The following is a 72089-nucleotide window of genomic DNA, read 5'->3' as shown; positions in this document are numbered from 1 at the left end:
CACTTAATGATCATTGCCACCGCATGTCTGTCTATATGGGTTCTAGTCTCCATCTCAGACTATGTGGGTATGTGAGAAAGCTTACCAGTAGTTTCCAGTGGTTTGGTGGTTCTTTCTATGGGTTTTCCCCAGGTTGTTCCTCCACCAGTTATACTGGCTGCCATGTATAGCCTATCAATGTGCTGAAAAATGGCATTAAACCATCAACATTTCATTATTCAGGACAAGGTGGATGATACAAAAACATGACTTTATGGTAGGCGAATGAATTTTCTTTAAAAGCCACTTGCCCCTGGCCCATGTCTCAAACACATTTTTTGAGCACTATTGCAACTGGGCACAGGTTGAAATCAGGGTATTAAATAAATATAAATTTCTTTACGTGAAATAAATTGAGTGGCGAATAAACAGAAGTCAATTTAATTTGATTTTGTTTATTTCCTTCATATTTAAATTACAGCAATTTCAACGTTGTATCAAACTAATATTTGAAAAATATGGCCATTTCAAGCACACTGAACTGGAGTTGGGGCTAGTGAAATTTGAGTCAGTGGTTAGATATTTCTTTAACTTATCCTGGGCCTGTGTCTGAAAACAAAATTCCATAAGAACTGTTAAAAAGTAAAAGAAAAAATATGTCAATTTTGGCTTGTGGAATTTGAGTCATGGCTTGTAAAGCTATCACAACATACATTTTGTAGTTTAAATGTAAATACTGACAGGTTTTTAATTTCATAATGCTTTCACTTCAAAATGGAATATCACAAGTGGAAGCTAGTCATTTAATCAGCTCTTCAAGGAAACTGACATTAATGTTGGTAAAATGCCTTTATTTTAATTACAGACTCTCTGGACTGATATCAAAGAGTGATCCACTTTTGAGTATCTGGGCTTATGAAAGACCAATTGCTGCAATATCAAAGGATAAAAATGAATAAGTGGAGAAAAGTAGATTCAAGCATTTAGCATGCCATATTTTAAGGGTAATTCCATAATCTTAAGTACTGGTAGGTCTGCATTAGGTTTCTTACAAGTGTTGCTGCAAGAAATAAAAAAGATACACAAAACAAGATACCTTCAAAGTGACTGACCTCCAATAAAGGAAAAAAATCTCCAGAAATTCAATATATGGCCTTTTCTTCCTTTGAGCAATCATTGCAACTGAAGTAAGGATGTGTGACTGAGTCAATCATGGATTAAGGCTAACACATGAACTGTTAATTGACTACCTTATTCTTATAATCTGGAGAGTTTTGGCCAGGAGTCTCAAACCCCAGTCAGCACGAGTGCCACATGTGGACTAGTACACTGGCCTGAGGGCCACATCAAATAATTAACAAAATAACTACAAAGACCACATGCTGGCCATAAACTGAGCGTTTGAGACCCCTGATGTAGTCCAAATGTGGGACTTTTTTTTAGGTGTTATAAATCATAAAGGATTCATAGGTGCTCCATGATGGCGTTTGAATCTATGATTAAAAGTCAGCTGTCCTTTGGTTGGGACAAAATAGAAAGGAAAAAAATTATTTCAGCAAAATGCTTAAGTAACTCAACACTGCTTAAAACATATTAAGTGGCACCTATGAACAACATCAAAAGTATAAAGAGAAACTGTGTAAAGTAAAACACGCTTCAGATACCAATGAACATCAACACTTCTGATCAAAAGATTAAGGACATTGACAGAGCAACTGGACAATGGCTGACATTAGAACTTGGAGGAAAACATTGCCTTATGTGAATGCTGAGATCTGAATAAACACACAAGTCAATTTAATGATTTCCTTTCATAATTAACCTCTCTCTCATCCAGGGAATTCCCATCATTTTTCAAAACTGGCATTGTTAAGCCTCTGCTGAAGAAACCAACACTCGACCATAACGATTTAAAGAACTACCGCCCGGTTTCCAATTTCCCATTCATTTCAAAATCTTAGAAAAAGTTGTTCTATCTCAACTTGTATCTTATCTGAATTCAAACAGTCTTTTTAGCAATGTACAATCTGCGTATTGCCCTTGCCACAGTACTGAAACTACTCTTCTAAAAGTAGTTAATGACATTCTCTCTGCTTTGGATAGCGGAAAGATTACAGTCCTCACCCTCCTTGATTTGTCTGCAGCATCTGACACAAAAGACCATGATATATTACTTCACGGTCTCCAACATCTATTTGGCATTCATGATAGAGCCTTACTGTGGCTCAAGTCCGACTTGGTCAACAGGAAACGCATTGTGTCCGCAAATGGAATACTCTCCAGCTCAGTTGATCTATGTTGTGGTGTTCCACAGGGGTCTGTTCTTGGACCTGTTCTCTCTTCTATACTCTTTTCTGTTCTATACACTCAGCCACTCTCAAGTGTCATAGATCATCATCCAGTGTATGCTGATGACACCCAAATATACAAACCTAACCACCCAACTTAAGTTCATGCTACCATCCAAGGTGTAAAGAGGTGCATTTATGATGTGAAATCATGGATGACACATAACAAGCTGCAGATGAATGATGACAAAACTGAAGCCATTCTCATAACAACACAAAGACTTTCCCATTCACATCCTTTACCTCAAACAATAAATATCAATAACACCAACATTAAATTCACAGTCAGTATAAATCTTAGGTATTACTCTCAACCAACATGTCATGAATATGCAAGGCTGCATATCATGAACTGAGACACATCAGCTCCATTTGCAAAAATCTTGCAGCTGATGCCATTAAAATACTTATGTTTTCATTAGACTTTCAAGACTGGTCTATTGTATCCGACCTCACCCCCGTGTACATACCAGCGAGATACTTACGCTCCTCTTCTGACAATTGTATACTCATTATTCCCACTATGAAAATGAAGTCATATGGACAACATTTTCTTGCATAGCAAGGCCCAGCAATGTGGAATGAATTGCCCACTGAACTTAGTGAACACAGTGATCTCATTCAAGAGTGATTTAAAAACTTACCTATTTCAACTGCAAGAACAAACTTAAAGACCTAATAATACTTCCAACCTTAAATATTTTCATTTCAGCATGTTTTATGTTTTCTAATTTCATGGTGTTTGTTTTTTTGTAATCATATCATTATATATGTTGTTTTTTGTTTTAGGTGTTGTCTAATGTTGCAAAGCGCTTAGAGCTTCTAAAGGCACTATACAAAGTTCTCATTATTATTATTATCATTAACCCTTTACCTCATAGAGCAAAGTTACCCGGTGCAGTGCAGTATATACATAACACATGTTACCTATTCGACTCCATACACACAGGCCTGCATGTTAACTGTTAAGCAATGTAGTGTATGTTACATTTAACAGTAATTTTAACCATTTTACATTTTTGGTACACATCTATTTTGTATGGAAAAATTTAAGAGTAAAGTCTGATCATTATAGCTGTGTAATTATTTTTCACGGAAGAATTTTTTATGTGCTTTAAAATCTTGAGAGACCTCGTTCACTGTCAAGTCAGTAAAGCCGTGTGACCAACCGTAGCTGCCATTTCTCATACTCTAAAGTTACAAGTTTTTTTCCATGTCTACATTACTAAGTCATCCTACATCAATATCAGAGCCTTTACCTAAGTTACTGAAGCTTTCATAGTTGTGATTCTAATCGTGAAAACTTCGTAAGTACTGAATGAAATCCGCGATCTCCATTTTGGAGAGTGGAGAATATGACCCAGTTACTTTAAATAGCAGATTTCGACCAGAGCACAAACAGTGACCACGTGATCTGATGTAATGGTCATTCACAGAAATGAATGTAGTATCTATTAGGGGGTTTTCCCCGAAGGTGGCGCTATGAAATATATATTCAGAACAATATGCCTAAAGTGCGAGGATGTGCATGTCTGTGACCACATGCACATCCAGTTTTTTAAAATTGCTTTTCATCCATTCTTTCCCCAATGGGACATGAAACTTATCATGCAAGAGTTTCTGCATACCAGTATTTATGGTTTCTTACCAGGACCCTCAATGCTAGCCTGAATATCAGTTACATCTTCTTCATTGAGAAACACCTTGATTCCTTCTGGAGGATCCCTTGCTAAATCACTTAATTCTTTGGCCACTTGTCTTATGATTTGAGGGGAAAGATTTTCAACATTAGAGCACTGAAAAAAAAGGAGAAATAATTCATATTATGCACAAATGTTAAATACGCCACAGGCTTATCAGATAAGTATGTCAGACAAAACTGGACAAGGGGTGAAGAGCAGGTTTTGTTTATCAAAACACTCAACGTTGAAATATTGCAGAGCAGCTTTTATACATATTTGTCACAAGTTTAAACTTTGCAGAGATCGGTGTCTTAAGGAAGTGGGAGAAAATGTAGAATTTGCCAAACCTTTCTGAGGCATGATTTAATATTGGCAGATGGACAAACCCGAGTTCTGACAGGTTAAGTTACTAGCTTTTGCACAAAACAAAAGGTCTTGACTCCTGGGGAAAATGAAACCCTCATAAAATCTGAGTCTATGAGAGAAATATTACCAGGGGTATAAGGAGACAGTTCTGCTAAACGGAAAATCAATGAACCTCAAAGCAAAAAAGGTACTGTCTCAATTTCAGACACAATTTTTCTTGATATGGGTCTAAAGATACATGTTCAAAATGTCTTAAATGATATGGGAATCATGTTTGCTAAAGATTTACAATTTACAATATGAAGCAGGTTTTGACAAATAAGAAACAAATATTTATATTTTAACTTATCAGTTACATTGCAATCATAATATCTTTATGTATGAGGGATTCCCATAATTTCAATAAATAGAATGTGACCGCCTTAAAACAGACCATATTTTATCTTATTATTTTGGTCATGTTTGGATATTTTATTTGTGACAAGCTGTAATTTTCTAGTCAGCCTATTCCAGGCAAGCTGAGTTCTAAAAAAAATTTAAATCCCTGATATATATTTTTTTAATACAAAATGTAACTATAATATATCCTGTTTATAATATATAAAATACCCCTTTTAATCACAATGAACCCATGACCTCCTGCATCCGAGGCAGACGCTCTAACCACTAGGCCACCGGAGCAGTGAAATATGTTTTTTTGTAACTTAAGTTTTAAGTTTAAAAAAAATTATTTAACCTTTTTATCATAACTTGTAAAACATGTAAATTCACAATGCAAAATGGAATTATGCCAGTGAAGTGAATATCAGCTTGTATGAAACCTGACAGTTTTCCTAATGTTTGATGTGTTGTTTATTAATAAACACTAGAATTTTCATTTGAGATTCACCACTGTTTTTGATGGTTCCATGTGCCCCTCTCAAATATTATGAAAATTAAAACAGCAAACTAGAAACAAGTACCTTTGAGTTTCATTAAATCACAACTTTGTTTAAATATGCAATGTTTCTTATGCAAAAATATAAGATTAATTCTCGATCATTTTGATGCGTACTGCATACAATATATTTCATGAAATGGTGCATTTGTTAGTTAACACCACTGTTGTATTTCACTGATATATGTTTGCAAATTTTGCATTCATCCTCATGGTCTAGAAGCCTATTGGAATTTAAATAAATCTGTCAAACTTACAATAATGCATTCAAAATCCATAATTTCTCCATTTTGCCGATAGAGTAATGAACATCTCTGCTCACTTTGATTTCATAGTTTTGGTTTTCTTTTTGCAGGAGATCGCATTATATTTACTTACCATATATTCTCTAACGAACTCCCCAAGGGCATGACATTTTCCAAATGGGGGATTTACTGGAGCACAATAATTAAAGCCAAAGTTAGTCTCTTGATATACTCTTATAATGACCATATGTACATCAAGGGGTCTTTCTGCCACTGAATTTCGTCTTTGTAAAGATCAGAACAGTTAAAATGATCAGTCAGTCAATACCTTTTCCCACTCTACAGTGACCTGATGTATGACTGTTAAGTCTTTGAACTTGCCACCCAGCTATTGAGTCATGTTTAACCCCATAAGTGTGCCTCTGACTTTAGTAATTTATACATTGATATATACATTGTAACAACAGAGTCTGCTGTAGCATTTTGTTGTAATCATGGATCTGAAGCAGATGGTCTTACACTGTTATCTCTTAAATTTTCTGTTCTTAAAAATGGGGAGGGGGCATTAGAACAGGGTATTCATTACAGATTTTTATGGTATCTTCATTTGAGACATGATCAAAACATGTAAACTATTACAATATATTGATTATAAATAAAGCAAATAAAATATTTACATTTTTGTTATTAATTTCAAAGGTTTACATAAAAGAGAACATTTTTATGATTCCATTTACTTTACCAATATTCCACAACACTCAATTAAATAAAAAATAAGTCTCAATATGTTTGATACTTAACAAAGTAAATTGTTTATTTTACCATTACAGAATGTCATAAATAATGTGTGTGTGTGTGTGTGTGTGTGTGATTTAGATGTTTATAGCTTTAACAATTTTGCAGTTACATCGCTATGATGTCTGCAGTGTGACAGTTTATAGTGATGTTTAGCACTGGGGCATCATGCCACAGACATGCAGAATGATGTCCCACCCAGTCACATTATCCTGACACCAGGCTGACCATTCCTAACCTCTCAATGCTGAGCGCCAATCAAGGCAGCTATGAGTACCATTTTTAAAATTCTTTGGTATGAATCGGCCAGGATTTGAACCTGTGACCTCCTGCATCCAAGGCAGATGCTCTACCACTAGGCCACCAGAGTAGTGTCATGATTAATAATATATTATTTACTTCAATTAAAAACTAAAATAATAACCATGATACAATTAGCATGAATATAGCCTTTGTGATGTGAAATGGAATTCTGGCATACAAAATGGATTTTTTTCTGTAATTAGTTTCTTTTATTTTGCCTACAGTAAACAAATTTATTAGCAACATAACAGACTAAGTTTCAAATATGAAATGAAAGCACTATTTTTTTATAATTTTTTTTCACAAATTGATAACCACTTTCAGATATTATTCCATTTTGCATTAAAACTTCAACTAAATAACAAAAATATTTCATAAGGTTCATGATTCTAGTGACAGAGTAACTTAAGAATCAGCAGTTACTATACTACCTGTCCCCCATTGCTGCAGCTTGGAACCCTCTACCAGTTTTCAAATGAAAACCATTGTAGATTTAAAAACTCATATTTTTCATTCAGCTTTCTAAAATGACTGCTGCAAGGGGGCCACTAACAGTCATCTTCTTCACGTTTCAATCCAAATAGAAGATTCTTCACGAAGATGACCACCATATCTACATGGGTGAGTACTTTTCTGACATGAGAAATATAGTCCATCATCTCTGATATGCTAATAATTTCATACATTTGGGAGTTACCTTCCTTTAAAAATGGGCCCCTTTTTATTTTATTCAATTGTTTCAGAAATATTAAAACATTGCAAATATTGGAAGTACGCAACAGCTTTTTTTGGCATTTCTCTATAGGTTACTAGAAATACCGAAATACACTAAAAAACCAAAATACACACTGAAATACACATACTTTGTATCCTAATACTCATGAAGATAAATGTATTATTATTTGTAAATGTTTAAACAATGATAAAAAACAAAATTTGATTTTAGTTTCTTTTATAGGAACTTATATTTTTTAATTTATCCCTAAATTCATGCAATGAAGTCACTCAGTTGTACTTGACTGGGCAGCTGTTACCTTGTTTGCTGTCTGTTAAGCATTTATTTACTTTAAAACACAGTATATGATAATTCCATGAAAACATGTAAATATATATTCTGGATTCTCACAATCATAATCTCACTCTTTTAAGTTCTGACCAATTCACGATTTATCATGCTTGCCCCATTGAAAATAAAATCAAGTACGACCTAGTGATGTCTTTACATGGATTGCACCTGAAATCTTGTAAAAAGGACATAATTTGGATCACAATCACTTAAATAAAAGTCTGATTTGCTTATTATTATTAGAAAAGTATGGGGGTGAACACAAATATATACACCTAAAAGATGTAAATACTTGTGTATTTCAGTTTTTTTAGCATATTTCAGTATTTAAAGTAACTGCTTGACTACCATCACAGTTCAACCAACTGAAATGTATGTCAACAAAACTTGAAAAAGGAATCAACTTGCTTGTGGAAGGACTTGATTCCATCAGGAAAAAGATATCCGAGTATAGTACAACTAAAGGAATATGACTTTAATCTGATGAACAGTGTCACATTCCTTTGTCAGTTGATTGGAAAGCAAGCTACACAACACCATTTGTGCTGGCAGTAAGATGTCACATCATAAATATTAGGGTAGGCAATAGTCCTACAATGTAAGACACATCACACAATATTTTTGTTCTGGGGGTGGTGGGTCTTACTGCCTAAATAATGTCAATGTGTAGTGTGTTTTTACGTCGACTAACAGTATAACAAAAGTCAAATTTTCAGAAATATCACACAACTGGCAACCAATAACGACGCTTTCCTACATAGTCAAGTTATATTTTTTTCAGACTCTACTTACCCTGATGTCTTTTCTCTAATAAATTCAAGTTCTCACAAAAGAAACGGACCTGTTTTCAAGTTTCGTTGCCCTACATTTCAGTTGGCTGAAAAGTGATAAAACCCAGGAATGCCAAAATCGGGTTAAGTTGAAATATTATTCTTTAACGAAACAAATAAAAATATATTATGCGTATTGGAACTGTAAACAACATTTTGTTTCATTCAAGAAACATATCCACCACATGAACCTACTTAAACATACTTCGGCATACCTCGACTACCGTTGCATTGCAACAAATTCAAATGTATGTCAACGGAACACGAAAATGCGTCAATTTGCTAGTGTCATATTTTCATTCCGCCAGAATAAAGACTGCACAGTAAGTATATTAATTACACATAAATTAGTGGAAGAATGTCGATATATGCAGCCAAATGTGTGACTGTGAGATATTCCTGAAATTTTGACTACTTGTTCTGATGCCAACGACATCGGACTCTAATTTTCTTTTTCCTGATGGAATAAAATCCTTCTACAACGACATCGGAACACGCTATACAAGGCCGTTATTTGGACAGTAAGACATAGCACTAAAACAAAACCGATGTGCTGTCTTACACTGTAGGACTAGGTAGGCTAATCTTACATTGTAGGACGAAGATTGTTTCCAATTCATTGGGAAGGCTGTTCCGGACTCTAGTGGCCTCAACTTAAAAGGAAGGCTTACTGCACCTTGTGGTCTGTACTCCTGGTATTGTCACAACAAATTTTCCCACTGCCTTCACTCAGAAAAAAATTATCCAAGCCCACCAATTGTTTAGAATCCGGGGACCATTATCTCGATAATAGAGGTGAACGTATCTTTATTACGTATACTTTTAAAGGATCATTTATGGGTCACTTTTAAACATTTGCATAATAATTAAACCATCACGTCCATTCGCGAGATATCGGCACTATGGCGACAATTGGTACGCGACCAAAAGTATCAAGTTTTCGCAGTTGAAATGATTTCACGTCTATGAAATTATTCCTTTGTTCAATGTTATGATCATATTCAACACATTTATTTATAATTTGATCACTTATCAATACAATAATACTTACGCTGGACATATCTAGTTTACTTATAGGTGAACAAAATCAAAGAAACAGCAGGTTTGTAGGGAAAAAAATTGTCGTGTCAATAATTGTGTTTTGAAAAACGACATTCGAAACTGACCAATGACGTAGGAGCGTCAATAGGGTCGTTGAAGGCAAAATTATTTTGTGTAGATACTTTTGCCTATATGCATATGTCAAGTTTATTATTTGAAAATATGATTCAAAAATTGCTTTTATTTTACCTCTAACAATTATTTGTTAGAAGAATAGCTAATTAGATAGACTGAATTAATAACTATTTATAATTTAATACAGTGAACAACTATGAATAATCCATAAACCAGTCTGTCCATTTTTTATTATTGATTAATAGTCGTAAAGTACGTGTGTATCCATAATTTTAGCAAGTAATAGTTGAAATTATACCAATCCCTTTACATAAGGACAAAACAACACTAAAAGACAAAAGCCAGTACACAGTTATAGTGATATGAGCCAATACACATTTATAGGGATTTGTTTTACACACCAACGATAGGAACACGCAGTAAGATCGTAATATAGTATAATAATTTAAGCCTGCGGGCAATTGCATTCTCTGTGCTGTTTTCAAGTATTTAAACTCATTGCTCTTAACACTACCCTTATATATTTCTATTTTCTCTTAACTAACAATAACAATCTTATTCTATTGGCGACATTATCCTAAAACAAGTCCACTTTTCTCATCTCCACTAAGCAAAAATAAACTATTTAATCAAGAGTTAAAATCTTATCAAATAAACAAAATTCAATCAATACCTACAACATACTACCTTACTACAATATTAATAAGCAATCCAACTTACATAGGAAATTAAATAAGACAATACCATAAAACCAAAATTTACAATAAAAACCATCAATTGAAATCAATATATACACAAAGTTAACTAAACCTAAAACTATAACTATCCAAACATAAGGAATTTACAAAAGAAAGGTCTCAACTTAATAGTAACAAATCATTAGCCACACTTAGTCAAACAACTAAACAATATGGCTCAAAACAAGTATACAAACAAAATGGCGCTCAACGCCAGAAAAAAAAAAAAAAAAAACAAGAAAAACAAGATAGGCAACTTAACAATATCAAAAAAATGTCACTAAACAACCAAATAGAAAAGTATTCCCCAATACAAAGAGGACATCTAGACACTAGCTTGAGCCGTTCAATAAAACAAATCCAACAAAAAAAAAACATATATAACATTCACTACCAGCTTCCCACACGATCTGTTTAATCGCAGCAATAAACGATCTTGACCCAACCTCACCTATAGACTTCAAGCGCCCTGATTAGACATACCAATATGAGGAATTAGATGACACAATACCCACACTATACATGGAACACATAATCGCAACCCCCCACCCGAATTGGACCAACACTTAGATGTCAAAATAACACTACCAACATACAAACTACTTGAAATTCCCAAATCCAAAACACCAATTGGCATTCTGATAAGCAAAGAACCAAAAACCACTATTACCCAACCCAAACCACAGCTAAACCAACCTAACGTAAACGATTCAGCAACCAATCTAAACGTAACAGCTCCAACTACAACTACACAGCAAACTACTACCCGCCCCTCCACACTCAACACATCAAAACCCAACAATAATGGAAAACAGGATATCTCAAAGAATGAACCAAAAAAAGAAATCATCCACAACAGCCAAACCCTAGGCCCCTCAGGGATCAATCAAGGTAATAAAACCAACAGCCAACCATCTAAAAAAAAAAAAAAACCCTAAACCCAACTACCCTTCTGCTATAGACAGTACCAGGGAACAAGTAACATATTTAGGTAAAGGAGAGCTTCTTATGGAGAAGAAAAGAAAAAAAAACACCACCACTCCAACCCAAACTGGGAAACAGGATACAAGTACTAAAAAACACTCTCCACCAGGCAACAACCAGGAAGTAAAACCAAGATTTCATTCACTGGAATATACGTTATACATAAGCAGTAGGGACAAGCAACTACTCCACTTAAGCAACAACAGCATTATAGGCGCGCTTTCCAGAGCACACCGTGGGAAATTTAGGTTAATTAAACCAAAAATTGACGACCTAATTGTTCAATGCAGCACGCTCAACCAAGTGAAAAAATTCCTGCAACTGGAAATCCTATGCCACATTAGAGTTAAAATCGAAAGGCACCACAAAATACAAAATAAACCTACTAAACCTGACAGCAAAAACCCCTCTGAATCAAAAACAGACAACAAAACTACCAAACCACTTCTAAATACGAACTTCAAATCAGTACTAACCCTCAAAGGATATAATAAGGATCTAAATGACCAAACACTGCTTAAAAAATCTCAATGAGAATGGTGCAAAAATAGAAAAGGCATACCGACTTAAAAATAGTAAAGGACTACCCACCACAAAAGCAGTTATAGCATCAAAAGAACGAATTACAACCTTGATAAAATAAGGTTCCTCCGGAGTAAGACACGTATGGGCAGCCGTCGCCGCCAAAATTACATTAATCAAATGATCTAGTATGAAATCAAATGATTTAACCTAGCAAATGAAATGATCAATCCAGATTCCAAATGATGTGGTGTCACATGAAATGATGTAGAGTGAAATGAAATGATTTAACACATCAAACGGAATGATGAATTCAGATTCCAAATGATGTTGTGTGATATGAAATGATGTAGCATGAAATGAAATGATTGAACCCCAAAAATGAAATAATGAATTCAGATTTCAAATGATGTGGCGTTAAATGAAATGATCTGGTATTAAATAAAATGATTTAAAGAACAAAACGGAATGATGATATATGCTTCCAAATGACGTGCTATTAAATAAAATGATGTAGTCTAAAATGAAATGATTTAACTCAACAAATGAAATCATGATTTTAAATTCCAAATGATCTGGCATTAAATAAAATGATTTAAAGAACAAAACGGATTGATGAAATCTGCTTCCAAATGATATATTATTAAATGAAATTACGTAGTATGAAATGAAATGATTTAACTCAACAAATGAAATGATGAATTCAGATTCCAAATGATGTGGTATTAAATTAAATGATTTAAAGAACAAAACGGATTGATGAAATCTGCTTCCAAATGACGTAGTATTAAATGAAATTATGTAGTCTAGAATTAAATAATTTAACCCAACAAATGAAATGATGTATTCAGATTCCAAATGATCTGGCATTAGTTGAAATGGTCTGAAGAACAGAATGGAATGATCAGCTCATATTCCAAATGATGTGGTATTAAATGAAATGTATGGAATGTAAACGGTCTGATCAAAGTGTAAATCAGCTAGCGTAAATCCAAACAAACACAGGGGGGCGCTGTTATCTATGACGTATGATGTCAGCACGCCGAAACATAATCGACGGGCGTATTTACAGCATTCGGCTGAGATTTTTTGCAGACGACAGTTGGACAGCAAAGCAAAGGTAAGTGTTTCTTTTCATATTTTATAAACAAGAACAGTATTTTCCAATCAGCATAAAGTTATTTTATCCACATTAATGAATGTGCGTGTATTTTTTTTTTCAAGTTCTGCCCTGTACTGCGCAAATTTCTTAGACTTCAACAAAGCGAGATCTATCAACTAAAGAGATTAAATCTTGATTTTATTTGATCAATATTAATTACCATGTTTAATGACCTTTCACACTAAGCCAAAAATGTGTTTCCCGTCAATTTTGGTATATTTTACATTACCGGCCCTACGTGCATACGCATTATTCGTCCAAGGTCTATATGTTATCAATTCTTTTTCCGCCATTGAATCCAGTTTGCAGCGACATATTAGTGCTTTCTTTCTTCTTTTATATTTCCTCTTTGATATCGAATATAATTTTTCTTAGAATCCCTTATTCACGACTCTTAGTGTACTTCAAACACGCCACTCTCCTTTCCAAACGTATTGAAAATTGGGGTGGGGGAACTTAGTCATATATTTTGAAAGAATAATACGTGAACAAAAAACAGTTACCTCCTTTGGAGTGTTTTATGGCGAAGAAGAAGCATAGATCATGTTTGAATAAGCCCACGATTTAGCAAATGATGTATGAAAATAACAAGGAAAGGCCATGGATTGTATCAGAATTTAAAAAAAAAAAAACAGCATCAGCGATTTGTAAGTGATACCACGTAGCCCTTAGGGTAAAGACGTTCTCTCTCTCTCTCTCTCTCTCTCTCTCTCTCCAATAGAAAGGTCGAAGCTTGTACTTTCTGCTTTCTGCTGACTGCTGAACCAATGCTAGATTTTACCTGATATCCATGGATTTAAGTAGTATCTATTTGGTATGTATTTGTACTTAGCTCAATTGCCTGTTTCAACATAAAAAACTTCTCAAAAAGTAAACAAAAAAATAATAATAATGGGATGAGCAAATTTTAAAAAAAATTGAATTAAAAAATACAAAAAAGTGTTTAAAAAATTGCGACCTCTTGTTTGGCAGCCTGACACATACAAAGATAAATGTGGGTATCAATATAAAAAAGCCATTCATTTTCAAGATAAAAAATTTGAAAAAGTAAAATTGGGATGAGCGAATTTGAAAGAAATGCCAAAAAAGGTATTTGCAAAAAAATTGGGATGCCACAGCGAGTTTCGAACTTTCGACATCTTGTTTTACCGAAGCGAGGCATATTTTATAACTTTTCTACTTTGATGTCATTGGCAGTGCCAACAAGAACAAAATATCAAAATTAATAATAATAATAATAATAATAATAATATGTCATGTCAAAAGTAACAAATTGTCACTGCCACAAGAGCAATGTTTGTTTTAAAGCATAAATACATTCTAACTTTGCATGCAAGCATTGGCGTCCTAAAGGTAAATGGCGTCGGGACGACGATGATAGCCCAAGGGTTTTTTGGCGCCACAACACCTCTGGCACCCATCCGTGGTTTTGGTGCCCCAATGCCATTAGCGTACGGAGCAAACACTCCGTCCGTACCCCAAACCCTCCTTTATAACACTACTGCATGCAAGCTTATATTATCTACTTCTTCTCCTGACATCATATTAGACCTAAAATCAACGTTTCTTAATCGTATGCTTCCAAATATAAGTCAAGCCCTTCAGCTCAGTTGAGCCTACCCCCACCCCCACCCCACCCCAGATCTCTTTGTTATGCCACTTAATATCAGATAAAACGAATGAGCGATATTAGTTTATTACTAAAATAGTCCATTTTAGTCAGAAGAGATTCAAACTTAGAATTAAAGTAGGACATTATCATCGTTGTGTATTCCGAGACGATGAAACATAAGGTAGCTAGGGTAAATCATCCTTAGCTGATGATGTGATAATCTGTGGAAGTGAGAAAAAAATTGACACGTTTGTGTAATTGTGTCACTGACACACGAATATAAAAACCAATTCCACAAAAGCACTGTACCTCTTCATCAAATATTTAAGTCCAATTTTCATCGGTTCCCAAAAGTGTTTCAGCAGAACAGTTTTTTTAGATGATCACAAATATATACAATCAGATTAAAAATAATGTTGAAGCAAAAAATAAGCAACGTCCAGCTCATCATCATTACCATTAGCAGCACTATCATCATTGTTGTCATCACCATACCATTATATCAGTTTAGATAATTCATTTTCTTCTTGTTCTTGCTTTTCTTCTTCTTCTTCTTCTTCTTCTAATAATAATAATAATAATAATAGAAAGAAGAAGAAATAGATTTATTTGTTTATTTATTGTCATGGTAGCTTATAACTTTTCAGTACTGACTAATTTTAAGATCAACCAATAACAGCTTTCTCTCCAAAATTGTATAATCCTGTCAGTTTTACAGGCTTCCACATATCAAGAAAGTCGGTGTATATGTTGCTTTATTTCTTATATATTGGTCACTATAAAGGAGGATGTACTTTAGGCATGACATTGTTTTGGGGCTATATTTTAAATGTATTACCAGTAAACGGTAATACTATATGGCTATATGTATATTAGAAGTAACACTGAAGAAACTATGGCTATTAAAATATTAAAATATTAAATCAAAATAAATAATTTAAAATAATAATAAAAATTAAATTAAAATAAAGTTTTTGAAAAGATATTAACATGGAAGTTTATAAAAGTTTATGATTAAAATTTACACGAACCTTGTGCATGCAACATTCGTGCAACAAGTTTTATCAAGTTGCATAATAATTAAATAGTTATTCTTTTGTAGCTTCTATTTCTGTCCACATTTCATCTATTTTCATAAGCCCAAGTTTTAGTCTTTTATCTTCCAATATATATAAAACCTAGTATCAAAATAATAACTTTGTATTTTATAAGAATATCTAGTTTGAATTAATTATTAATGTGAGTTAGTTTCATAATTCCATTCCAGTTTCCATCTGCACATTATTTCTGGTGCGTCTACATTTTTTTATAAAAACGAAGATGGAACCTTCATGGTAATATATGGTTTTGTAAAGTTCCTTGAAAAATTGTGAAAACAGAAAATATTTTACAAGAATCATAGAGACATGATCCTGGGATAATTCAGAAAGAAGAAAAAAATTGATTCCATCGCTGTCTTTCTTTCGATATATGTTTCAACACTACAAGGACTTCCATATTTGTAAAGTGGTATGTGATGAGCCCTTAGAAAGACAAACTGTTCACATCTCCAAATATATCAAACAAATCAACATGGAACGTGTATCAACAATTAGCATCCCTTGATACTTTAAGTTTGGGTCTGTATGAAGTGTTACAACTTTATGGTGTTAAACTAAGTAACAGAAACAAGCGAAACCGTAAAGTTTAAGAAAATCTAACTTTGTGCACCATCAACAGATTTATTATGTCAAGTAAAGTTTTCTTCTTCTTCTTCTTCTTCTTCTTATTATTATTATTATTATTATTATCATTATTGAACATGATATTTGTGATGCTGGTGTCTTTAATTTATTCTCTTTATATTGTTTTATTGTGGTGCTGTACACACCTACAAGCACTTCTCCGCATTTTTCTGACATGACTGGAGGCGCCACCAGTTATTGGTCTAAGTGGTGCTAAATAGTGATGGTGATTGTAATGTTTTGTTATTGAAGAATAACTCCAGTAGCGGTCTATAATTTTTATCATACATTTTGTTCAATAAAATATGTATATATGTCAGCAGTATCACATGCGCAGGCGCGCACTAAGAAAATACATTATGAAAAGGAGAGCGATAGATGCATTCCAATCAATATGTGTACAGCAAGTATGACTTAGAACGAGATGAGAATAATGATAGCGTATGACATGAAATTAATATTACGTATAAATATGAGTGACAAAATCATACGTGGTAATTTTTCTAAAAGAAATTTGTTCACAGTATAAAGACTTAGTTCCTAATTATTCGACGCCAAACTATATAAACAATATGTTCAGTAAAAGGACAAATAATGTCAATACAGTTTCTGGTCTATCGATACTACGCTCTATGCCAAATTGTAACTTTCTTCTTTCTAAGCCCGAAATTGAATTGTATAAAAATAGCAGGAGTCCAATCATTTGGAACTGTCTACCTATAGATGTTAAAGAAGAACCATCAGAGCATTCCTTTCGTCACAGGCGTTTGAAATGGATACAATCTAAATAATGTCTATAACCGGTTATGGTCAGCTTCCCCCCCCCCCTCTCTCTCTCTCTCTCTGTGTGAATGAAAAGTTTTCAATCATGCATGTTGGTGTACACAATGCTTTCTGTGCTATATCAACACTTAATTGTTCCTGTGTATATCAATCATTAAACCTTTTCTGTACGATGTTTGTTTCTCAACTGTATTTTATATATTTGCCTCTACATATGTAGATAATAAAGTGCCACAAGTGAGGTTAGTTTCGGTACTAATTGTGTTACCATCATCACATAAGACTATTATTATTATTATTATTATGCAAAGAGAAATTAACATTGAACCAAAGGTGGAAAACAAAGAGAAACGCGTGAAATTAATATGTAAAACTCAGGCGTGGATATGAGTTACGCGATCAGTGAAGTATGCATCAATAATAATAATAATAATAATAATAATAATAATTACCTATCTTTAACGAGGATAACACGTTTGGTGATGGCTGACCCATCTGCCGTCTGGTCCTCAGTTTTTTTAATCGGCTATGTTACAATTTTTTTAAAAATATTTAAAACAAAAATAAGAAGGAAAAAAAATGTACAAAATAAAAATATAAGATCATGCACATAACCAGGTATCGTCGCACTCATTCTGACTATGTGTGACTATACTGGGAAACATACAACTATGAACAATATTCAGTACACACAATACACAGGTACATACATTTCAGCATAAGTCTTACTTTATATATATATATATATATATATATATATATATATATATATATATATATATATATATATATATATATATATATCAAATTAGATCTGGATATATCAATCATGGATATGATTATAAATTTTTCTATTCAGAGCTTTTAGTATGTCATTCCAGCTGGTCAAGAAAAAACTTCGTTAATGATATTTTAAAAGAAGCAAGGGAAGTTGAATTACGTATCCTCATTGATAAGGAATTCCATATAGTAGGTGCTGATACAAAAAATGAGCTTTTGTAATGCTTGGTTTTCGACAGAGGAATCTGGAGATCGTTGTTAGTCGTCGATCGGAGATTACGCTCAGTATTCGATGATCTTAGTTCAATTATGTTAGAGATATAATCTGGAGAAAGACCGTTGAAAGACTTGTATGTCATGATTCCTTTAAAATAAAGAATACGTTTTTGTATAGGTAGCCATTTCATACGTGAAAACAAAACATTTGTGGGAGTCATAACAGAAAGTTTCAGTATGATTTAGGCTGCCCTTTTCTGGAGTCTATCAATTCTGGACAGATTATAATTGGATGTGTTTCCCCATATGGTACATCCGTAATCTATCAGTGGTAGTATATAACCCGAAAAATAAATTTCAAGTGATTGGGAAGGTAGAAATTTCGAAAGCAATTTTAACAGTTATTCTTTTGACTATCATTGCACATAGGTGATCGATATGCGCATTCCAGCTGAGGTGTTGATCAATGTAGATACCAAGAAGTTTCTGATTTTTGACAATAGATACGTCTAAGCCATTTTGAGTTAGACGTAAATCCATGTTAGTAGATAGACGCTGCCTTTTTCCAATTGTCATACATTTCGTTTTAGAGATGTTAATATGCATTTTATTTTGATGACACCAAACTGATATATTGTTGAGGTCGATTTGAAGTTTATTTTTAATGGAGTCTAGTGATTTACCAGATAAATGCAATGTAGAATCATTGTATGAACGATGGGATATAGAATATGGCGGCGATTATTAACTGAGAAGGTAAGGTACAGTGTGAAAGAAGTAAAGTATGTGGTGAGGAATAATGATTTGTTATAGGCTGCTATCAATTACTAGTTCGAAGTTATAAATGAAACAGAATATTCCAGGTGTGCACCATTTATCAATGAAGGGTGAACTAGACTCAATTGGTAAACGTCGGCTTTTATTCTGCATACTAACCTGGATGGTGAAAAGGATAGCAGCGCATTAATGGATATTTGCTTCCTTATGATAATATGAACTAATAGGTTTAATCTATATGGCGTATTTGTATTAAACGCATACTAATTATTTATTAATTACAAGACACCAGTAAAGCTGCGGAGACACGATTGCCCTCAAACTATTTTTCTCATTGATCTTAAAACCTGTGAGGGCATAACATCAACCAGCTGTTGATGTAAATCAGTTCTAGTCCAGTGTAGAATGTCTGATTAATTTCTTTGTCAAGCACTGTTGAGTGATATTTAAAGCTAATTAGAATTAGGCTAACGCTACATCTCAAATCCTGCGTATGTTAACATTTAAAATGGTTCTGTCTCTCATGTGGGTTTCACAGTCTTCCCAAACGTGTGAAATATCAAGTTTGCTTGATAGATGCTGATTTGCTTTCATCAAGAGTCAAGTATCAGGGTTTTAAAAAAATCACTCGGACAAGCTCTGATACTGTGGTAGGCATGAACATTAAATGTCTATAGTTTTCCGATTTCTTCAGTTTCTTTAAATCTTGCCATTTTCTGCTGCAAGTTTTCTGGTGCCGGTGGCAAAGTAGCTAGTAATTTTATAAATAGATTTAAAATTTTAAAAGCAGTTCCCGATATGGCATGGGAAGCCATATACATATATTGGTTTGGCTTGCTCATGAGACACAGAAAAGATATATATACAAATAATAAATTAAGTAGACTTTTAGAAACACCGCGAAAATTGAGAGAAATTAGGGAAGTTTTAATTAAATATAGAGACAAAGTAGATTTATGGGGTATAGGAAAGGAAAAAACATACGGGTGGATTAGGGAAAATGCAACAGAAAAAGTAATGAAAAAGTAATGAGCCAAGTAGAGTTGGAAAATAGATACGTAAATTGGAAACTAGCATGGGGAAATTGGATTAAGTTAGGATCTTTAAAAATACAGAGCCTCTGCTTTAAATACATGCATAATGTGTGGTTAACAGGAGAGGTTGCAGTGCGGCGGCATATGATCAGAGTATCGGCTAAATGTCCACTGTGTAAAAAATGTAACTTCAGTAAGACACATACAATACTACAGTGTGAACAAAGACAAACTAAAAGACAAAAAGTAATCGACGAGATTAGAAAGACAACTACACATAAGACACAAAATCTGCTATACTTGGACGGGAATTTTGACAAAATGACTTTATATACAGTGACGGATTACATAGTGGACACAATGAGATCATGTGGACAAATAATAAAAATTGGGAAAGACTAACGGACGCTCTCCTGCCAGAACACTCTTTCCTTTCTATTAAAAAAAAAAAATTAAATACTTACTATTCTTCTACCTTGCTTTGCTTCCTTCCACTCTTTCATCAAAAAATGTCTCGGAAATTTTGGCTAATAAATATATACAAGATAACCTGCTCGAGATGAGAGAAATACACCAAATAAATAAAGTATGGACCCCATCTCGAGTACATTTACTTATCTCTGACATACGAGAGCGGTATTATATAACACACACCCAAACCACTAAGGTTTTAAACTTATAGAGTAACACACCGCATTCTCGACAAAATTCAAAAACAAAACAAAAATCCCATCAAGGGAGAAATAGAACAACTGGGTTATAAAGATGATTTAGAGCTAAGTCCCAACACGTAAACAAATATAGCAAACAAAACAAATAGCACCAACATATAGCACTCATGGGACATAGGGGACCTGTAGCAAGGTCACTTAAAAAGAACTAAGGGAGGAAATCCGGAAAAGGTGACAGAAACCTTATTCGGACGTACAACCTTATAGATACACTAAGGCCATTTTAGAAATACCCCGATCAAAATTTCTAAATTCAAACTTTGATTTTAAAGTTTAAATTCCTTCAAAAACAATAACAGATACAACACATATATGGGGGAAAACACAAACACATAAACAATTTCCTCTTTGGTTAAGTGGGGGGGGGGATCTGTCTGGTCCCCCCCCCCCAAAAAAAAGTAATTTTCTTCCGATCAGTAGTAATTCAGCAGGGCAGTATCCATTCAGTAATGATGTTGCACGATAATGGCAAAATAGTTTTGTAAGGATCGTCTGTCTTTTTTCAGCATTCTTGTCATTATTTGTATATGTGTTGTACATACATACATACATACATACATACATACATGTAGAGTGTGTTGATTTCTTTCAATACCAACTTGTTTACAAGGAACAATTTGCCATAATTTAATAAATAAGAAAAATATAATTAACAGGGCTAGAAATTAACCTTTCATTACTAAGTGAAGGATAATATTCCCGACTTTCTTATGTATGCGATTTACTGTATGCAGTTGACCAACAATCTTTCTTATAAAGTTTAAATCTTTCGTGTCCACGTCTAATTATGCATAATTTCAGCATCAAGACCCGACTAACATGTTTTATAGGAAGAATCTTAGTAAAACAAGTCAAAAGTCGCCGATGCCTTTACTCTGTGCATTGTATCAGACAACGCTACAACTTGTCCGCATCATTACATTATGCCTTAGGGTTCGACAGCATTTACACAAGATAGTTCATATGTACCTTTGTGTAACTGTCTTCAGAAGCTTTATTCATTATGTAAAGCATTTCTATACTGGTCTCCTCAATCGTCGAAAGTCGATGCCATTTTGTTCACTACAGTAACTCAGAGTTACCTACAGATTCCCCACTTCCAAGACCTCACGTTTCTAGCCATGAGCACTCCGTTTTTGACACTTTTTCTACACTATTCTACGTATTTACTATCCGATTTGATAGACATGACGCTACACACACACACACACACACATACACACACACACACATATACATACATACATACATTATTACGACTCTGTCGTTTTATATATGTAATAGAAAAGTGTGAGAAGCAACAGACTGTGAAAAAGTCAACAAAGATTTTATTTCCCTTGATTACAAAGTGAAAATAAAGAGAAAGAAATTATGGTATTGCGAATTAAATCCCAAAATAATCAAAGAATTGCAGACAAAAGTTCCGATGACAAGAGGTATGAATAAACTTTAGTGGAAATCCAAATTAAATCCAACGCTAAAAGGGTTGATGTGCCTGCGATGGCATGTAAAGTGTTGTTTTGTCAAGTCTTTTGTTGGATTACAATAATACAATCCGAGATTATATCCTTTTTTGTATTTCACTATAAATCCAAGTCTCTATTTCCAAGAATGTTATCAGAGCACGTTTGTATTTCCAGAGAAGAAATAATTGGAATAACTAAAATTCCAGCCCATATGAACTACTGGTCACAACAATAATACAGAATAATTCTACTAAGATTTTAAATCACGAATGAATAATTTTTCCAGTGACAATATTATATAGTCCACTACTTGACCTCCGGTCACAATTACCATTTGTCATACAAACCCTTACAGAAGGCTCCTAATGTTTACAAAATAAAATCTTAGTTGTAATTATTTATAACTATTTCTAAAATTATAATACAAAATGTAGTAAACAACAGGAAAACCTGGCAATTTATGGGGAATTTCCAATAAACTAGACCCATACCCAAATAAACATGTCTACTTCTATTGATAGTGATTTTAATATCAACCCCATACACAAAGAGAATATTTTAGCCATATATTACTTGTTCACAGTCTTTAAAATACAATCAGTAATTAAATTCGAATATAAAATGAACTTGAATTTTTACTGGGTTAAGTCCAACATACAATATTACATGACAATAGTATAAAGTGAAATAAAAATTTTAAAACAAAACTAACAAGCAAACAATGCAAATTTAAACATACATACATTCATACACACATGCATACACACACACACACACACACACACACACACACGTATTCCTCATTGTGACAACCAATTAATTGACATTACAGAACAGAAAACGATTCATACAAGCAGCTTGCACGCAAGTACTGTTTATGGCATTCCATAACTATTACCAATTTTATTCTTAATTCAGACATGAGTACAAACCTTGATGATGCCATATCTATCTTGAGGAGGGTCGCAGACCAGATTTCCTCCACCCCATCATCACTTACATCCTCTGCATCTGGTTCATCTGCGAGTCAGACATCATCTTCATCGGTATCAGAGGAACACAGACGCTTGTTTAGTAGAACAATGGTATATAATTTCAACAAACTTCTCCTTTTTGCACTGTTTAATTCCATGAGCTACATCATTGTCATCACGGTGTTTCGTCTTTCTGTCTGTCATCCTGAGTTGTTGATGCCACGAAGATTTTAAAATTGAATTTTAACTTAAGTTTATGCAACTGTCTCATTTAATCAATTTAATTAAGTTTAGTCGATTCAACAGCCACTAAACTGAATTAAATGCTATGCGAAAAACAATAAAACTATTAACACGGACTAATTTATAGTTTTGCCTTTCCGTAACTTGCTAATGTCCTATTGATAATGTGTAAAAATATAATATCCGCTAAACTTTAATTAAACGTTATGATTCATAAAGTGTGTTTCCATACACATAAGCCCTATAACATTCATAGAAGCCTAGTGTATCAAACAGGTCTTCTTTCAATAGAAGAGTAAACGAATATCACCATGAAATGTTATTGATTTCCCCCAAAATATAATGACCTAGGCATCATCTTTTGTTATATGAGAAAAACCCACATAATCTTTTTATCTGTACATTTAGACGTGTCACATGTTCTTTTTGTTTTGCACAGAGATTAAATCCATATAGGTCAAGAACTGGTTGGACTGATAACAATTTGGTCAGGATTGATGGGAGAAGAAAAGGTACCCTTCATTATCACTATATATCACTATTTTATATAGTTGCTTTATTTCTGTTTTGTTTTTTGCCATATTAAGCACCCAAGACAACACTTATGAATGGAAAAATACATTTCATACAATGCATCAGGTTGAACGTGTACACACAGACACACAAATACTCTCACACAGACAGGTTATCCCATATATATAGTCAATATATAGCCTTTATTGTCTTGATGTGAAACCAGCACCACATCACTTCAACATTCAAGTTAACCACTAGAACAAGGCACAGTGTTTGTTTCTTTTTTAATATTCTGTACTAGTACTATTTTGAATATAAAATAAGTACCCCAACTATTGTATTGACTGTCTGCGTGATGTGTGTCTGTCTTACGATGCACAAATGTTAATATGTGTTTGTTTCTCCCCTCTTATGTTGTTGTTGTTTCTGTTCTGCTATGTCTTTTCGTTAGTGTGTTTGACGATTCACAAATTTACATTGTTCGATTTTGATGAAATGCCTACATTTAAAATTTACAAAATGGAATTTATCACATTTTTTCACACACTATTGCAACAGAGAATATGAAACCTAAGTATGATTTATAAATACATGCATATTTATTTCTTACTTGAATTTTTGTTCAACAGGAACGTGTGGGCATCCATGTCTCACAAACACATACCTAGCTGCTTCACTCATGCAACATAAAGTTATATAAAGTTTTAGGAAATATTGCTCATTTTTATGTCCTGATAAGTCACCAAAACAAGTAAACTGCGGTGATACATATTTCTATTTTAGGTCGCACTATGACTCGATCTTTTGTTTGTCTGAGTTCCAATACTTCTACAAATATTCCATTTCTGTAAGAAAGGAGAATCCTACGTAAAAATGGCCTTGGGGAAAAGAAAGTTATTATTCCTGCTGATGCTTTGCATGACCAAGTGAGACAGGCCATACTAAGGTAATTATGTTTTAGAAAAAGTAATGAAAGGTGATCGGCAAATTTTTGGAATGAAGGAAACGAGTGAAGTGCATGCGAATAAATGCTTGTGTGTTACGTTCTAAATCTATAGAGAATGAACTGTAAAAAAAAAGCAACAGCAGGTAGGCACTGTGCAACTCGGTTTCCGCCTCTAGGTTGCTCATCTAGTTACAGTTGAAGTCATAATAGAGAAGATACTCCATCGCTTGTTGATGTGAGTTATATCTACTGTTTTTCTTGATGCAAATGTCTCTTTCAAATTGTATCTATGTGTGCACTTCTATTTCACAATATACAGATTTGTTGAGTCATAGAACTTAAATTCCTCTCAACAATGCGAACATGTACAAATTCCCATCTTCAAGGTGTTCCAAGCCTCAACATGAAAAGAATATTCCAGCTGGAAATGTTTTTCTCCAATGTTTACTTAGAATATTGTTTCTTGGTAAATCAAACAATTAAGTACTTATTGCTAAACCATCAAGCTTATGTGTGAGTGGGAGTGGTGGAAGCTAATATTTGTTGGACCATAAATTATGCGTTAAGCTCCTATTGCATTTTTAAATAGAATATTCCACAAAATAAAAGTTCAGAAACACTATGTAAAATTTGAAATGTACAGATTCAGTAGATATTGTCTATTTTATTTATAGACTTATCTGTATCCCCTTTTGCGATTAGTTTTAATACTGTACTTGTAAGACCAGGTGTTTTTCTTAACGTTTATGCGGACAAGTAAGATTTGGTTGAACAAGCTAGGTCCTACGGTTTACTTGTCAAAATCAAGTAAAAGTATAAACCAAATTTTAGATACGTTCACAAAACAATATTATCTGAGTAAAAATAATTGAATGATATTCAAGAAATTACTGAAATATAATACTCGATGACTATTCCTCTCAGCACTCAACATCATCCATTCAATATTTCCAGCTTGAACCTACCTTTTAAATAAATTTAACCATATCTTTATTCCTGAAATCCTAACGCCAAACAAACACATCACATAATTGTCTTAAAATTGAGTTTAAAAGTGAACATTGATATAAAAGTGTTATCCGTACTCGAAAATAAAAAAAATGTAATATTCATTATCTGTTTTCCCGCTCTTTTCCGGCTTGAGATCAGTGTGGTGGTTTTGAGCTGTTAACGCTAAAAAGTAACTCCAAAAAAGTTTTAACCACAGTAAGTCACGGAAGATGCAGTGCAGAAGACATTAGGGAGTTCGGTACAGGTCGCATATACATCAGGCCGATTCAGAAGAGTATCGCTATAATTGACATAGAAGACTCTTTTGAAGAGCAAGAAAAGTGTTTGTCTTGTTCAAGCATGGTACCTATAAAGGACCTGAGAGAACACATGCAAACTTGTCAGGTAAGGTAGTCTGATTATCAATTAATTGTATCAGGTATTTTGCTCATGTTAAAGCTTTAACATTAATCCAACAGTATGTTACCTCCGTTTATATACAATTCATGTATATTAGACAAAGGTGCAATTTCTAAGGGCTGTCATCTTCGCAAGGCAAGGTTCCGATATGATAACCTATCACCGCCTCGACGTATCGGGCAGATATTTCTGTGTTTCATGTCTATGAATTTCACTGGATGCAACGGCAAGCCACCGCATCCAAATAAAATTAAGTTGTTCAAATGTGAACACTGTTCCTACATGATTGGGACAAGGGGAGCACACAGCTAGAATGGACGGATAAGTAAGCAATTTTCTAGTCCCAGTCCGTGTTTGCACAATTTCCTTTCTCTCAAATACACCTGTAATGGCTTCACTCTGGTACATAGTTATACTTTCGAAGTTAAACATCCAAAGTATCCTTTTAGGTCAATTGCCTCCATTATTTTCGGCCAATGTAGAATGCACCACACTATTGGTTACTTGGCATTATGTACGATGGGAGGCAGTTCAGGAAATCCAATAGATGTCGCTAGGACAAAGCACCAGTATATATGTTCGATCCGCCAAGGTGTAGATAGGATTATCATATCGGAAGCTTGGCTAGCGAAGATGAAGTGCTGTGTAAATGAAGTTTTGCTTTGCTTTTCTGTTGAGAGTATTTTTTTACAAACTTTACTGATACCTAGACAGAATCAAAGGGTATGCATTTCGTTTGGTTAGAAAGTGCCTGTTGTTTAGATCACTAAATTTATGCGATGGTATCATGTGTGCAGAGTATTTACGTAATTTTGGGGATTGAGAGTGTTATTGCTAAAAACGTAACCACATATTTTTTATGATTTTCAGAAATCAGGAGAAGATGCAGATTTCATTGAAATTTTCAAGCAAGTTGTATGTCTTTGAACCTCGGTTTTAGATCTACTTGACTCAGGACTAGACAATTTGTGTGACGGTCTTCTGTCCATCCTTCAATGCTTGATTATTTGCTTTAAATGATTCATATTTGTGTAGAGTGTGTAACTAACTCCCTCTACATTTGATAAATGATTCATATTTGTGTAGAGTGTGTAACTAACTCCCTCTACATTTGATAAATGATACATATTTGTGTAGAGTGTGTAACTAACTCCCTGTAAATTTGAAAAATGATTCATATTTGTGTAGAGTATAGTATAGTTGCACGTACAACTGATACATGATTTACATTCGTACAGTTCCTGCAAACTTGATATGTGATTTACTGGAAGTAGACTGCATATAGATGTATGGAATCCACTAAGCATCACAATAGAGCATCACTTTAGTGAAAAAGAAAGTGAGGCTCCAGTGCAGATTGATCATACATTATACATTGTCCCCTTTACTCAGTCCACTGGTCACTACCCATGTAAACTAACTAAATGTCCTGTTGGTGGATTTTTACGCGATGTTTTGCTTCATTGTCAATCCTCTTGCATGTTACAGAGTCTGATGATGGAATTTAATCATCCTTGATTAATAAATATGCCACTTCATAGTCATTCCAGTTATGTCCTACATATATTTCAACTATTACAGTACAGTTCTTATCTAAAATATATGTCTTGTAGAATGCATATGCTTTTTATGAAACTTACAGGACGACATAAATCTGAATCGATCTATAATCATCTGATTTGTCAAATGTTGTAAATATATTTATGTGTTTTCAGCGATGATCCAGCTAACGTTAGTGAGCAGCCTAGTGTTGTAACAACACACAACAACACCAGTACCGTAGACCCACCTCTCAACACTGGTGCAATGTACAGTAATGTACCCACAGTTCCAACTATCAGACAACAGGATAATGTCGTGGCCATGTTTCCCAACTCAGGGACTAGCGAGCATGCTGGTATAGTAGCAATAGTACAACGTACCAGTGAAGAGCATGGTGCTGGATCAAGAAACACTGAACGTCATAATGATGTAACCGGACATCCCAACATTGGTGATCTGTATCATACTGTAATGACAAATTACAGGTCTTCTTGTTTAGTTGACAACATGGCTGTGATTTTGGAAGAAGTGTAAGATGTTTTAAAAAAATATTTTTCGGAAAGATCCAATTATGAGATGTCACGTTGTATGGTTGCTGTATGCATTCATGCTTAGAAAAAAATTGATCAAAAGTCTTTGATCAAAGTATATGAAAAACAAAATTTCCTTCTTGAGGCCAATCTGTGCCTTTTCAGCGATACACTACTTTATATGAGATAGTGGAAATTCTTTTGTCTAGATGAGTCATAATAACGCATAATAAGATGCAGGTAACTCTAACTAGTTCATTTTACATGCTGGACTATGTATTTTTGTGCCAAGTGACCTGTTTATGTTTCCATCTGCAAAAAGGTAACTGTTTTCTTAACATTAAAGACTGGTTTAACACAAACACACGCACACCGATAAGCACCGATTGCTAATATATCTATTAACTAGTTAATCTTGTTGAATATCTTCTGCTTTGTTATCCAAGTAAAATATATTAATTCATGTATATAGCTTGGCTTCAATTACATGTTTACAGTGGATATCTTTATTTCTCACTGCCACATGCACATGAATGAGTGTTTGCCCTTTGAATTAGTCTACGGGAGACGATGGCATAGCTCCAAAGTACGCTTTTGCTTATCCTTCTTTTTTTTTTTCTTTTTTTTTCTAAAAAGAAAAAAGAAGGATAAGCAAAAGCGTACTTTGGAGCTATGCCATCGTCTCCCGTAGACGGACGGATGCCATTATTAGACTCCGTTGCTTTTCTTTTCTCTTGTTTCAGTATATATTGACGCCTTCTTAGTTTACAAAATTCCACCTGAATTTAGTAATTTAAGTACCTTGACTTCCTCTTTTTTGTTGCCACAGCAAGGACATTCATGACCCAGTAGTTGTCTTGCGCTATTTTCAAAAATCTGTAATGACTGGAAGACAATTAGACCAAACATCATTAACAGAACCGCTGGGGGGTGAAACCCAACCCATCTATGTGTCGCGGATGAATATGTTTGCAACAGGAATGGAGGAGATCTTGGAAGCGCCCAACATTCCGGTATCCCTTGAGGTGACATTTTATGGAGAAGAGGCTTCCGAGCTAGGGGGACCAAGGAAGGAGTTCCTCACTCATATGATGCAAGAGATAATAAAAGAAGAATGGAGACTTTTTGAAATGGCTGAGGAGGGTGCATACACACTGAAAGATGACTCCGGTGGACTTGAAAGGAAATACTATTTTGGTGCAGGACTAGTTTGTGGTAAGTGTTATATTTTCGTTACTTGCTGTAGATTTAATTTTTACTATGCTGGTCATAATTCGGCTATCAATGGACAACATATTTGCGATGTGAAAATTAGGCAGAGCACAATATGCTTTCATGTTAATTTTTGTGATAAATAGCTTTGGTCTGCAATTTGGTAAGCAATCGATAAAGCAAATCGTCTGTCGTGTAAATTAATGGTATAGGTCTTTCATTCTGTTATTGAACGAAAGTATACTCTCTCTCTCTCTCTCTCTCTCTCTCTCTTGACATATAAAGCGATCCTAACTGTTTTAGCAAAACTATTTCTGACATTCTTTAACTCCTATACCTCAATTTCAGTTTACACGACATTGTTGCATGCATGGTCAATACATTGCTATTTTTGGCGTGCACTTATATGTCACGCGTATTTCAACACTAGTAAGATGTGATTGTGATGACCCACATTTCTTGCTTAACAGGCTGTGCCTCGTTTTTGGAGTTAATAAGCGTGAAACAGAAAAATGATTCATTTGGTTTAAATATATCTTTCATTTAATATCACACGCGCGTCATCTTTGGTACTTTTCTAAAGTACCCATTCTATTCTTGTTAACAATATTTTTAGGTTTGTCATTGATGCAGAACGGGCCTCTACCATGTTTCCTAACAGAAGAAGAATTGGAAACGCTCCTGTCCCAAAACTTAACACCAGTCCAGGCACAATTTAGAGATGGCTTAAATCGGCTTGGTTTTGTTGATGTAAGCACAAATGAGTATCTAAACTTTCCCAAACCTGCAGCTGTAACCCGGACCTTTAAAACTCTTGTAACCTGTTATCATTATACACTAAAAATCTTGGCAGTGATTTTGGGACCACAATATACAATATAGCTTGTTTATTAAATAAGGATTGTAAACATTGTTAAGGTTATTTTAAAAGCATAAGCTTAGCATGTATTAGATTATGTGAATATCAGCTAATCTCATCAAGCTTTATAAATTTAGTAACCCTCATATTTTCCAATTCTTGAGAGGTAAACTGAAGATGCGCATAACTAGATAAGAATCAAACTGATAATAAAGTCTTATGTGCAAATAGAAGTTATGGTACAAAGTCCATTTTGTTATTGCAACCTTGCCAATGAAATAGTTTGGGTCGATTACAACTTTTTTACTTATTGAAATGTTACTTTTCAGTTAATGCGCCGAAAGCCGTATATTAAATATCTCTTCAGGCCTTCTGCATGGTCAACTCTGACACAGAGAAAATTGATCCATGTCCTAAAACCAGTATTCTCAGATATCGGATCTAACAGAAGATTAAAGAAGGATGGTACATATAAAAAATTCATAGCATACCTTAAAGAAGTTTCAGGTAAATATATAACATCTGTGAAGATAACAAGAAAGAGGCAGTTCTGATTTCATAGATTATAAATATACATTTATCAAAATGAAATATGGGGTAAATGTTTTTCGTTTGTGCCATGGTTATAATTGAACTAGTTTCTTAAAGATTATTATTAACATAATGATATTACATGTTTACTCCTGAATTACTCCATACTATCTAAATTGTATCTGTGTTCAGTCCATTGTACCTATGTTGTGTTAGATTAACATGATTACTAGGACTCCAATACATACACATTTTGAGAGACGTTCGATGTGAAAGGTTTATATAGCCTCTAAAGAGAGGTGGACATTTTCTTCTTTTACATTCACATTTCTACGACTTATTGTAAAACAATATGTTCAGTCCTTCTTTGTGGCAGCTAGCTAGGTTTGCATAACCGATAAACACACACACAAACACAGATATATATATATATATATATATATATATATATATATATATATATATATATATATATATATATATATATATATCCTTTTCTATGTGTTAATACCGGTTATATCTCATTGTGTAGTATAAAAAACGTGACATTTCCATTTCAGCGAGCTTCACATGTTCAAATATAAAATATATTGCTTTTTGTTTCACATGAAATATATTCGGCATTAACACATGAAAACAACATTTTAATTTTATTAAATAACAAACTTGATGTTATGTTTATTGTATGAAACCTACTCCTGAACAGAATGCTAGTAGAATCACTCTTCAGCACGCAACCACCATCCCCTATTTTTGTATTCACCGCACTGTGAACGGCATTCAATATCAGCGAGCGGCTATTGGTACATCAGCACATTCAAAACTGGAATTCACTCCGATTAGTCTACATCTTTGGCCTTGTGATAAAACATTTATGACTATTTGGCATCCATTTCACTATACTGCAAGTTTTCTTTTTTAAATTTTCATTTCGTATTCTAGAGAAGTAAATTAGTTGTTAAATTTTACAAAACTTGCTGGTTTTCGCGTTGTTCTGTCACTTGGTTTAAGACCATATATTTGAATATATATATATATATATATATATATATATATATATATATATATATATATATATATATATAATTCTATTGCTTTTTATAGGTGGTAGAAGAGGAACGGAGAAAGCCAAAGTTACATTGGAGAAAATATTACAGTTTGTGATGGCATCTGCAGAGATACCAGTTTTAGGATACTACATGCCACCCAAGACTGAATCTTTTGATGATGGAAGTATGCTTCCTAGAAGTTCTACTTGCATAAATGTCCTTTATTTACCTTTGGGACATTTACCAGATGATGCCGCATTATTTTTCTTTTTTGACTTTGCATTTCTGAACGAATACTTCGGAAAAATGTAATCTGACATTTTTTACCTCAGTCAAAATCTGCTTGGAGATAAGGAATGGAAAAAAAAGCAATTTATTTGTCTGATTTTACTAGCATTGAATATTTGTTTTATCATAAACTTCACAGAGATGATGACAATTTACAAATAATTTAGTTCTATAAGTTATGAAATGAAACTTTAAGAGGAATTTATAGTATTATGAATTAAATCGAAAATAACACTGTGAAGTGTCGAAGTTTGAATTGCAGTGAACTTTAAAGTTGAATGTATTGGTCATTAATATTTTATCGCGTTTAAGCCAGAAAAGTGTTGTGAGAGATGACTTCGACCTTTCTTCGTTCATCTCTGCCCATGTCAGTGTAAACTTCAAAGGGGCAGCATTCCAACTAAGTGAAATTGACCGGGCTATCTTAACACGGCCCTTACTAAGTAAACATTTGAACTACCAACCCTAACCGCTTGGTAGGAACCTATGTCCACTTATCATTTTTCAAAGGGAAATAGTTACGCACCGTCATTCACAGATTCCGACCTGTCTAAACCTGATAAAAGGAATTATTTCTTTGGGAAAAATTAGGGACCGCTGCCTACGATTGGGCAGAATAAATTAAGGCGTGCACTTTAGAAGCAATCAGACTTTAAAGTGACGACCTAGTCAAAATTCATAAGTCTGAAATTTGCTGAAAGAGGAGTCTAGACTTCCGAGGAGGCCTAAAGAGAATATTGCTCTCCTTGTTCAACAAGAAAAGGACCAGGAGACCGTCTTGTTAAAGAAAGACAGGTTTTAATGCTCGGAAGCGTATGTTCTGAAAGAGAACATCAACAAGGTACGCAATTTTAGTTTCACGTAATATTCTATTGTTTGATTGTTTGTTTATACAAATGTGTTTTCTATGATTAGTTTTCCATATATGTATCGTTTATTTAATTTCATGGAAATGTGTTGATGCTAGAGTTTTTGTGCAATTTATTTTATTCAATTTCATGGAAAGTGTTGATGCTAGAGATGTTATGCGATTTAATTTTTATTCATTTTCATGGAAAGTGTTTATGCTCGAATTGTTATGCAATTTACCTTTCAATTTTACAGTTATTAGTTCATTGGTAGAATTGATTGCATGCGATCCAAATGTTCTTATATGTAGGATTTCAAAGGATTATTTGCAATAACTTCCTTTGTTTGTTAGGACGATACTTACCTAATTATATCTGATTTTGTAATGTTTGAATAATCTTGTAGGTTAAGGATTGCTGCGAGTTACAATTTGTGAATTTCATGCAATATCAATCGAACATGTAGTAGCATATGTAAAAGAATACGGCAATATTCGATAGACGCTCGCGTGGTAATTTAAGACCTGCAACTGGAAGCAAGGTCATTGTCCTACCATACTAAGTCAGGATTTACACAGTGTGTGGATAGCCAACATGCTCTGAGTAACGTGAGGGAATGTTGTGTACGTCTAGAGAGTGGGGTATACAGAAATTTAGGGGTAATTTTGTCTTTTAAGGAACATCTTTATGGGATAGAGATTGGACAGTCTGAAGACAGAAGTCTGAGGAAAAGAATGACGAAGTCAGAATAAAAGGACCAGTAAGTCCATGAATGGTCAAAGCACACAGCTTAGCGAGGATGAACTAGGAGACGTGGATATACGGTCAAGATAGGAAGGTGGTGATGCAAATCATTCGTGGACATTGCGCTCTTTTCAACTTTTGTTATGATGATGAAATAAATACAATTTGGACGCGCCTGTTAAATTCTATTGATATAATCTAACTTGAATTGGAATTGACGTTATTAATTTGTTCTAATTAAATGTGTTATTTTCTTGTCAAAGGGGGCTCGTTTTGCTTTATTTCTTCCAGGTATTCTCGCTCAGTTCTCTGTTGAAATTATATTCTTCTTTCACTCCCGCCGGGCTATAATATCGAGGGAGGTCATCCTCTAGATAACTCCAGCCAAATCCAATTGAATACCCCTCTTACTAAGAGGGAAACGTTACAAATACTAAACGTTATACTCCAAGTCCAAAAGAATAGGGTGTTTCATATGAATTCCATATCCTGAATGTGCTGATGTACTAACATTATTAATGTATAACAATGGCATTGTCTAGAACTCTTTTGAATGAATTCACAATAATAACAATAATCACAGAATAATATTTTAGTGAAAAGTCAATGAGATCTTTGTAATTTTGATGAGTAATCCAACTCTCAAATTATATCTAAACAAAACATTAAATATATCTGCAGAATAACATTAAATAAGAACAAAGAAAAATCGGAATGAATTCATTGTTCAACTCCTATACCTTGTATACACTTTAAGGCTCTACGTTGAATTAATTTCCTACTCGATATAGATCTATCTATCTATCAACACCTCCCATTTCACATGTTTCACAATACCTCTCACTGCGACAGAGCTCATCAGGCTTAATCATCAAATGTGAAATTACCCCAAACTTGTAAACAGGTCCATTATTAAGATTGATTTTGAAATGAGTCAGCACATATTAATGTACCTTCAATGCAATCTTAAGTAATGCACCAAAAAGGAAAAAAACAATATATACGTAACAATATAGGTATAATTTAATGTGAGACGGACATAGCAATATATATATATATATATATATATATATATATATATATATATATATATATATATATATATATATATATATATATATATATATAACTCGATAACTCGTACACAACAGAGTCCACAAACATAGACCGCATTATAAGCGAGGGCGCGAGTTACCGAGGTACCTCCAAAAATTGTTGAAACTTCGCTTTGACATCGAGAAAACCGAGGGAGTGGGGAAGCGTTAGGGAATTGGGCTGTTTACTGACTGAATCCTCATTTTACAATCACGTCGATAACAATTTTTAATAACGCGCTTTTTCTAATGAAGTTGTTCGTTATTTTGTATACATAACATTTATTTTCAAAATGTCCAACTTGTTAAAGATCGTTCCAGCTGGTTTCAACAACCATCACGTGAAAAATCTGTGTAACACGTCAATGCATTTTATTTTATTGATGAGTCTAATTCCCATAGTGGTATTTAATAGTATCCTGCCAAATCGGGAGTCCACAGAGCAGGGAACTAGACTAAATGTTGATATACCCCCAAACAAGAATCCTTTTTTAAAAAACAAAAAAACGCGACATTTATTTCGTGAAACGTTCTTCTATGTCGAAACTCATTTTTTGTATTGTTCAATTAGTACAATATTGATGTCGTGATTTCATTGGAAGTATTAATGAAACTTCTTATCATCCTTGAGGATATCTCTAAGTGCCAGTTCAAAAATTCTCTGAAACTCGCTTGCCCACAATGGTCCGTATCTGTGAAAACAAGCTCTTTATTTTACGAAGTATTCATTTCGCTTGGCTGCATTGCTATCTTTGATAACAGTTATGAAAGAGTCTGTTAATTTAAGGTAGTTTATGTTACATACACGATAACATTTATAACAGTGTTCGATTATTCAAATGAAGCGAGTTCACACGATATACGACCGGGATCACTAGATTTTAAGTTTATAAGATTTTTGTGCCTTTTAACTTTTCTTTTATTCGACCTTTTTTATTTGATTCAAAAGACATAATTAACGTGATAATACAAAGGAGGCCAGCTTTTCGTTCAATGCACCACAAGTCAGTTATCAAAACACGGTCGGCACTTAATTAGGTTCTCGGAGAAACGCGCGAGGACATAGCTGCTAAGAAAGATTGACGCATTTTACGTTTAGTTACAAGAGGACACATTACATTTATGATGATTACACTTAAAAGAAACTAAAAGATAGAACTAGAACACAACTTTCAGTTGATAAATACATTATTTAATTTGTATTTATTTATTAAAGTACTGCTTCCACTCGGCTTAAGTGACATTTTCATTGATTGAAATTAACTTAGACAAAAATCAGGGTACATAGAATCAATCATGGAGGATTACAAATATACACCAAACAGAACGGAAAGTGCCATCCCTGAATTACACAGAAAAATGCTTGATAATACTGACAGAATTTGTATAAATACGAATAAATACAGGTAAGATGCGTACTCTGCGGAGATTTCAGTTGAATTAAATCAAAAGCATGTTCTATTACCGCTTATTGGATCTTTATAATACAAAAACTATCAACACTATTAATTAGATTTTAGTACAGTCGGACATACCTATTAGGAGTAGATTTGATACTCAGATTTCAGTTGACGAAGTCTTGCGCAAGTTATTCATTTATTATTTTAAACATAAAGCTGTATTGGATCACAGTCTATTTAATAACGAACAAAGATTATGTTATTAATACATTTGTAATCTTACAAATAGGGAGTTAAGATGAATTTAATTACAAATGGAGGAATGAAAAAAAGTTGTCACTGATGACAAGATACTGCTTTGAGCAATTGCAGAAAGTAAAATCGCCCCATATAATCAACGGAAATGTAGTAGAGTACATGAATTATCGACTTCAAACTTCCAAAACCTCATCTACAGAATCTAAAGCATGCAAATATGGTTCAATGTCAGAAAGGTCAGCTACGTGAATTCCACGCATTTTGGCATTGAAAGAATGCAACTGTTCCTCATTAAGTAGCTCTATTGATGGCACGTCGATATTGTCTTCATCACTTGGCTCAGGTAACGGTGCATCTAAATCCATTCCATACTCTGGTAGAGCGTCCTAAATGAAGAAAATAATACTAATAATAATTTTGTCTGCAATGTATTCATTCATTTTTTATAGTTAAAAAAAACTGATTCAAAGACACAATTAAGTTTGGCTCTTAAGAAATGAATTCGTTTAAGAGAATGAGCTACGGTGGCTCAGTTCTAACTTCCAAATATCACCAACAAATGTTAGGCTAAGAGAATAGCATATACTGTCTTGCAGAACCGGCAATAAACAAATTTGTAATTTGGTCTCTGCATGGTAAACTCATGAAAGTTTTCCGTGTTGTTGTTGTTGTTGTGGGGTTTAACGCCATTTTTCAGCACGATAGGCTATACATGGCGGCCAGTATTAATGGTGGAGGAAGAACCCGGAAAACCCCGGAAAGAACCACCGACCCACGAGGAGCTACTGGCAAGCTTTCTCACATGCCCACATTGGCTGAATCTTAGACTCGAACCGCCGCAGACAGAGGTGAGATGGCAGTGATCCGTAACGAAGAGCGCTTTAGACCACTCGGCCACTCGGGGCCCGAAAGTTTTCCGTGCTAAAAGAAATTGTTCCTCGATATTGGACAAACAGTTTTCTGAAATTCTAAAAATTTTGTCGAATACTGTCTGTTAAGTTATATAAAGCAGAAATGTTACAATCAGATGTCCTTTAAATGCTATTTATATTGGCATGCATGGAATTTTGCTTTATATTGTTATTGTAATGTTTCGCTGATTGTAAATTTGGTATGTTTTATGAGCTTGATAGAATATATTTCGAAAATACAGGTACTTTCCACTTAACGAAGTAGCACACTGTGAAGTTGTAGTCATTTGTTACGACTTTGGTAATCAAATACACTGCTAATTAGAAGCACACACACACACAGAGACATTGATAAAATAATGGTAGGTATTTTAAGGAACGTGCAGATTGTATAGTGCCCAGTTTCAAATCTCTTCAGTCTTTCTGTTTTTTTTTCTTTAACAATAGGCCACATTGCTTAAAATGAGACAAGCTTCTCACCTGATCTAATTCTTCGAAGTATTCGTTAGCAATTACTTGATTCTCGTTAAATATACGCTGCAGTCCAAGTATAAATAGCTGGCAGGGAGTCTTGTTGTTCACAGTTTTCAGTTTATGATTGTTCCATGAATTCATAAACTGGAATAGTCTGTCGTTTATCACATTTCTGTACACATAATGCAAGCAGAAGACATATTTCTCCGAATCTGGATCAAAAGAGCCTTTGACTTCCAATGATACGAAAAGCTCATAAAATAAAGAAAGCACAGCATTATACACATCACGCCATAGCCTCTATCCTCGAATTATGGACACTTTTTCCAGTTAGAAAACTTCCCCTATTAAGGCCCCGACGAGGGTATGAGAGCATGTACTGAGCAACTTCACGGTTTTCCACACCCATGTCCCCTCTCACTCGGGAAGGAAGGCCCCATTTGGAAACGGCTTCAGTGAAATGGTTTAAAACTGTTGAAGCTCTATTATCACAGTTGCAAGCTAGGTAGACAATAAGTCTCCGTGTATTACAAAACGCCATCTGCAGAATATATGTATATCGCTTTCCACGTTATATGAGACAAGAAAATGAATTGCTTTCCTGCAAGAGATGGATATAACAATGATAACACCGCGCGTTTTATTATTAATATAAAGTAGATCACTAACACATTGCTTGATCTCTCACTCTCGAATGTCGACCATCATACCTTACACTCCACATACATAAGTGTTAAATGTAAACTCACGTTATTAAGATATTTGAAAGTAGCTAAGAAATGCATTATAACTGAAGAAAATCTCCAAGTGTTCCTATAAAGTTTGCTAAGCAACTGAATGTCAACACATTCTTGATTCATTCTTATTAAACATTGTATTGCTCAGATATTTGTAAGATTCATAGTTATTGGTGTCATATCTTAATTAAACATGAATACTAAATGACCAAATAACTTATTGATGTCCATATGAATATCAAACCCAGTTTCCTCAAAACTATGAAATAATATTTCTCTCTTGTCTTTATATTTATAACCAATGCAGGCAAAATGTTTTTCGGCCTCTGCTTTGTTTACACAAATGGAGTAATATTTAGCATCTCTTGGAATAATAACTGTAAGACAACCGCGAGTTTCAACTGTACCAATGTTTGAAGCTGTTTCTGTTCCAAGCTTATTAATATTTATCTCCCAAACATGTTCAAATCCTAAATATCTGATTAAGCTTGTTAGAATCTTGCACTATATAGTCGTGTCACTGTTTTGTGTTTTCATGTGCACATTTGTATGCAAGGGAGTCCTTTAGGTGTTCCGATAGATGTACCCGGCATTATGTGTTCAACATTGCATATGAGATGGAAATACTCCCCTAACTCGATGCTGCTAAACGTTTTAATGTCCAAAACAAAATGTCAAAATCCTAATGAATAGTTAGTCATAAACATTCATGTCATTTAACCTCTTTACATCAATCAGAGTCTATTATGTCAAATTTCATGATCGTAAGTTGTAATAGGTTGATGAATAGAGTTTATAAATTTAGCCCCCTACCTTCGTATTTGTCTGCGATGGCTACTTTTTACTTCGACAAAAATATTCAAGCTTACCAGAGCATTAAATAATTATTATGTTCTGCTAGCCTCAGTACAATTAATTTTATTTTAATTGCCAATTATTGATAAGTTTACCAACTTCATGAAATATTACCTCAAATTGTGTTAGTGTTAAAGAGTTAGACACCGTCTCCGTCGGCATTTTGCAAGCCATTACTTTTAGATGCATATATTATCAAATCATCTGCGCACATTAAGCAATTAATATGAATATCATATAACACGACAAGATCACACGAGGAACAAAACATGTCTGAGAGATTATTTGTATATGCGTTATTTCATCAACTTGACCCACTACTATATGTCATTTCCAACATGATAGACTTGTAAAAATCGGGAAAATAAGCACCAAATTTACCCTTATCTAATCACCATCAACGTCCAAGATCAACATGAATTGAATATCGTTAATAATACTTACATTAACAAGTAACTAACTGCCATTGATTGATCTGATGTTATGATGTCCTTGCCGAATTTTCATGTTATACGTCCGAACTATTTAAGATAACTGATTGAATTTTTTATGCTGTAACTTTTTTCCTTCCAATAAAATGTGTTTAGAATTGAAGGTTTTATCTTGGAGATGCTAAGATATAGAAAATTTGGAGTAAAATTATGTGTCTTAATTTTAGGATTTCGGAGCCTAGGAAATTAAATTAACAAAACTTTGGGTACTGAGAATTAGAGATTACACACAACTTTATTGTTAGCACATGTCATATAACTGAGTGGAACACTACCGTATCAGTTTGTGATTGCCATCCATATGCCACAAGGCAAGAGGGGACGGAACTGAATAAACCCTTCGCTGTATACACCGTAACTGCCTCAGTTGTTGTCCAGCCGGATCTACAGTTCTAACTGCTCTCCTTATTCTCTCTTTTTGTACATGGATACCTTGTGAAATGAGATGATCTTCGATTGTCTTTAAACCTAAAGAAACATGTATTTAAAACATGACTACAAGCATTGATTTCATAAAAAAAAAATTATTTATTTATTTGCATATATAACATTTACAGTCGGTACCATTCCAGGATATAATTAAGGATCTAAATGAATTAAAATGTGATTGGTCTCTTAGGTGATTCGGTAGCTCATTCCACAGAATGACAGTTGCATACATAAACTATTTGTTTGCCATGCAATGAGGTTTTCAATGTTGGGGCAATTAACATAATTCACTATCTAAAATTGTATTTCTAAACAAATATTTATTATATTCTTAAAACATATAAAATTATCCAAACATTGGGAAGCGCACACTTATTCAGAATTTGAAAGTCTCTAAAGTCATGACCTAAGTTGCACACTTTCAGGGTTGTCAGATTTGCCTTAAGAGTTAATGATAAATGCTTGTGTAAATAATCATACTCACACCTATAAGCACGCTTTTGTTGTTGTATTTTTCAAGCTTAGTAGTGTTCAGGTCGCTGCAGAAGTAGCAGGCCACTGGACTGAATTTGAAATATGATAGGATAAATGTATGCAAGATCGCTTGTTTGTTGACTCTGATTAACTTCGGACCAATACTTTCAAGACAGTTAAATGCCTTTAAGCTTTCCAAGATTTCGTTTTACATGCAAATCGAACTGCACTTGTTAGTCTATGACAATCACCGGCAGTTAAACGGTATCGGCACAGTTTATGAAAGCACTGATCATGTTTTCATCTGTTTAAATACCATTCTTGTTGCAAATAAAAATGAGAGTTTTTAACACACGTCAGTTATTATCTACAGTTTGAGCCCCATGCCGAAATATCTTTTAGTCGGCGCTTGGGCTATGTTGGGCAAAGTCGCTGTATGGAAAAATGACCAGGAGTCACTACAAAGTTAGAGTCGTTAATTGATCTTTAAAAACAGTTGCGGAAAAGCAAATCCCCATCCCCAATAAAAATTTCAAAACTGATATAACAATATACACATCAATGAACATAAATTACAACTATTTTACTGTACACAGAGAAGTCATTTAGTTGAAGAAAAAGAACTCTTACCTGAACGAGGAAAGTTGTTGATTATTGAATGCACCATCGATATTAACTCATTATCACTTATATCACTGAATCGTATCCCATGAGTCAAGCGGAAGTTTGCTAGTCTCCGCTCTACAGTTCTCCTGCTTATCCCAAGCAAACTTGCCATATCTCCTGATGTAAAGTAATTTTCTGGAGAAAAATTAATACAGACGTGATTACAAATAATTTTCCAAAGCACGAGAAAGATTTTCCATATATAGGTTTATGTTATGTGGATATAATAGAGAGAATATAAATCGGTTAGTAATGTCTAAAACACAAAATTTCAGCGTATAAAAAGCATTAACAGTCACTATAGACACATTTTAATTATATGTGTATAATAATACAAAATTTGCACCAGGAAGACGTTTTGAGCCCGAGCGCGATCACGATGGTTCAAAATCATCTGAGTTCTTGGGCAAACGTGTGCACACATCATAAGGTATATAGTATAGTTATTCTTACACGCTGAAGTCTTAGCCACTTAACTTGTATTCCAAATACCCAACGAATGAAGTTTCAAACAGTAAAAGAAAATGTTGAAACTGCGCGTGTAATTCTGATGCATGAAAACTGATGACGTCAATAAAAAGACATGAGGTCAAAGCACGCTGAGATTGCCCAATCAAATGTGATGTTTTATAACGTGATGCAAACACCATATGAATATAAACTGTCAGACAGAATTTTTTTAAAAAAAATAATGTTTTACAGCATTTGGTAATAAAAATATTATTTAATTAAAACGAAAATAAAAGCAATGGTTATTTTGAGACGCATAGGATATATGTTTCTAATAATATCCTATCTTTTTATACTTTCTACTTGAGGAAAGTTTTGCGTTATGAAATAATTCAATTAATTTTGAAAAAATGCACTACATGACTATATATATATATATATATATATATATATATATATATATATATATATATATATATATATATATATCATGTGGAATAAAGAATCATGCAAACAAACCAAAGAAAACACAATTTCTCTTATAATGTATGGTGGTAAAAGTATCGATTGTAGAATATCATGTGAAGTCTTTGACAGTACTATATATTAAATTTCAATACATGGTTCTTTAAGGACTAAAATATTCGTACATGCTCCCATTTATTTGCAAACCTGCCAACACACACACACACACACCGATGTTAAAACGAAAACGCATCAAGGATATAAAAAAAATTCACAAAACTTAGTCATTCAATTCATAATTTCTAACCTGATTGTCAAAGAGTGCCATGCAATGTCATTTTGTTGGCGTTTCGAATCAAACGGGAGTTTTGTAAGTAACATAGTCGCCATATTTGCATAGGCAAGTCTATGTTTTAAGCAACGGGGTAATGTAGTTCACCGTCTTTGATAATTTCAGTAATTCCAGACATTTTTGGTGTTACATGTCTCTAACGTGTATACAAGAGTTGTCCTTTTTATTTGCTCAGTTTGGTCACGAAATATTAAACATAGACATTTTTAATGAAATGGACCGTTCTATAAACCAGAAAAGGTCAGTGAGCAATCTGTCGCTTGTTTATATCGAGAGCGTACGTTTGATTTGAAATGCCAATAGGTCCGCAGTGTTAGGGAACTATTCTCAACTGTAAGTTAGAAATTATAAATCAGTGAATGAAATTACTTAATTTCGTGCTACTTTATGTTCTTGATACTTTTTTTATTGTAAAATTTGTAACGAGGTACAAACAAACGGGGTGGTGTGCGAATAATATACTCAGTGGCATTACCTAACTGATGTTTACCATTTATCATTTCCTAAGTGTTGTTGCATAAACAGCTTAAATCCCGATACCTTATAATATTCAGGATAACGAAATCATTTAGCCAGACGGACAGATAATGATACTCAAGAAAGAATGTCATGTTTTACAATATTGAAAACTATCAACGCTTAAAAATGACACCTCAATGATTTGCTTGCATACGGAAGCATTATCAAATATTGTGCATGAACATCAGAAAAAAAAAGAAGTTGGAAGCAGTAAACACTGCTTATGTGTTAGATGATAACAATGGAACATGTAAATATAATATACAGCATATTAGTGTGTCAGTTGAGTTAAGAAATTACCGATGAAAAATTGTAGTTGTTCCTTTCTTATGTCATAAAGACGTCTGCCCCTATGCCCAGTATAGACTTGCGACGCCTTGTACCGGTGGTCTTCGCTGACTGGCATAGAATTGATATCGGTTTTATCAAGGATACTACGAGCTTGTCCAAGTAGCTCAATCACTTCGACAGGCACTGATACATCCTGCAGGGAGTCCTCCATTAAAATCTCAATTCCACGTACCTGAGTCCTTATAATGTTCTCTGCTTCCATTCTATTTGACATGCGCTTTTTACACTTTCTCAATTCTTCCATGATAAAGTTTACTAACGACACCAATCCTGTTGAGCCAGAATACATTTTTGTGGTAACATATCATCAGAGTGAAATGGAATTCAAAAGTACCCCATTATCAAGAATGGCAAAACTTTCTTAAGAGTCGATTGTGTTCATTTGTCATTTCAGGCAATGGAATTGTGTTGATTTGAAGAGGCAATGAACTGGAAGTGATAAATGTTTCAATAGTTATAAAATCACACATTCATCGCAAGTAGTGAAGCTATTACATGTGGATAAAGCGTTTTTCCTGGACCAACGAGTGAATAATTGTGAGAAATGCTAAATATTACGGTGTTATTTCCAATTCAACATATTTAATCACTTTCGTATGTTATTTTTAAAATATCACTTTTAAATCACGAGACTGTTGAAAACATAACTCCAGACTATGTGGAATGCTATCTATGCTATTATACGTAATAGCAATTGAAATTCTAAGTATAAGAATAAGACTTAATAGGAAGATTGAAGGTATTACAGTTAAAAATGTAAAATACGAAATAAAAATGCTACAGCATGCAGAAGATTGTACGAACTTTATTAAAGACCAAAATTCCTTTAAACACCTAGAGAAGGAATTTGAAAAATTTGGTAAGGCCTCTGGGTCATAAATAAATCATGAAAAAAATGAAATACTGAAAATAGGGAGCTAGAGAGGAAATCACTCAGGATTACCACCACACCTAATTAAAGAAAGAGCGAATGCATTGGGCATTTATTTTGGGATAAGAGAAGAACAAGAAAACTATAAAAATATGAAACAGAAATTAGAAACGAATGTGAACACATGGGCACTTACGCCATTATGTCTAATGGAACGGGCCCAAGTGGCCAAAACGTACATATACGCGAATATAAATTTTATTACCAAGTATATGGACATAGAAAATACAAGTTTAGAAAAACTAGATAAGGAGATTATTAATTACATATGGGATTTTAAGACCCACTACGTCAAGAGGGAAACTTTCTGTAGAGCACAAGAGAGGGGGGACTAGCACTCTCCAACCCCATTTGGATAAAGACTGCAAATATTATAAATATATTTAAAAAGATTAAAGCAATACCAACATCACCATGGGATGGAATATACATCTACTAGTTTGGGTTCACAATGAGAAACAGGGGGGACATTTATAAAAATAATAAACTTGTAAAAAAAAAAACTAGAAATACCAAGAAAATTTAGACATATCAAAGAAATACTAACCAAATATAGGGATATAAAAAGTTTATGGGACCAGGAGGAAAACTAACATATAGATACATTAGAGAGGAAATAACAAAAGAAAAACTAAAAGTAAAGTAGAACAGGAGAACATAGAGATTAACTGGAAAAGAGCATGGGGGCACTGGACCAAATTACGCTCCCTAAAAATACAAAGCCTCTGCTTCAAATACATGCACAATGCATGATTGATAGGAGAGGTAGCAGTGAGACGGGACATGGTCAGAGTATCGCCAAAATGTTCACTGTGTGAAAAAGCCCCTTTTAGTAAACTACACATAATGATACAGTGCGAGAGCAGGAAAACATGTAAATTGAAACTGAAATAAACAAAGGGGGGGGGGGGAGATATCAAAAGGCAAATATATTATACATGGATGGAGACTTCATTAAAAAAAAAAATTATACAAAATTACAGAGTACATAGTAGACACCATGATGGCCTGTGGGCAAATAATTGTGGTAAAGAGATAAAGAGAAGTATAAGGGGGAAAAAGTGATTTTCTTTCTATCTTTTTTGGACTGTTTTTTTGGGTTTTTTTTTCTTTATTCTTTTTTTCTTTATTTATATATATATATATATATATATATATATATATATATATATATATATATATATATATATATATATATATATATATAATTCTTACCTAACTTAGAAAACTTAATGACACAATATACAAAGATACAGGGAACCTACATGGGGAAAGTAAAGACTATGACATCATGGGGCTAAGTCACATGGCGCTACGCGAAGTGGACAGGCCCATGAAATAGTTTTGAAAAAATTCTCCATGTAGAACATAAACAGACCAAACTCAGACATAAAACACAAACAGGGGCTAATTCATAGTTTAAAATTTTACTTACTCTTTATCTATCTTAAAACCATACAGCTCCCGTACTGTATGGTTTGACCAACCCACATGCGGAAAATAAACAATTTTGGATTCTTTCTAATAAAATATTTAGATAAATTAATAAAAGGAGGCCTAACTCAACTCAGGAGAAACACAATGAAAATAAAGAAGTGTGGACCTTGAATCGAGCGTAACCTACCTATTGATACTCCTAGAGCTACCACGAGGAACGACACATTAAATTAGATTAAAACAAAAAAAAAATTCCCAACAAAAAACAAGGGAAAAAACAATAGTACACCGTTTCAGCGTCAAAATTCAAAAACCAAAACTATTTAATCGAATATAACATAATATAATACATCGGATCCTAGATCCAAATTAGTAGAAAAGAAATACAACTGGGAAAAATAACACTGAATCTAAAATTGCGGTCTCAAACATATATATAAAATAGCATACACACAATACAGCACCACTACATATAGCAGATACTGAGACCTAGGCGACCTGTAGCAAAGGTCACAAAAAAATACAAGGGAAGGAACTTCGAACAAGGTGAAAAAACCCAGGCTTGGACGAACAACCATTTAGATAACACTAAGGAAACATAAATAGCCCATCAAAAATTCTAAGACTAAATTTTTTATATAAAATTCTATTTTAAAATAAAACATACTACATATCTGAGGGGGAAACACAAAAACATAAAATACCTTTTCAGTTTTTTGGAAATGGGGGGGCATCTGTCTGGTTCCCCCCTCCCCCCAAGTAATTAACAGCAGTCCAACAGCCATCAGAAACCACCTAGCTATGACTTGGAAAGGAACTACTATCAAAATTTACCTTACACTCTCAATTTGACCAGCTAGAAAAAAGAAGAAAAAAAACATAATATAGTACAAAGCTAAAATTGGAAAAGAATTACTATCCAAATTGCCTCAACACACTTAATCTACCCAAACAGCATTATCTCAGAGGGAACGTTGCCCTCACCCACAACATCAGATGAAGTTTCAGTAAAAAATTTCAAATAACATTTTGTGCTTGCGAAGCGCAGATGTCCACACTTACCTGCTGGATTATTCAAAGTAAAATTAAATATGTTTTGCTTTCGTAAGTATGTTAATACAAACTCGAATATGATTAGTATTCGTGTAAATACAGTACAGCACAATAAGGTGTATATACGTTACAGCATAATAAGATGTAGATATAGTGCAGCACAATAAGGTGTAGATATAGTACAGCACAATAAGGTGCACATACAGTACAGCACAATAAGGTGTAGATACAGTACAGCACAATAAGGTGTAGATACAGTACAGCACAATAAGGTGTAGATACGTTACAGCACAATAAAGTGTACACACAGTACATCACAATAAGGTGTAGATACAGTACAGCACAATAAGGTGTAGATACAGTGCAACACAATAAGGTGTAGATACAGTACAGCACAATAAGGTGTAGATACAGTGCAACACAATAACGTGTAGATACAGTGCAGCATAATAAGATGCAGATATAGTACAGCACAATAAGGTGTACATATAGTACAGCACAATAAGGTGTACACACAGTACAGCACAATAAATTGTACACAGTACAGCACAATAAAGTGTACACACAGTACAGCACAATAAGGTGTAGATATAGTACAGCACAACAAGATGTACATATAGTACAGCACAACAAGGTGTACATATAGTACAGCACAATAAGGTGTACATAGAGTACATCACAACAAGATGTACATATAGTACAGCACAACAAAGTGTACATATAGTACAGCACAATAAGATGTACATACAGTAGAGCAAAATAATGTGTACATATAGTACAGCTATACATATAGTAAAGTTAGGAGCTACCACGACTAATAATAATAATAATAATAATCATAATAATAATAACATTATTATCATCATTATTGTTATTATTATTATTATTATTATTAGAAGAAGAAGAAGAAGAAGAAGAAGAAGAAGAAGCATAACAGAATTAGAAATAGATAAAGCGATTTACCAATTAACTAGGAATAAAGCTCCGGGGTTAGATGGGATAACGCCCGAGTTTTATCAAAAGTTCAAAAAATATTTAATTCCAATAATGAAAATTCTCAACAATACCATTTATAAAAATATCAAGAAATGATAGAAAGCATGAAAACAGGAGTTATTACACTCATCTTCACAAACAAAGGCTAGACTTCAGGCCTAAAATATTGGAGAACAGTCTCGTTACTTAATATTGATTGCAAAATACTCAGTAAATATTTAGCAAATAGAGTTAAACCAATAATAAGGGTACATAAAAGATACAAACCAAACGTATGGTGAAGAAGGCAGAAATATACAGAATAATATACTTTCAATAAAGACAATACTAGATTATACGGAAACATCTAATATTGATGGCGCTTTAATCCTCATTGATCAGGAAAAGGTGTTTGATAGGGTAGAAATGAATTATATTTTGCAGATATTGCATAAATTTGGATTTGGAAATGTATTCCAGAACTGGATCAAAACACTTTATAAGAATATAAAATCATTGGTACAGACCAATGGTGCAAAAACCAATCCGTTCTCAGTAAACGGTTATGTAAGACAGGGTTGTCCACTATCTATGTTAATGTACGAAACAGGGATAGAGGCACTACATAATGCAATCCAAAATCATAAAAGAATCCGAGGAGTAAGAGTAACTGACATGAGGGAGGAGTGTAAAACCTTCCAACATGAGTAGTAAATGGGGTGAGATTAGCGACAATGGGAATTAGCATTACAGAGACCCCTGGGTCAGATTAGCGACAAGGGAAATTTAACATGGCGAAAAATCGTGGGTCAGATTAGCGACAAGGGAAATTAACATGGAGAAAAACGCTGGGCCACTTTAGGGACAATGGGAATTTAACATAGAGTTTGGGTCTGTCTAGGGACAAGGGAAATTAACATAGGGAATAGAGTTTGGGCTTTTGGGATTTTTTTTTTTTTTTTTAAAGTTTTTTTAAATTTAAATTTAAATTTAAATTTAAAAAAAGGGGTAGGCAATGGAAAGGCTATCTCTTTTCGAGAAATATGGCTGGCCCTGAAAAGGGCCTTTGGGTTTATGTTAATGTATTCATTAACATAAATGGTACCGCATTGGTCTTCTTCTTGTCCTTAGGCTACGTCTCACTGTTGGTCCGTAAATCAGCACTCTTTTCAGGCATCCTTGTCTTTCTACGTAGATCCTACGTATCCACAGGCTGGTGTTTGTCCTGTGGACAACGGTCCACATGGGTATGTCCGTCCGGAACATCATGGAAGACACAAGCGTAGAAGATTGCACATCGGTCCACATCTTGAAGCGACGAGAACAAGTGAATCAATGCACTGAACTGCGCTTATTTATAGGTAGAGGCAGGATTGAAACGGATTGAGTTCATTCACCAATCCAAACACGCGTTACAAAATTCAGTCAGCCCGCATCCAATCCGAAGAGAGTAGTCTGTGACGTCAGTTGGTCTATATAGATTCGCTAGCGCTTGTGTGCAGTCAATCTATGCGACAGTGATTCAACATGACGGAAACTCAGAAAACGATCCATTGGGGTGCACCAGCAGGGGAGACTGCCCAAGGGAACCCGGACTTACTTTCAGAAGAGGTACATTGGGATTTTGTGGATTTTCTTACCTCGCAAGAATTTGTTCCGGAACCTTCGTTACCTTCTTCATTACCGCAAGTGGAGAATTTTAGACAGAGACAGAAAGAAGAATTGGAGAAATTTATGCAACGACAAAAGGAAGCGGAACAAGCTTTTCTCCTACAGCAACAGCAACAGCAACAAGAAGAGGTAAGAAAAAAACAACAGCAACAACAGCAAGAAGAAGTAGCAGCAAAGAAACAAGAGGGTGAAAATCAAACGGCTACGGTACTGTTGGACATTTTAGCGGAGTTAAGAAGTCTGAAACAAATGTATCAGACCTCTTTATCACGACCGAAGAGAATACGACCCTTCCGAGCTAAACACGCCAACCCTGTGACTAAGCCTATCGTACCACCCTTAGTGATTTCAACCCAATCATCAGAAGTAGGCCTTGGCCGTGGCAAAGGCTTAAGGCAGTTAAAGTTGATTGGTTAAACTCACCCCTACACCAAAATAAAAAGGCCCTTTTCAGGGCCACCCACATTTCTCGAAAAGAAATACAATTTCAATTTGCCAATAACTCAAAAATAAACCCCACCCATTTTACCCTTATAGTACGTGTCTGTGTATGAGTGCGTGAGTGTAGCTTCTTATTTTAAAATCAAAACTCAAAGACACTTACCTTATATCATTCATGTATTCTTTTCTCCATTTTTTACAATCCAATTCACAATTCACCACAGAACACTTTAATTAAAAGTTCATTGACTTCTTCTTTCTCCTTGTTTAGTCTCTCTGTTTTTTGAATTTCTTCACCGTTTTTTCCTCATTTTCTTCCCTTCTTCTTTTCTTCTCCTGTTTCTTTGCTTCTTTTAAATAGAATTGTCTTCTTTCTTCCTCTTCTTCCTCTGAAGAATCCCTCTCTTCTTTCGAAGAATCCCTCTCTTCTTCTGAAGAATCCTTCTTTTCTTCTGACTCCTCTTGTTTCTTTTTTGGGCAATCTGGAGACCAATGTCCTTTTTCTTTACAATAATAACAGGTATCTTGACTTTTGTCTTTTTTAGCCCCTGTTTTTTTTCTTTTTTGACGGTCTGGACACTCTGAAGACCAATGCCCTTTCTTCTGACAGATATAGCAAGTATCCTGACTCTTATCTCGAAAGGAAGGAGAGTAGTCCGTCGGCTGGTCTGAAGAGAATTTTCTAATGACCCCTCGCAAAGCTCTGACGAAACGTTTCATCTGGGTAGTCTCTTCCATCGTTCTCCTCGGTTTGAGAGTGAAATGAATAGTGAAAGGACAAGACACACCCTTTTTATATACGCTGGTTTGCTAAGACTATAAATTAGTCTGTGGTGTTTAAACTTGAGTCATTTGACGTTTTGCACTCAAGATGAAACGATCCCATTCATTCGAGAAGAAAGAAGAAGAAGAAGAAAGTAAGAGGCAGAAACGTGATCTATCGCCTCGTACCAGGGCCGAAATCTTGGCACAAATTCATGCCAGTGATTTTGAAGAGGACATGAGTGAACCAGAATCCGAACCCTCTAAACCAAGTTCACCACCCTTAGTCAACCCTGAAAAGTACTATTCCATTCGAGAGACGGAAAAGCGCTCCTCTAGAAAATTTAGAACCACGGCTTACACCTACACGGTGAAGTTTAAAGATTTCAAGGCCGACGTACCCTTGGAGAAAGCAGAAGGGTTTATCACCGAGATGTGGGATTCTTTGCTCACCGCACTCAAGCGACAATGTCAAGCCAAAGAAGACGATCGCTTGACACTATCCATAGATCACGACGGTTTGAAATCCCCTGTTTGGATCGAGTTTAGCAGACCCGCAGAACTGACCCCTTCCAAAGTCATGGACAAGATACAACAGGTGCAACAATCTAATGACCAGTTTGACATCACCGATGGTAAAGCCACACTGAAAATGGCCCACGTCTCTCCTCCTCAAGGAACTGGATGCAAAAAGATGTTATTGGTGGACGACCTTCGCAACACCAAAAAGAGTCTCGTCCGAATTAACAACCCTCAAGACCAGATGTGTTTAGCCCGTGCCATCGTGGTGGGACGAACCTATGCCAACAAGAACGACACGGTGGAATGGAAAAGAACCTGGAAAACTATTCAACGATGCGATCGAGCCAAACAACGAAATGAAGCAGAACTCCTGTTGCAACAAGCCGGACTGTCCAAAGACACACCCTGTGGCATTCCTGAGATGCAAAAATTGCAAGATGCCCTAGCTCCACGCTACACCTTGAAAGTGCACCCTCAAGAAATGCGTGGAACTCTGTTGTTTCGAGGCCAAGATTTTAAGGACGGAAAATACATTCATGTCTATCATCACGATGAACATTTCGATACCATTACCAGTATCACTGGATTCCTGGGATACAGTTATTATTGTGAGAAATGTGACTATGGTTATAACAATCGAGAGCAACACAAGCATTGTGGAATGAAATGCCCAGGATGTTTGGCCTCTCCACCCTGTCTGAGCGAAGGACCAGTGCCTTGTTCCACTTGTTTGCGCACGTTTGTCAGTCCTACCTGTTACCAGCAACATCTGAAGACGCAATGTTCACAGCAGAAATGTGCTTGTCAACTCTTGAGATTGTGCCCTACGTGTAGACAAGGCATACGTACCAATAGTACCAAGGCACACGTATGTTCAGGAAAAAAAAAATGTCACATTTGTCATCACATCGTGGACTTGGAACACCAATGCTACGTGCAAAAATACCAACCTCCACCAGAGAAAGAGGACGGTCACAAGAAGAAAGGCAATTTCATCTTTTTCGATTTCGAATGCATGCAAGAGACTGGCATTCACATTCCTAATTTCTGCGTGTCTCATCGAGCGTGCGAGAAGTGCATTCAAGAACCTATCTTCAGTCATTGCCCTCACTGCAGCAAGATTCCTGGAGGACGTGAAAAAATCTTTCGGGGACCAAACACGTTAGCCGATTTTGCCCAATGGGTCTTAGACCCCATCGACAAGACGTGGAGCCAAGAGGACATCGAACGTTACGGAAATTGTCATCGTCATGCCACGGTGATGGCTCACAATTTCTCCGGATACGATGGACAGTTTCTTCTCAGATACTATACGGAACATGGCACCGAACGTCCTAAAGTCACTTTGAACGGAGCCAAAATCATTTTCATGCAAGTGGGACAAGTACAGTTTAAAGATTCGATGAATTACTTGGCCATGCCTTTGAGCCGAATGCCTAAAACGTTTGGAATGACAGAAATGGCTAAAGGGTACTTTTCACACTTTTTCAATACGGAAGCCAATCAACATGCCGTTCTACCCCATTTGCCTGAGGCTCACTATTACGACCCCGACAACATGCGTACCGAACAACGAGAAGCTTTCTACGCTTGGTACCAGGCTCACGTCACGGACCCTTTCGACTTTCAGGAAGAAATGTTAAAGTATTGTCGTTCCGACGTGGACATTTTACGGCGTTGCTGTGGAAAATTTCGAGAACTGTTCATGGAACACGGAGGGGTCGATCCTTTGAAAGAAGCTTGCACCATTGCCAAAGCGTGTTCCTTAGTGTACCGCCAACGATTCATGCCTGAAAACACCGTGGCTGTCATCAGTCCTCAAACGACCCACTATGTCAAGCGTCAATACTCGGTCAAAGCCCTACGTTGGTTACATTACTTGTGCGACAAGGAAGACAAATGGATTCAGCATGCCCGCAACGGAGGAGGCGAAAAGACCATCGGAACGTATTCGGTCGATGGCTGGGACTTAGAAAACCCCAAGATCGTGTACGAGTTTAACGGTTGCTTATTTCACGGATGTCCCGTCTGCTACCCTGACCGTGACACTAAAAATCAGTTTTTGCAACGAACCACGGAAGACTTGTACCAGGACACTTGTCAGCGACGCCTAAAGTTGGAACAGCAAGGATACCAAGTGGTGGAAATGTGGGAACACGAGTACGATCACCGTTTGAAAACCGATCCCGAGTTTAAACGCCTCGTGGAAAGTTACCAGTTCATGGACCCGCTGAACCCGAGGGATAGTTTGTACGGAGGAAGGACCAATGCCACCTGTTTGCTGTACCAAGCGGACGAAGAGAAAGGAGAAGAAATCAAATACTTGGACGTGTGTTCGCTGTATCCCTACGTGTGCAAATATTGTCGCTTTCCTGTAGGGCACCCACAATTGCTGACGGAACACATCGACCTGAAAAACATTCGACAATACGAAGGCTTGATCAAGTGCAAAGTTTTGCCTCCCACGAACCTATACCATCCCGTCTTACCTCACCATTGTCAAGGCAAACTGATGTTTCCCTTGTGCCGTACTTGTGCCGAAACGTGCAACCAGGACCAACCTTGCCATCACAGCCAGGAAGAACGTGCCTTGACGGGAACCTGGGTCAGCGTGGAATTGTTCAAAGCTCTGGACATGGGATACCAACTGTTAGAAGTGTACGAAATTTGCCACTTTCCCAAGACACAACAGTACCACAAGGGTGACCCTACTCAGAAAGGCATTTTCGCCGACTACGTGGATGCCTTTTTGAAACTGAAACAAGAAGCCAGCGGCTATCCTTCCTGGTGTCACACTCCCGAAGACCAAATACAATTCAAAGAGAAATACTATGCACAAGAAGGCATCTCTTTAGACCACATCGAAAAAAACGAAGGCAGGCGATCGTTTGCCAAAGTGATGTTAAATTGCTTGTGGGGTAAAATGGCACAACGACCGTGTTTACCCAAGACGGAATATTTGACAGAACCTTCCCGCTACTTCCAGATGATTCACGACAAAACCAAATACATGAAACACGTGGACGTCGTTCGAGAGGATTTGATCTTGGTCAATTACGAAGAAGATCTGGACTTTGTACAAGACGACCCTTTTGGAAATGTCATCATTGCGGCTTACGTGACAGCTCATGCTCGCTTAAAATTGTACGAAGCTTTAGAACTGTTAGAAGAACGCGTCCTGTACTTTGACACGGACAGTTGCATTTACATCCATCACCCGATTCAACAGCACCCTGACATCGAAGGAGACCGTTTAGGAGCCTGGACAGACGAGCATCCCGACGACAAGATTCTAAGTTTCGTCAGTGGTGGTCCCAAAAATTACGGCTACGAATACCGGGACAAACAAGGAGAAGTGCACACGACGTGCAAAGTGAAAGGACTGACTCTGAATCATCGTACCAGTCGAGTGGTCAACTTTGGGGTATTGAAAGAAGCCTTGCAATCGGGAGAGGATGGAAACTTTAAAGTGACCACCTATCAACCGAACAAGATTGTACGTTTACCCACTCACCACATCGTCAGTCGACCCTTGGAAAAAGTCTATCAAATTGTATACCAGAAGCGAGTGCGACTTCCCAATCACTTCACCTTACCGTACGGTCACGTCGGTATTGGTCTGTATATGAAAAGGAACCCTAGGCAAGATCGATAGTTCATTGTTCATTGAAGTAACTTACCATGTCGTTGACGAAGAAGAAACCAAACTGGTTAGGAGTCAAATGTTGGACATCACCGAGACCAGGGTTTTGAGGCTTGGACACAAGAGGTGGCCCAGTATGCACGAGAGTTATTCAAGGAAAAAAGTTACTTTTCAACCTGTGTTAGTGACGGTGCCAGAATAACCCGTCACCCAGGACAGGACTGTCGTGGACAGGCCTGAAAGACCCTTTCGGGAGGACACTTGTGTGACCTTACCCCTACTATAGAACTGGTTAGAACTTTACCCAAAACATGTTGTACAGACACTTGTGTTTATTCCACGTTCATGGTTATCATGTGCCTTTTATTCTTGTACTTAAGCCTTTTGCTTTTATGCATTTTTGTCTTTCGTATTCATGTTTGAAACATTCAATAAACGTGTTCTGAAAAAGTATATAAACTCTTGTCTTGTTTGTTTTTCCTGTCACAAGTGACATTTCTCACACCATGGCTACCTCTGCTGTCTCTGCTCCCTCTTCCTCTACTGTCAAAGTCATCGACGAACACTTAGATCGTGCCAGTTGGGAGGCTTTGTATCTTCGCCATCCCTTTAACATGCTCATTGCTGGACCTAGCGGTTCAGGCAAAACCGAATTCGTCAAACGTTTGATCGAACATAAACATCATTTGATCGATCGGCCCCCTCAACGAATCGTGTGGTGTTACAAAGAGTGGCAATCGGCGTACAGCCTCTTGCGAGAAAGTCAAGGCGATTCCATCGTGTTTGTGGAAGGCATTCCTAAGAAGACGATGGCATCGTCTCTGACTCCCGTCTAACCCATTTGGTCATTTTCGACGACATATTAGGAGAAGACGAAGAAGAAATTAAACTGTGGTTCACGCGCAAAGGGCATCACCGTAATGCCAGTGTCGTTTACATCACCCAAAATTTGTTTCAACAAAGTAAAGCCCATCGCACCATCAGTCTCAATGCGCATTACGTGGTCTTGTTTAAAAGCCCTCGAGATAAATCGCAAGTGCAAGTCTTAGCCAAACAGTTAGGAACGCCTTGGCTGACTCAGGCGTACGACGATGCCACTCAAACTCCACACGCCTATTTACTCGTCGATTTGAAACCTACGACTCCCGAGGATTTGCGATTTCGTACCCACTTGTTTCACCACTGGTGCCAAGACGGAGGGCCTGTCCTGTACACGTCTCCGTCCTCGACTTCATTTCACTCCCCATAAAAAAAATCTATAAAAACCTCAGACCCTTTTTCGTCTGTCTCACTCTCAGTGCGAATATGACGTCCCTTCAGTCGCATCTTCCCGTCAAATTGATTCGTGCCTTGTATGGCATCAGTCGAGAAAAAGATCCACAAACACGAGCTCGTGTCTTAGAAGCTAGTCTCAAAGAAGTCTTACGATGGTTCACGGTGACGGCACGTCAATTACTCCAAGGAATCATTCAGATTCCTCATCAAACCCAACGCTTTTTCGATCGAAACAAAGTCGCTTTGGTCCAACTGGCCGATCCCCGCATCGACACTCAAACCAAAAAACAAATCATTTTGAAACCTGGAGGGAGCGGTACTCTAGGAGGGGTCATCATTCGCTCACTCTTAAGATGGGATCCTAATGCCCCCAAAGTTATACCCAAGACAAAAGTCCAACGAAGCCCCAAGAAGAAAAAGACCAGGTCCCCAAGGAGAACTTCTCCAGTGGCAGGACCCTCCTCTGACCAGACACCACCCCGGAAAAAGAAAAGAAGCCCCCAGAAAAAGAAAAGTCCACAGAAAACTAGTCGCAAGAGAGGCACTTCGGCCAGGACGCAACCTTACACTCGCAAACCACGACCTGCCACAGCGGTGACTGCGTCTCCGGCAGCTTCACGTTTGTCCACTTCTCCGTTAATGACACCCAGAACTGAAGAGTACTTGGAGACGTTGATCACCCCAAGAACTTCTCCGTTGATGACCCCCAAAAGAACTTCCCCAGTGGCAGGACCTTCCAATTTAGTGGCAGTGGCTGCTGCTCACAAAGTACCTTCTCCCAAAATCAAAGTTCAAGAAAGATCGGGCATGTTACAAAGTTTACTGGATTTGTCCAAGCAAGAACTGGCTCGATTTAGTCCGTTGCGTACCCCTGCACGACGTGTCATGCCTGTCCTCAAACTGATACGACGTAAAGACAATCAGTGGCGACGCGTTCCAGTATAAAAAAGGCCTGTGACCAAGTCGGGTATCAGTGTTTTTTCGGTGCTCCTGAAGACTCAAAGATGTCACCCTCCAGAAAACCCCAAGGAAAGAAAAGGAAAGGACTGCCACCACGTTTAGCCAAACATGGGGACATGTTATCTGTCCTGTCCAAAGCTTCTCCACCCCTACGAAAAAAACTCATTCAAACGGCCTCCAAAGAGGTCATCGATACCGTGTGCGAATGTTGTTTGAACGTTTTGAAAGGCACGATCCCTTTGTCCAAACACCAGAAACAATGCTTAAGCAAACATCGTCACGTTCTTCGCCAAATGGTTCGAAAGAAAATTCCCATTCGTCAAAAAAAGAAGATGTTAGTGCAGCGTGGAGGTATTTTACCTCTCTTGTTAGGCCCCATACTGAAAGGAGTCTTGGGAACCATGTTGGGAGGACTGGTGGGAGCAAGATAAAAAGGCCTTCGGAAGTCCCAAGATCTCAGAATCGACCCCTGACAACCCCATGGAAGGACGAAAACTAGCTTTAGTGCCTTACAAACGATGGATGGAATACCATCGGTGGCAAGAACAACGCACCCCGCATTTACCTCCCAATCCCCATTTGAGCGAGATGTCCCAGTTACAACACGAATTGCAGTCCTTGATGGATCGCCAAGATTTGTCCGAAACAGAAAAATCGCAAAAGTACGGTCAACTCTTGCAACGACTGCAACTCTTTCACCAGAAAGCTTTAGACGAAACAGCTCTACCCACTCTGAAAGATTTTAAGACCTTGATGAAAAGTCCAGCACCATCACCAGTACCAGTACCAGTACCAGTACCACCAGTACCCGTGACCAAGACAGAAACAGGAGAAGAAGAGGAAGGGTTTCAAACTCCACCCGAAAAAGTACGCAAGTTAACAACACCACCTACCTCCAGAATTGGATGGATTAAAAAGATGATGGCCACCCCTTCTTCCTCACAAGAGAAAAAGAAAGTGAAGACAGAAGTGAAGACAGAAGTGAAACAAGAACCGATATCCCCCGCTCAGACATCCTTCTCCTCTTCGACACCTATTGCTGGCCGCACACGCAAAGCATTGCAATCCAAGAAAATACCCCAAGAGAAAAAGAGTAGCATCCTCCAAGAGTGGGTGTCTTATTAACACACCAACCAACACAAAAAAATGGAAAAAGTCTTAGCCAGCATTTACTACGATCCCTCCCATCCTGCAGGTTACGCAGGAGTTCAAAAATTGTATCGTGCTGCCAAAACGCGACTGAAAAGTCTCCGTTTACCTCAAGTGCAACGATGGTTACAAGAACAAGCTACCTACACTTTACACAAACCCATTCGACGCAAGTTTGCCAGAAGTCGCACCCGAGTGGAAGGCATCGATCATCAATGGCAAGCCGATTTAGCCGATGTCTCTCATTTGGCCAGCTACAATCGTGGCTACAAATATTTGTTTTGTGTCATCGACGTCTTTTCCAAATTTGCCTGGGTCGTGCCCTTGACTTCCAAATCCAGCAGCGAGTTAGTGCGAGCCCTGCAACGGGTGTTGAAACAAAGCGGTCGTCACCCTCTTCGATGGCAAACGGACAAAGGCACCGAATTTCTGAACCAAGCTTTCCAAAAAGAATTAAAGAAACGTGACATTCATTTTTTTACCACCGAGAATCCCGAAACCAAAGCCAGCATCGTGGAACGTTTTCAACGCACTTTGAAAGAACGCATGTGGAAATATTTTACGCATCACCACACTCTAAAGTACATCGACATCTTACCGCACCTGGTGCAAGCGTACAACCAATCTTACCATCGAAGCATCGGACGTGCCCCGCAAGACGTGACTCCCGACAACGAAGTGTTGGTGTTTGAGCGTCTGTTTGGTACGTCCCCGACGAGGGCTGTCCCCGAGAAAAGTGGAATGTTGGCCGTAGGAGATTGGGTGCGCATTGGCAAAACCAAACGCACTTTCGACAAAGGTTACTTACCTAACTGGACGACCGAATTGTTTCGCGTCACTGGACGAGTGCATGGCCGTCATCCTGCCGTCTATAAATTGGAAGACATGAACGGAGAAGTGCTCAAAGGAACGTTTTATTTGCCCGAGTTACAACGTGTCACCAAAAAAGAAGACGACGTGTACGACATCGAAAGCATTCTCGAACGCAGAACCCGTAAAGTGGGCAAACGACGTGTCAAAGAAGTCAAAGTACGTTGGAAAGGATATCCACCCAGTTTTGATTCTTGGATCGACGCTTCGCAAGTCATCGACTATAAAAAGAAGTGACCATCATGCCCTTTCACACAGCAGACGCAGCTACGTCGATCACTCCTCCTTCACCTAGTTCTTCTGTGCAAGATTTACAAAAACAACCCTTGTGGGTGTGGTGTGGAGAACGTGTGCCTAAAACGCAAATCGTCTTTTTCTGCCAAATCTTCGTGGTGTATTGTGTCATCGGGGCAGCCATTGCCAATTTGAGTTTGCAACAAGGAGACAAACAATTGTGGACCATTTTATTGAGCAGTTGCATCGGTTACCTGCTTCCTAATCCCTCCCTGAAATTCTCCTCGAACGGGAACCCCGGGAACCTTGTGTCCAGTGCCAGTGCCAGTCACCACTTCAACCACAATCAGAACCCCATTTTAGACGGAGACACGCCTCTGACGTCCAGTAATATCCCCTCGGACAGCCACAGAACTCTGGAATTATGAGTCACCAAAACCAATTTTACTTAACTTTACCCAGTGACAGTTCCATGGAGGTGTTTCCCAAGAACACGTTGTGCTGTTACACGGCCAAATTACCTCAAGCCATCCAGTTAGATCACGAAGCCCATTGGGAAGTGGCTTTAGTAGAAATGATTCACCCGACCCAAGTCCTCAATGTCCTTCCCAATCAAAATTTTTTTGATGTGGAAGTTCATGACGAGCAAATGCAACAGTGGATGGATAGCAATGTCAAATATGACAAGAAAACCCGTACACAAAAGTACACCACCTATCACTTGTTCATTCCCCCAGGCTATTATTTTAGTGGTCAACATTTGGTCAGCACCATAGCCTCCAGGTTTAATGTCGTGTTTCTGAAAGCTTTGGAGCATGTCAACAAAAGTGTCACAATGGAGTACCACAAAGCAGCTCATCGCTTCTTGATGAAATTTGAACGAAGTAAAATCGTGTCCATTTTATTTTGTCCTGAATTGTTTGACATGTTGGGCGGAGACATGGACATGAGAAAGGCCATGCTCAAGAAAAACGAATTACCCATCGTTTACGACAACGATTCTTTTAGCAAGTTATTTCGTGCCCCGGTAGAACTGAACCAAGGACTGAATTTGATGTTCGTGTATTCCGATGTGGTGGAGTACAACGTGGTGGGACACACCTCCGTACCGTTACTGCGTGTCATTCCTTTCAAAGTAGATTCTGCCACGAACGCTGACGAGGAAGGTGGAAACACTTACCACGTCCACCGCGAATTTGTACATCCTCACTATTTGCCTGTCAGTAAGTATTATTTGGACACGGTCAACATTGCTATAAAAGGAGATCTGGGACAAAATATTCCATTCACCAAAGGAAAAGTCACGGTGAAACTCCATTTTCGAAAACGGTTCTCTCACGACTCGTAAGTAAGTCATGTATCCAGTGTACCGAGGGGTTGCTCGACAGCGAGGACACGGCTTAGGAGACATGTTAAAATCGGCCTTTCGTTCGGTGGCCCCGGTGTTGAAACCGATGGTGACACGCGGATTGCACGCCTTGAAAGATGCGGCACTGACGCAAGGCAAAGAATTTCTCCAAAATGTCATCATCGACAAACAAAACCCTAAAGAAGCCTTCATGAGGGCAGGCAAAAATGTCTTGCTGCAAACGGGCAAAGACATTTTAGGCCAACGAGAAACACCTATAAATGCCCTGCACGCTACCGAGTCAGGCATTCAGCAAGGACAAGGCAGAAAGAGACGACGAAGAAAACACCCTTTCACCAGACTTCAAGCGAGAAAGGCCAAGAAAAGAAGAACCGTTCGAGACTTAGACGTTTTCGATTATTGAGAAAAGAGACAAAAAAAATGATGCACCGAGAATCTTGCGCTTGTTCCAAGACGGAACTGGATCTGTTTGCCATGCCCCCTACCATGATGACCATGCAAGAATCCCAGTGGGTGGAATTTCACCCCGTCTCCTCACTGACCGATTCCGCTCCCATCGAGTTTGAAATCAAAGGACAGCCCGAAGATTACATCGATCTGAATAGCAGTTACTTGTACCTGAAAGTCAAAATTCTAGATAAGACTGGAGGTGCTATAGACGATGAAGCAGTAGCTCCCGTCAACAATTTCATGCATTCCTTGTTCAGTGGAGTGGACTTGTACTTGAATAACAAACTGGTCAGTAGCAGCATGGATACTTACCCTTATCGTGCCTACCTGGAAAATCTCTTGACGTACGGAATAGATGCCAAGAACACTCATCTCAATGCCTGTGTGGTATGGGAAGCTGACGAACCTACCAAGTTTGAAATATTGGAAACTGATGAAAAGAAAGACAACAATGATGGATTTGTAGAACGAAGAAAGAGAATCATGGGAGCCGACACAAGTTTAGAACTGATGGATCGTTTGCATTTGGACATGTGGTTGCAAGAAAAGTATTTGCTGAACGGGGTGGATGTCCGCCTGAGACTGAATCGTAGCAGTGCCGCTTTCCATTTGATGGCTGATAGTGACGGTTACAAAACCAAAATCCTAGAAGCCAGACTCTACGTACGCCGTGTGGAAGTGTTACCTAAAGTGGGAAACGACATCAGTCAGACGTTGAGTAGAACGACCGCCAAGTATCCCATACGACGCGTGGAAGTGAAAACCTTCACCATTCCCAAGGGACAGCGATCCATGATCGAAGATCATCTGTTCCAAGGACAGTTACCCAAACGTTTGATCGTTGGTATCGTCGAGAATACAGCCTTCAACGGAGCTGCCAAAAAAAATCCTTTCTACTTTCAACACTTTGGCGTGTCCAAAATCGAAGTCAGTCGCGATGGCAAGACCTTGTGTACCCGACCTTTCGAACCTGACTTTACCAAGAAGAATTACTTGAGATCGTACTTGTCCCTGTACGAAGCCACCGGACAGTTAGGAGCCAATACCAGTCACGGTATTACGTACGAGGATTATGCAGGAGGCTACGCTTTGTGGGCTTTCGATTTCACTCCAGACCAAGGCAGCGACGAGGGACATTTCCACCCTATAAAATCCGGCCAGATTCGTGTGGAAATTCAGTTTAAAGACCGAGACCCTGATGAAACGGTGAACGTCATCCTGTATGCAGAATTCGATAATACCATAGAAATCAACAGTTTGAGAGAAGTCATCCTAGATTACTAGAAACCATGGAAGACTGTTATCCCTCTTTACCTAGTGGAGAAACTTTTAGTGTTGGATTATTGTTAAAAAATGTTAGAGTTCTTGTTGTTTAGTGTTAAGTGATTTTTGAATAAAAAATGTTGTGTTTTGAAAAAAAATTGTTTGATGTTATATTGTTGGATTATTGTTAAAAATGTTAGAGTTGTTGTTTAGTGTTAAGTGATTTTTGAATAAAAAATGTTGTGTTTTGAAAAAAAATGCCTTTGTCTTTTGTTTAGCTATAAGAATGTTGGATTGATGCTCTTTCATTTCTTACTATCCCTCTCATGACACTCACTAAACGTTGCGACTCAAAAATCGTGTGGGGGATGTTTTCCTTCACGTCCGCGCTTTAACTTTAAGAACCGGGTTGTTTCCAGTCTAACCATCCGATTCGATGATCATTGGTGGGGCTTGTCATTCATTCATTCATCATCACACATCAGAGGGAGGCAGCTGCAGCGCACGCTCCTTTACTAGCGAAAAAAAGAAACAACAAAAATACAAGACCAAGAGGAAAGAAGACTATCTATAACAAGAATAAACAGAAGAAAAGAAAGAAAAACAATATTTACATCAACTGGAAGACCAAGAACATCAAACGGAACCGAAGCTGACCCATAAAACAGAAACCATAGCAGGAAAACAGAGCAGCAGCATAGGAACAAAGGGATTCCATAGCGGCGTGCGCGGTAAGCACGCTAAACTGCCACACCACCAACAATAAGGTAGGGGGTTTATTTAAGCCAAACTAAACCTACGGGTAACATTGTGCCTTATAAAACCATTAAATAATCGAATTCTGAATACATTTTTCTGAACATAGTAACTAATAACTACTAATACTCGAATAAATAATCCTAACCCCCACCCCTAATTTTACCTAACCCAACTTTTTCCCTGACTAATTTTAATAACTCCCGACCACAAACGGACTAATGCAGGCCCAAAACAGGAGCTAGGAACCACACTAGCAATTCCTGGTTGAGATCCTTGAGACAACTTGTTGTCAAAAGATTTCTCATCAAGGGCAGCAAACGACAAAGTAATTCCCTTTTTTTTCTTTCTTCTTTCTTTCTGGTTTCCTTTATACCTTTTAATAATACTAGACAGTTTCCTCTTTAATAATAACCAAACTACAACTGATTTACTATTTAATAATACATCAAACTAATCAGCAATTACCTAATTAAACTAAACTATCTAATTCATACACCAAATTCAAGTTTGAATATTAATTTCATGGTTTTACACATATAAACAACCACGGGCGGTACAACGCGAGTATCAAATTACTGAAACAACGCATTCCACTCCACTCGCAGACCGCCAGAATCTAACTAAAACTAAACAATCGACGACCAATAGAAATCATCGTCTCAAACCGATATAGAAGACCACTTCTCCGCTAAATTAAAAAGCGCAAGCACTACATTAATCAAAAGCAAGTGCAGCTTACCCCGCTCAAACAAATCCGCGACCTAGTCTCCAATCAAACACAACCTAGCATTGCCCACTTCGGGTGATTAGTTCATTCCGCCAGCAAGATATATCGGAATCACTACATTAACCACAAAACAAGAAATAACCCCACGCACATAGAGAAATAAATAAATAAATAAATAAAATAAATAAATTAATAATAATAATAAACAAATATATAACTAAAAACCAGAAACATTAAAATACAATAAATAATTATAAACAGAATGATATAATAACAAGAGAACAACAAACAAGCAATAAATAAAAATAAATTCTCACATAAAATAAAAATAAACGGAAAAAAGGGGGAAACACAAAACAACATAAAATGGCCACTAAAATAAATAAAATAAGACTTGATGACCAAAAAAGACAGGAAAGAACAAAACAAATTAGGAGAAAACGAAAAATGGATAAAGCTATAGATCAAATAAATAAAAGCGCAGACATCAGTCAAACGGAGGTACAAATGGGAATTTACCACAACAGCTTAGAATCCAGAGAAATAAACACCCAGGAACTTCAAGTACATACAGACACACAGAGGGAAAAAAACCAAACAAGCAGAATCACTAGATCAACTATTAAAAAAAATGAAACACAAATCCAGACAATAGAGGATGCTATAAAAAGCAAAGTCACAAAGAACAAAAAACCAATTAAAATACAAACAGAATTAAACATACATCATAACGAACAGGGACAAACAACAAGCGTTAGTCCCACACCTACAACGACGGAAACACAACCAACCAGGAAAAAAAAAAATAATAAACAATCTGAACTAAACACAAAACGGACTGCAATCTCAGAATCAACAACTCCCAAAACAACACTTACACAAAGCAAGGAAGTAACACCACCAATTAGGAAACAAAATAGCCCTAAAACAACATCAGCAATAACACCAACAAATAAACAAACAACAGCAGCAACACCTCAAAAACAAACAACAGAAGGCCAGAACACATCAACACCATATCTAACAACATCACCCACAACAGCACATCCGACAACAACACAAAAGAAATCTAAAATACCTACACCGATAAATACTAAAAAGAGAACAACTACAGGAATGACAACAATAACGACAACAGCCATCCCAATGATTGAACAACAAAGAATCATGGCAACAACAACACCAGGGACAACAGTCACATCAAAGACTAAACAACTCAACCCAGCAACAACACCCAAACAAGCAACAACAAAGAGAACAACACCAAGAACACCATCTACAACAAAGACTCCCCAAGAGATAAACATATCCACCACTACTATTAAACCTAATACTAATATTACCAAAGTAAACAAACCAAAAAACAACACAATACACAACAGTCAACAGGCAGGCCCTTCTACAAATATAACAACCAATGAGATGACAGTAATTGAAGAGGCATCCACGGAAGGGGACAAACTTAAACAAGACAGAGGAACAAGAACACCTAATTACACTATTCACAACAGTCAACAAGCTGGCCCCTCGATGCACATAACACCACAAGAACTGGAAGAAATCGAAAAAGCCATCAGAGAAGCAGATCAACTCGAACAGATGCCAGCCTATCACAACAATCTCCACAATGAGAATCACGAAGAAACATGCTCCAACAAAGGAAAAAGACCAATGAACAAAAAACAAATAATTAAAAAATCTGAACCACTTCAGCCACAAAAGGACAACCCAAACATACTAAGCAATATCCAAACGGAAACTATAAGGAAACAAACAACTCAGACCCCAAACCACCAGAAGCAACAGGAAATATCAGGTAAGAAAATAAATTCTCTTTCAGACAATCAAATAAACCAAGACAGCGGATCACAAAGAACTAAAACAGGGCAAAGAAATCAGAACAACAACAATCAGCAACAACAGAAATACCCGTACCATCCAACTGAACTTACACTATATATCACAAGCCCAAACCCCAAATTCATCAGGCTAAGTAGTACAACAATAGCCGCATCTCTAAACAACAAACACCGAGGGACATACAGAATTATAAGGCCAAACACTGAATATATAGTGATATGGTGTACCACCAACAGGCAGGTGGCTGAATATTTGGAGCTAGACCAAATGGCAGGAATGAAAATCAAGATCCAAAGACACCATGCCGTGAACAGAAAAAAAACAGCCACAACAAACATCAATACCAACAAAAACACTACCTCAAATATCACACAGGACGAGCTGAACAACAGCAGAAAATCAATCCAAGGAACATTCAAGAATCCCACAGATAACAGCTGGCAAACCACAAACAGCGGAACCAGACATACAGACACCCCAAAAGCAAGCTTCAAAGCCATACTGAAACTAACGGGAACCTACAAGCACTACACAACAGCAGACATCGAATATGATCTACACTATTATAGCATACCATACAAGAGAGCTATAAAACTTAAAAACAAGAAGGGACAAGAAACTACCACAGTACTACTGGAGTTTTACAACCCACCACCAAAAAACATCAAAATAGGACCCCAAGCTAAATTGAAACAGCTCAACAAATATATAAATAAACCTCGGTTCTGCACGAATTGTAAAAGATGGGGGCATTTCACCACCAAATGCCACTACCAAATCAGGTGCTATAAATGTGGAGGTCCACACAAACAACAGTGCACGTCAACAATACAAAAATGTGCCAACTGTCTAGGAAACCACCACCCCAACTCTTACGAATGTCCATATACAAAAATAGAACACAGAACAATAGAAATAATGGAACAACAACAAATACCCTATTATGAAGCAAGGACAAAAGCCAAGAAACCACAACAAACAGTCACAGAAACTGCAGCTACGACAAGACCAAAGGAAAAAAACATAACATCAGATATTGAAATCAATCCGCCAATACAAATACCTAACAAGCCGATAGGAAACAACACTCAAAGGAAAGATAACTCACAACTAGAGAAATATCCAACTAAACAACCACATAAACCAATAACCACAAATGTGGAACTACAACAACAAAACACAAGTAATAATGAAGGTTTGATAGATTCTAATCTAATACAAAAGTACATTGGGGCATTACAGAAAGGGGTCAAACAAATAACAAAAAACAATGAAGTACAAAAACAGGACTTCTTACAACTTTTAATAAAACTCATTGGAACATTCTACCCCAACACTATTTAAAACTGAAAACTAAGGAACTACATAAACGCACTAAAATCTAAAATGGATACAGAAGACAGCACAGACAGTGAAAATAGGATACTCATTTGGCAATGGAACTACAGAGGACTAAAAAAGAACCATGGGGAACTTTCTGCAGCCATTGCCAATACCAATCCTAAACCAAGCATTATTTGCTTGCAAGAAACCTATCTAACCAATGCAAACAATAAAATACCCAAAATTAGTGAGTACCATACAACATACACAAAAAATAGAACCAATAACACAAGAGGGGGAGGATTAGCCATTTATATACACAACTCGGTTACCGAAACTTATGAAGCTAATCCTACCATAGACCTAAATGGGAGTCCCATAGAGTATCTAGTCATAAATATTAAACTTAAAAATAAAACAATAAACATATATAACATATATGATCCAGGTAGCTCTAGCCTAAATCCCATACAAAACTATATAGATATATTTAAAGAAAGGGGTCAACACACAATTATCTGCGGAGACTTTAATGCACACAATCCAGAGTGGGGAGGCGACCATACTGATACCAGGGGGAAAAACCTAGAAAAGTACACAATGGAACATCAATTAGTAATACTAAACACAGGAACACCCACCAGATTAGACCCAGGAACAGGAAAGCTAACCCCTATAGACATAACTATTGCCACACCCAGCATAGCACTAATCAGCGAATGGGAAGTACTACATCAAAGCACCCTGGGCAGCGACCACTTCCCCATATGCACAACAATATACACACAAAAAACTAAGCAACAAACTAAAATCATACCAAAATGGAAAACTGAAAAAGCTGATTGGAATACATTCTACAAATCATTAGAAAAAATTACACTAGGGGAACTACATAACCACGACAGCAGCCAATTTTATGAAGCCATAACTCAAGCTATCAACAAAGCAGCTACAATCAGTATACCGAAAACACAGAATAAAATAAAACAAACACCTATACCATGGTGGACAGAGGAATGCCGAATAGCAATTCAGGCCAAAAAGAAAGCACTAAATCGGTTCAAACATACTAAAGTAACAGCAGACTTCCTCGAATACAAACGTAAAGAAGCCATAACTCGGACTACAATTAAGGACTCCAAAATCAACTCATGGCGAAAATACTGCTCCACACTTAACCATCATAGCAACTCAAAACAAGTGTGGGGAAAGATTAGAACCATGAAAGGAAACACACCAAAATCAACACCAAAAATTCCTGGTGCGGACACTAACGAAGAAAAAGCCAAACAACTGGCCCAACATTTTGCAAACTCTAGCAGCAACAGCAATCACACCAAGGACTTCATGAAACAAACCACCATTCTCGAAACGGAATTTCCGCACCTATTTAACGATCAAACAAACAACGAAAATACACCACTAAATGATATATTTAATATAAATGAATGGAGAAAGGCGTTACGTAACAAAAAATCAACATCTCCAGGTGAAGACCTGTTAGGCTACGAATTTTACAAAAAAATACCTCCAAACATGGAAAATATAATTCTCCAACTAATTAACCAAATATGGCAAACAGGGAGCATACCAACGACATGGAAACAAGCAATAGTCATTGCCATACCCAAACCCGGGAAAGACCCTACAAATATTAATTCCTACCGCCCAATTTCCCTGACCAACACCCTGTGTAAACTTATGGAGACTATGATAAATAACCGATTAAAACACCACCTAGAACAAAACAAATTATTATCAGAGAATCAAAGCGGATTTAGACCTAGACGATCTACTATAGATCAACTCATCCGGCTAGAAGCCAACATCAAACTTGCTTTCAATGCAAAAAGGAAGAAAGACCGACATCTTATTGCGATTTTCTTAGATCTAGAAAAAGCCTTTGACATGGTGTGGACCAAAGGACTCGTATCCAAACTCAACCAGTATGGTATTACAGGACGCATGCACTGCTGGATCTCTAACTTTCTAACTGGAAGACAGATTAAAACAAGAGTAGGGGATGCACACTCAGAAAAACACACATTGGAAAATGGAACACCACAAGGGAGTGTGATTAGCCCCACTCTATTCAACATCATGATCAATGAACTCAGCAAATACGTCAACACCAACCAAGTGGAACTTTCACAATTTGCTGATGATAGTGGTATCTGGAAAGCAGGCAACCCAAACAGCCAAGAAATTATCAAACAAATTCAACTCAACCTAGACAAGATAGGAACCTGGGCTGACAATTGGGGCTTCAAAATATCCAAAACCAAAACTGTAGGAATGCTTTTTTCCCCAACGAATAAGTGTAAAATAACATACCCTAAATTATATCTACAAAAAACACCAATAAACTTTGTCAAAAATACATACTTTCTAGGAATGTTGCTGGATGAACAATTAAACTGGCAATCTCATATTACCAACATCATACAGAGATGCAATAAAGATCTAAATCTACTTAAAAACATAAAGGGAACAACATGGGGAGCAGATCAACAAAGTATGTTAATGATATATAGGTCACTGATTAGATCCAAATTAGACTATGGCTGCCAGGTATATGCATCGGCAAGCACAAAACTACTTCACAAACTAAACAACATACAGTATAAAGCACTAAGGCTCTGCACAGGAACACTTCCAAACATTGCCCTAGAAGAACTACAAATCCTTACAGGGGATTTACCCCTATACCTAAGAAGGGAGGAACAAACCCTTAGGTATGCCACCAGGAACTCCATACACTCGGATAATAACCCCACCAAAAGTACAATCACCAAATGCCGAATAACATTTAGGCCAAAACTTGTCCCAAATCCACCGGCAGCCCATAAGGTACATACGCTCTGTACCGAAATAGGACAATGGGGACTACAAGCTGAACAACACCAATTAATAGACATAACACCATGGAAAAATACGACTCCAGACATCAACCTGACAGCACAAAAAATTGGATCCAAAAACGAAAACCCAATAGGACTCTTAGCAGAAATACAAAAGATCATAACGGAAGAGTACCCGACTCATGTTAAAATCTACACAGATGGCTCCAAATCGCAAGAGTTAAAAAGAACGGGAGCAGCTGTGGTTATCCCAGAATATAACATCGAAATAACTGAAAGACTCCCAGACGACTGCTCAATCTACACAGCTGAATTTTGGGCCATAAATGAGGCTCTAAACTGGATTACACTTTCAACCACAAAACAACACGTAATCATCACCGACTCCCTCAGTGTACTTAAATCACTAGAATCTGGTATTTCCAAAAGTAGAGCAAATCTCATGGAAAAAGCGCTACAAACAATAAGGGAAATAGATACCAAACAACAGAAACTAACATTCCTGTGGGTACCCTCACACATTAACCTACCAGGAAATGATAAAGCAGACCTAAGTGCAAAATCCAGCCTCACAAAAAATACCTATCTGACCATGCAATATAGCGTTACAGAAATATATAGTCAAATAACTCAGAAAATCAACCATAAATGGCAACAAACATGGGACAACAGCATCAAGGGCAGACACCTATACCAATGGCAAAAAAAGGTGGAGAGACATATTACAATACCTAGAACACTGCAAAGCCCAGATATCAGAATCATAAATCGAATAAGGACCGCTAAAACCTTACTCAAGGGAAGCTTTGGAAGACATCTCAACAAAGGAATGGACAACCACACCCACTGTCCCCATTGCACTAGCACAGAGACCCTGGAACACGTTTTTAATCAGTGCACCTATTACCACTCGCACAGAATGGAATTTCAAAAACAACAAAAGAAAATCGGATCGCCCTACAAATATCCAGACTTCATAAATCCCAAAACAAACAGCAACAAAGACCTAACATACAAAAACATAATAACATACTTAAAACAAATAAACAAGTATGACAAGATATAACCCAATGAGTTGAAAGCATCAATTGCTAGCTGAAAAGCACACTCAAGGTTAAAAATACAAACAGGATAACACAAAATACAGGCTACCAAACACACATCAATAACGAGAACAAGTACCTTTGAGAAGTCCCCAGGACCTGATTACTCAGCAAAGGTGCCTCCATACTCGATATATAAAAAAGAAGAATAACTAACTTTACAAACAATACAAATCTTTACAAAAAAAAAAAAAAAAAAAAAAAAAATTATTAAATAAAATAAAATAGCAATTTTAAAAATAAAAACTAAAAATAAAATAAAATAAACTAACGAAAAGGGAAAGGAAAAAAAAAAAAAAAAAAAAAAAAAAAAAACAACAAAAAAACTATCTTTAAGAAAATGGGGAAACAGGCACCTTTCATAAGTCCACCCGGACCTGAGTATTCAGCAAAGGTGCCTGCACCCATAAAATTATTAAAATACATGCATGTACCAATCTTCCCTTCTCTACCTTCCAACTTTGCATGTCTATATTCTGACTATAACATCTAAGGTCTGACAACAAGAACAGAATACATTAACTCCCTAAATTTAGATATATAAGGTGACATAAGCCCAGTCATCAGGACCCTCCGCA

The 72089-nt window shown here is 36.5% G+C and overlaps 4 protein-coding genes and 1 long non-coding RNA gene across 5 annotated transcripts in view; 2 read left to right on the top strand and 3 right to left on the bottom strand.

Annotated features, from left to right (window-relative positions):
- Nucleotides 1-9728, bottom strand: part of LOC149803486 (ubiquitin-conjugating enzyme E2 S-like) — a 26789-nt gene extending 17061 nt beyond the window's left edge. Inside the window, exons 1-2 of the mRNA XM_089953210.1 lie at nt 9603-9728; nt 3976-4123 (exon numbers count right to left, since the gene is read on the bottom strand). Of these exons, the coding sequence (XP_089809336.1) occupies nt 3976-4123; nt 9603-9611 (157 nt within the window). The 5' untranslated portion in view covers nt 9612-9728. The remainder of the gene's footprint in view (nt 1-3975; nt 4124-9602) is intronic.
- Nucleotides 9729-27724: 17996 nt separating this feature from the next.
- LOC149803485 (uncharacterized) lies at nt 27725-31041 on the top strand. The gene is made up of 4 exons (XM_089953936.1): nt 27725-28416; nt 29246-29631; nt 30245-30378; nt 30817-31041. Exons 1-4 carry the CDS (start codon nt 28151-28153, stop codon nt 31039-31041), a joined length of 1011 nt encoding a protein of 336 aa, XP_089810062.1. The 5' UTR covers nt 27725-28150.
- A 1394-nt stretch (nt 31042-32435) lies between these two features.
- Nucleotides 32436-34117, top strand: LOC149803484 (uncharacterized). Its single transcript, XR_016419961.1, has 2 exons — nt 32436-33196; nt 33881-34117. It is a non-coding gene; the product is annotated as an uncharacterized LOC149803484 (long non-coding RNA).
- A 2117-nt stretch (nt 34118-36234) lies between these two features.
- LOC149803483 (uncharacterized) lies at nt 36235-38380 on the bottom strand. Its single transcript, XM_089951423.1, has 2 exons — nt 38091-38380; nt 36235-37085 (listed from the first exon to the last, which is right to left on the bottom strand). Exons 1-2 carry the CDS (start codon nt 38223-38225, stop codon nt 36873-36875), a joined length of 348 nt encoding a protein of 115 aa, XP_089807549.1. The 5' UTR covers nt 38226-38380; the 3' UTR covers nt 36235-36872.
- A 2405-nt stretch (nt 38381-40785) lies between these two features.
- Nucleotides 40786-44075, bottom strand: LOC149803482 (uncharacterized). The gene is made up of 3 exons (XM_089953935.1): nt 43823-44075; nt 41701-41871; nt 40786-41159 (listed from the first exon to the last, which is right to left on the bottom strand). The coding sequence occupies exons 1-3, from the start codon at nt 44073-44075 to the stop codon at nt 41128-41130; spliced, it is 456 nt and encodes a 151-aa protein (XP_089810061.1). The 3' UTR covers nt 40786-41127.
- Between the last annotated feature and the right edge of the window lie 28014 nt (nt 44076-72089).

Source organism: Sinohyriopsis cumingii, chromosome 3 (genome assembly GCF_028554795.1).
Source record: "Sinohyriopsis cumingii isolate HCF-2022 chromosome 3, ASM2855479v2, whole genome shotgun sequence".
In the NCBI taxonomy this organism is placed as follows: Eukaryota; Metazoa; Mollusca; class Bivalvia; order Unionida; family Unionidae; genus Sinohyriopsis; species Sinohyriopsis cumingii.
Note: the sequence above shows the minus strand (reverse complement) of the source record. Positions and strands in the feature narration are given on the sequence as shown.

What these genes read in the sequence shown, in the direction of transcription:
- LOC149803482 (XM_089953935.1), bottom strand. Translation starts at nt 44,075, where the DNA reads ATGGAAGCAGAGAACATTATAAGGACTCAGGTACGTGGAATTGAGATT. An exon ending in ACAACTACAATTTTTCATCG is followed by an intron (nt 41,872 to 43,822) that starts GTAATTTCTTAA and finishes ATTTTTCTCCAG; the next exon opens with AAAATTACTTTACATCAGGA. An exon ending in CAACAACTTTCCTCGTTCAG is followed by an intron (nt 41,160 to 41,700) that starts GTAAGAGTTCTT and finishes TTTCAAATTCAG; the next exon opens with TCCAGTGGCCTGCTACTTCT.
- LOC149803485 (XM_089953936.1), top strand. Translation starts at nt 28,151, where the DNA reads ATGTACAGTAATGTACCCACAGTTCCAACTATCAGACAACAGGATAAT. An exon ending in GCTGTGATTTTGGAAGAAGT is followed by an intron (nt 28,417 to 29,245) that starts GTAAGATGTTTT and finishes TTGTTGCCACAG; the next exon opens with CAAGGACATTCATGACCCAG. An exon ending in TGGTGCAGGACTAGTTTGTG is followed by an intron (nt 29,632 to 30,244) that starts GTAAGTGTTATA and finishes CAATATTTTTAG; the next exon opens with GTTTGTCATTGATGCAGAAC.
- LOC149803483 (XM_089951423.1), bottom strand. Translation starts at nt 38,225, where the DNA reads ATGAATTCATGGAACAATCATAAACTGAAAACTGTGAACAACAAGACT. An exon ending in ACTTCGAAGAATTAGATCAG is followed by an intron (nt 37,086 to 38,090) that starts GTGAGAAGCTTG and finishes TTCTTCATTTAG; the next exon opens with GACGCTCTACCAGAGTATGG.